We start from the raw sequence: 72,089 nt of genomic DNA, 5'->3' as shown, positions 1-72,089 counted from the left end.
TTCAGGTCTCGAAATTCTAAAGATCTCAGTTCAACAAACAAAAACAAACAAAACAAAAAAACTCTCCCTGCTTTAGGGAGCTAAAGATGTTAATTTCTGATTTTATTCATTTTGCTTTTTTTGTTTTTGAGGCAGCATTTTTGAGCCACATCAATCTGTAAGTTGTTTTTCTTTTGTTCTCCACTTCCGCTCCCATCTTCCTGAAAAGTGTGTTATTCAGATTAGCCTCCCATTTGCTGTGTAGCCTTTACCACCTACTTCTGTCATTTTTAAAACTGCTGTAGAGTAACAGATCAACTTTATTAGTCGTCTTGTGGATTTGATTTACTTTACAATTAGAAACACGTTAATTGTCTAAAGAAACTTGAGCAAACCGGTCAGCAGAACACTAAACCACACGCTTCAGAGGCGTAACATTCACAGACACATCACATTTTGCTAAACACTGAGGTCTAGCTTTATAATAATTTAATATCTACTACACTAGTCAACATTTGAAATGGATCAAAACCTTTCATAAGTTCTCCTAAAACCTGAAACCAAAATGGGTTCACTTTATTTGATCCACTTTAAATGTTGACTGCCACTATTTTTTCTTTTCTTTTTTTACTTTGTCATTTAAACACCTTTTCTGTCCTTCTGGATAAGTGTAAACAAATCTTCATCTTGCCATGTGAAATTAGTTGTTAGCAAGAATAAACATCTAAATTTCATATTAAAACTTATGTTTTCCCATCAAATGGCATTAATGTGTTCTAAACCACCCACATTCTACTGGCAGTGGTGAAAACAATGCTAACTGCAACACAATTTGGTCTTGATTTATAGAATAATTCTGTACAGCTGAAATATTGATGTAGTTATAAGTTGTTATAATTTGAAGCAAAGGTAGCTGCTATTGTTAAATTTATGACGTTATAGATACATCCAGGGCCTAATTTTCCTTAAATGCATGTTTATTGTTCTGCTGTCTATAATAGTGCCTGGGGAGATTTTAATTTCACCTCTGACTCACTCTGTAATTGGTCCACAGTGACCGTTTCACCCTCTTTGATCCCTATAAAGTGATAATTTCCTACAGATATTAATCTTTTTGTTCAGCTATGATGCAGACTTAATGGTGCATCTTAAGCTTTGCCGAAAGGCATCGTTTGATAGTCCTTTTTAATCTGTTGGTGGCAATGTGAATTTTTTCTTTTTCATTAGCACAGGATATGCTTGTCACATGACTGGGAAACATCACTCTTTTTGACTCTTTGAAAGGAAATATAGGGATCATGTGACATTGAGCGGGTTTATCTAACATTACGGTGACATGGCTGCTCTTTTTTTCACTTGGGTTATTTGTGTGGATTTAATGTGCACCAACCACTGGGTGGCAGCATCCAAACACTAGACTGCTTGTTTGTCCTTGGGAAAGTGTTGAGATTGGTGCGGTGGGTTACATCACCCACCCACGCAGTACGACCTTCTCCCACAATGCACTGCTGAGCAGCAGCTCAACGGTGTCCAATAACAACCCTCTTCTCTCCAACAGAATCAGGCAGACAGACGACTCGACCTGAAATACAGACAGAATGGAGTGAGTTCTGACTATTCAACCCCCAACATCCCCCTCAGAACACTTAAATATCTCAATGTGCACATCATGTGGAGGTCAGGTTGCTTAGTGTCCCAAAAGTGCCCCAAAACACCAACCAGTCCGGCTCAAACATACCAGTTTACCTTTTAAAAGTGTAGTAAGCACAGACCGTGATCCACACACACACACACACACAAACATATACATTTCCCTCAGTAAATTCACCGTTCAGTGCATTTCTTCCCATTTGACTCTGTCAAACCCATAAACCAATACTATAAGGCCTCTTTATTTAAACTTAAATGCAGCAGGCGTTTAGTTTCACTTTCACATTTTAGTTTGCATGTGTGATGTCTCAGCAGGTCATACATTACCACATTACCCGCTCAGTATTGGTTTATACAGATACGAACGCTGTCCCCTGTGGGGCATTTGACCAACAAACTGCCCAAGACTACCACATACACACCTGTCTAGTTCATAGAGGGAATCTCTTGATTTTAAATGTGTAGCGATGCACATTAGCACAGGGAAGCTTCATATGACTGCTGTGTCTCTTACTTTAAACATATGAGTTGATATAACTTATGAAATTAATGTTAACTATTTTAGTTTGATTGTTAGGAACTGTATATCTTCATGTTTGCTATTCACAAGCATTGTTCTTGGTAATGTTCATAGTAGTGGAGCAATTGGAAATGTTTAAGTATTGATCAGGGCTGTAAACTTCATGTGGTTCCCTTTTTAAACCGAGAAAGACCACGTGAAACCAAAAATGACCCCATTTACTTTCATATTAGTCTTATTGCAAGTAATTAATCAGTAAATGCTATTTTGAAAGAAAAACGGGTTGCAAATACGTTGATTTTAGATTTCCAGAATGAATCTGGTCTCACTAGCTGTTTCCATCCATGTATTTTTTTTATGCAAATTCAGATATTGCTTAACGTCACATGCATGCAAAATCTTAAAATACACTTTTATAAGTTGTGCGCATGGCCTCCAAAAGAAATGCATTTACCGGACAAATCCCTTGATGCACAATTAAAAACAGATCACAGGATTGGATAACCGTGATTACCAGTGGACCAATCACATTACACACCATCTAAAATGTATAGTAATTCTGAAATGGCTGTGCAAAGTATGTCATCAAAATAATTTGGTGTATTTACATCCTAAAACTGTTTCAAACCTTTGAATTCCTGCACATTAGGTCAAGTTACATGGCAGTGATTGTTATTACATTCCATCTGCTGTATTTGCACCAGCGTCCATTTTTATTATGGATATATTTGACCAGTTTACCGTGAAGTGAAGATTCTGATGTCTTGAACATATGGAAAGGAAACTGCTTAATTTGCAAATGGTTCACGTGATGCTCCATTTTAGGTTAAATTAGCAACTTTGGATGGAAATGTAGTTATGGAGGCCAGTGATATCGTTATCGGCGCTAATTTCTCATTTGTTCTTCCTGTCTCTGTCGATCTTCTGCACCCCTCTATTCCTCTCTTTTCACCCAGACATTCCCCAACCACCAGCAGCCTGATGGCCAGCAACGTCACCAACAAGAACGATCCGCGTTCACTGAACTCCCGGGTCTTCATCGGGAACCTCAACACCATGCTGGTGACCAAGGCTGATGTGGAGGCCATCTTCAGTAAGTACGGGAAGATCGTGGGTTGCTCTGTGCACAAAGGTTTCGCCTTCGTCCAGTACGCCAACGAGAGGAACGCCAGAGCCGCAGTCGCTGGTGAAGATGGGCGGATGATCGTCGGACAGGTGCTCGGTAAGTAGTGTGATGTCCACTGCGAAGATCTCGTTGATGCAGGTCTATGTAGATTCATTTCTTACCTTCGTTTTCCAAGGTTGTTTCGATTGTTTAAAGGTCAACACACTTGGCGTCCATACTTGCAATGCCTCCAAACATGCAAGACCAACTCGTTCTACTTGGATGGGGAAATACTAAAATCTGCTGACCAGACTGAATATTTAAATGGCATATTTCAAATTGGCACCTAATTTGTGCATTCGTAATCCCAAGCATAGGTCTGTTTCGTAGTAAGATTATAATGGCAGTTGAAATGACTTACCCAATGGGTGATTGGCCATTTTATTAAGAAGGCGAGACTTTTATACTTTCTTCCATTCATGGTAATGAGAGAATTGTCTTTGTATATGTGATGGTCTTGGTTAATCTCACATAACCTGTCAAGAATTTTTTTTCCACCAAAAATCTAAAGAATAAGGAATTACTTTTTGCTTAAATCAAGGTTTGTTTTTGTAGTGTCACAATTTTTATGACAGCTTATGCTTTCAATCAAATTCTCATTATTACAGTGTGAGAATACAATTATTATATTAATAAGCGTACGCACAGTGCAAAAACAGTCATGATCTTAAATCTGTCATTTATTTTATGCAAAATGTATTCAGTTGTGACCTTGATGTGTTTTGCAATATTTAGCCTGATATGGATAGTGGAGAGGGAAACATTTCTGCCTAATATCTTTAATTTGACATGGTCTTAACTCAAAGTTGAAGCTCAAAGAAAATCCAGTCGTATTGCAATCTTGTGCCCCAAACTGGTAAATACAGCATTATTTGTAGGGATTGTTAACCTTCAGTTGCTCGAGGGTGATTGGTCCTCTAAGAAATATTCTGTAAGTTTTAGGATGACTTAAGATACAGGCTTGTTCATGAGCACCATTTTTTTATTATTCATTTTCAAGATGCTTTCATCCAATTTCGTGAATACTAAGTGACGTTCTTTTTTCTTCATGTGTGTTCAATCTTTCTGCTTTTTCAGATATAAATCTGGCTGGGGAGCCAAAGCCCCATCGGCCAAACACTACTAAGCGGTCTGCAGGAGATATGTACAGGTTTGTATTCAATGTACATATATGTAAAAAAAAGTGTGTAAGTATTTTTCCCCCTGTTCATTCTTTAATTGCTTTCTCCTCCAACAGTCCTTCATTTGATCTGGACTATGACTTTCAGAGAGATTACTATGACAGGTGAGCTCACTTCCAGATTCACTGATCAAACGCTTTGCAAAGAGCTTTTTCTATAATTATTCATTAAAGGCTTTTAATGTCTGTCTGAACTGGGATTGCACGATTCCAGGATGGTGTGGTTTAATCTGAGCGTGTGTTTTCAGGATGTACTCGTACCCGTCTCGTGTCCCCCCTCCTCCTCCTCCTCCGCTCTCACGGCCGGTGATTCCCTCCAAACGAGCGCGAGTGAGCGTGAGCGGTGGCAGCCGCAGGACCAAGAGCAGCTTCTCCTCTAAGAGCAGCCAGCGCACGTCCCGCACCAGTGAGGAGCAGTTTTTCTCCATTTTATACATCTTCGTTTTTGTGAAAGAGACTTCTTTCACAAATGTCACGATCTTATCAGCAAACTTTTGAACCGTAGTGTACATCTGGACTAATAAGCACCTCAATGTCTGAGATGTTTAGCAAGCACAGTTTATATTCCTGTTTGTGTGCAGTGAGAGTTGATGATCTACAGACCATTAAGAAGGAGCTGACTCAGATTAAACACAAAGTGGACTATCTGCTGGAGAGCCTGGAGCGCATGGAGAGAGACCACAGCAAGAAATCAGGTACATGCCACACAGACCCTACAACCGCACAAAACCAGTAAAACTAGTCATTTCTAATCAGTCTCTCCTCACATTTCTGCACAGAGGTGAAGAGCTCTAAACCAGATGAAGTCTCACCACAGCACTCCAGCAGCAAGAAAGAGCGCGAGAGCTCAGAAATGAATGACTATGAGGACGAGGGAGACCTGCTGGAGGAAGAGGAGGTGAGCAAAAGACATGCAACAGAGTCAGAAATCATGCATCCACTCGCTCGTATTCACCCGTCACTTCTGGTTTGTGTAGATCAAGAGTCGAGGAAGGGAGGATGATGATGATGAAGAAGAGGAAGGTGAGCAGGAGGAAGGAGAGGACGATGGGGACAGCGCCAACGGAGACCATTCTTAAACACTGCAGACACAGACACACATGCATGCTCACCGTGAGATGTAGAGTAGATCCTCTGACCTTCAACGCACACTTAGTTTTATTTTAGAAGTCCAGAGCAATAACTAAGACTCTGTGGATCATGAAAATGACACTTTTTAGAGAAGCCGTGTAAACCCCTGACTCGAGCCAGCTTTCCATGAGATTTTGTATTTCTTGAATTTAAAACGGTTGAATGCTTTGGATTGAGAAAATACTTTAGATCGCATTGAAATAAATCTCCTTCATTGGTGTGACATTGAACAAGTTTGCTGACAAGCTGTTTTAAAGACTGGGAACCCAACAGCTCGATTGTGTTTGTGGAAATTTGGAGGATGAACCACTTAGAAGTGCTACGATCGGATTTGACCAAACTATCAGTTATAAGTTGTGCTCAGATGAAGGTTAAAGCAAAAATAAGTTACCAGTTTCATAACTTTTCAACCCCTAAGGCTAGCTCAGTATTTGTCAATGATAATTACCATCCTGAACGACTAATGTGGGTTTACAGTGTGGTTTAGTGATTGACACGTTGATGAGCCAATCAGAATGCATCAAATTTGGACATTAGAGCTCTTAAAGAGACACTAACTTGTACGTTCAAGCTTGCTTATTGGTTTGCACCAACCGTACGCTGCCAATATAAACACATTGGATTGTCAAGCCATTCCTTTCCCACTTCTGGCAGGTTCAGGTTCTTCTTCTCTGGTGTTTTTAAAGTCTTAGTCTGCTGCATGACTTACGGTGGCGATAATGGTGGCTGGAATTCGGGAACATTCTGCCATGTTCTCGAGGTCATTCACTCTTTAAAACAGCCTGTGCAGATTGAAATTGCACAGATGCGCTCAAATACGTCTGTCTTCACCAATGCTTTCCATGATTCTTCTGGTTGTGAGACCCTTCTGTGCTGATTTCTGATCTTAAACGCTTGTTGTCGCCGTCTACTCCTACACATACTAGACTCTCATAAGAGTCTCACATGGTTTCCCAAAGCTCTTGGCAGACTAAAGTCCCCAAACCCTAACAAACTGAACCCAATTGTTCTTATGTGTGCGCTGGTTCAGCCACAGCAGTGCTCTTCTAGGACTTGTTTTGGGAATAAATGTAAAGTTACTCATCCTGACCAGTGGGTGGCAGTGTGGCCCCGTTCTGTTATTTAACCTCACAGAAATACTGTTTGTTTGATTGAACTGTTTTATATTCTGTATGTGGGCACTGAGTGTGTGAGAATAAGTTTGGATTGTACAGTCAACGTAATTTTACCCGTGCGTTTGTATCTGTGTGCAGTGACACTAAGAGCTGAGTTTGCTTCTGGTAAATACTACATGTGTTTGTAGCCATTTTGTTTCTATTTGTTTTGTTTGTCTTCTGTTTGGTGTGTGTTATAAGTTTCAATAAAACTACAAATGTTCATGAGACGTTGGCTCTTACTGTAAGAATCTGGAACAACTGCTATATGATGATGAACTACTTTAATGCTTTTTATTTTCCAAAGAGTAGCCGTGAAGTGTTTAATTATGCTTGCATCCTTACAAGTTGAGACGGTCTCATCAAATGCCTTTCTGCAAAACGATTTCCTTCACTTTAATAAACTAATTAACAGAAACCCTGATTAATTGGAGTCGTTCAACAGCCTTCAACAGTCGCTGCACTGCATTCAATCAGTTTCTGAATGGTGCTTGTATTACCGCTGTTTTTCACTGATGTTTTTAGGGCTGTTATATTTCAATAGAGATATCTGCTGTAAATTTGCGTTGCTGTCGTCCACAATGAAATCTCATTATTTTTAGGCCTGTAGCAAATGTTCGGAAGTGTTTCAGTTTAGCTTCTCCAACGAGTCTCATCTTTTCTTTTTTTTTGATTTTCTTGAGAACTCTGAATGTTGCATGCTGTTGAATGTTTATTGATGATGTGCGATGTATAATAGGGTTTAGACAAGCGGGTACAGACAAGTCTCCTTTTTTTTTTTTTTTTTTGGCCTTTCAGATTCATCTTCTGCATTCATCTCTCGATCTGTCTGTTGCTGCAAAATTAGAGGACTTGTTAAAACACAACCTAAACTGCTCGAAACATTTTCTGTTTAGGCCCTGGGAGTGTAATGACTGGATGATTTAGAGGTTGAGCACTGATCGAGTCCTTTACTTGTTGGGTAAATCTACATTTTTCTGTGAAATAAGTCTAAGTAATCTAACTTGAGCTGGGTGGTATATCGAGATCACAATACAATATGTGGAGAATGATGATAAACTTGTGATGTGGATTAATCTAACAGCTGATCACCAGCAGCAGTCAGTCAGTGTCGCTGTATATTCTGTGTTTCTCTGTGACTTCTGTCTAATCGTCTTAAACAAACATGACGCTCACAAGTATTTCAGTATCTGTGTCCCGATATGAGGACATGCACTTCATCTCCAGAGATGCTTCACCAGTTTTACGCAGTTTCCTTTGAGGGGAATCAAAAAATAAAAACTACCGTCAAATAAACTCTGAAACTGGAAGACTTGGATGACAACCTGTTAATATAAAAGCCTGGTTTAACTTGAAGAAATTATGACAGGATTCAGAAACTTACATCGCGATAAATATCAGTATTATATAATGGGAAATAAAATAGCCTTTTGTGATATTTGTAGCCATATCGCTCAGCCCCGCTGTATACATCGTTCTGTTTCATTAGTTGATTTGTCTCCTGGTTTTACTTTATTTCATCAGAAGTTTTTTGAACCGAGGACAGAATGATTTGATTTTGGTCATTGCATGTTCTTCTGTGACCTTCAGACAGATCTCAGGAACCTGAGCAACGTGAAACAGACTCGTATGAAATAACCTCTGTTCAATTTAATTAAAGGGGGATTATTTCAAACAAATGAAATGACTCGGTGCCATTATTCTGGAGCTTTGGAGGCGGACAGATGCAGGAACAATCAAATGAATTGAATTTGTGACACATCTGTTCGGTTTCAAACACAGCGAGTGAACGAGGACCGATGAGATGAAGATGAAGACAACGATTACTGCACAAGCATGCCACAGATGGCAGAACAGCACGCCAGCCACACACCAATATTCATTAATGAAGTGTGTGTGTGTGTGTGTGTGTGTGTGTGACAGTGCTGCCTCACTGCTCACAATCATTCCAGGGCAGTGAACACACACACACACACACACACACACACACACACACACTCATGCATTCAGGCGATCTGTCATCTCTCTCTCTCATCAGCTTCTCTGTTTCTTCAGCTCTGCTCTTTCTCTTTCCTCCATCTTCTTCTTCTTTGTTTTATGATCCTGTCATTTTTACTTTGACATCCATCACTCCATTTTCATTTCTACTGTGGGGAAACCTATTAACATTCACCATCTATACGTCTGTCTGTGTACCTTTTCATCCATCCATCCTAAATAACTGCAACTGGTCAACACACACACACACACACACACACCTGCACATTCACTCGCTGAAATGAGCAAAGGTCAGATACACAACCGCACACTTCTCCATACGGAGAGTTACACAACTTTCTGCAATCACACTCCATCTCGAGGTCAGGCAAACACACACACACACACACACACACTCGTACATGTGTGATGTGACATGGCTCTTCACGATGACAGGCAAACAGACATAATGGACTCAACAAACCAGAAAGACGACAGGAACACACACAGCCTGGTGAAAGATGCTCAAACACTGGTGCATCATGGGAGATCCTTCAGCATGTTTGGGCCACGAGCTGATTTATGAGTTTGCTGTGGTGAATCTGGCTCGTCTACAGTGTGTGTGTGTGTGTGTGTGTGTGTGTGTGTGTGTGTGTGTGTGTGTGTTGAAATACCTGTGTGTTTCTTTGAGAAGGTCATGTGTGCAGCACCGTTGCCGAGACTGTGTTTGTTCCTGACCGTGTGTGTGAGTTTTGTGTGTGTGTTCAGTGGAAGCGTGACTTCTCAGTGTGTATTGTGTGTATCAGTGTGTGTTTGACCCTCTGCAGGCTGCGTTGTGCTGCTGTTGGTCTAACGGTGTCTTGTTAGAATGGAAATGAGAGCGAACAAAGCGAGCCGTGAGCGACGTGAGACGCTTTAGAAAACAAGACACAAATAGTGCACTAGGAAAACTGCTGACTGCAGCACACTAGTGTTTACACCTCACACTATGAGACATATTATCTCTCATAACTCTTCTTTCTATTTTAAATTAAATGTCTCATTAATTATAAAAAATCAATAATATTTAGCAGTTTTGCTGTTATCTGCATCTTTGTTCATTTAGATTTGAATATAATACTGTTTTATATTTGATTGAAATGTTTGGATTCTTGATATTTTACTCATCAGTGTTATTTTATCAATGATTTATTATTAATATAAGCAGGTTACTCTACTTTGCTATAAATTAAATTAAATGTATATTTTATTGAGATATCATGTTGTATTATTGTTATTTTTGTCAATATTACTGGTTTTACTCTGTCTGCACTATCAATATTTATTTAGTTGTATTTGTGTTCTTACTTCTTCAACTAATAGTTTACTCCGTTCACATTTTATTGAACTTTGTTACTATTATGATGTTACTCCATTTGCTCAATTAAATTAAATTAAATGTAGTACATTTTATTGAAATATAATTGCATTATTGTTATTGTATTTATGGAAATATTCCTGGTTTACACTATTTACATTTTCTGCTTTTACTGGTTTACTTTATTTGCACTGTTGATATTTTGTTTTATTCAATATTTTATAATTGCTATATTGTTTTATTTTTAACATATACAATTATAAATTAAAATATAATTTTGTATTGCTGTTGTTTAATTAGATAATATTATTGATCTACTCTGCTTGCACTACGGATATTTATTTGAATGCATATTTTCCTATTGCAGGCTTATTTTAATTCTTCTTATTTAAATATGAGACTCCCAGAGACACAGATATGGGCTGTGTTTCATCTGAAGGGTGTAAATGTGTGTAAATCACGAGTGTGTTTTGTGAGAGAGAACAGAAGATGTGAGAAACAGAAACTGGATCTGAGAACGAGAGGAAGAGGAAGAGGAAGAAAAGAGTGTGAGATGAATCTGATCTGTGCTGCACCTGTCCTCCACAGACTCCATCCATAACCTTCACTTCACTGCAGTTTCATCACAGTGTAGAAAATACTGTGACTATGAGAATATTTACATTGCACAGCGTGTTTTATTATTTATTATTATATAAAATAATGTATTCCTGTATGACATCATCTCGCAGGAAGTGACATCAGTTTGGAGGGAAAGAAACCGCACACACATCAGTGAAGACTATGGATGTGATTAATGATGTTCAACAGTCGATCTGAAAGCATTCTGATTCATCTGATTACTCTGATAACAGAAGACGATTAAAAATACTTGAAGTGGCATCCTCGAGTGAACGATCAAACTATAGTTAATGTAATTGAAGTGTTTTGACCAGCTTCTATTACTAAAAGTCAGTTTATATTGATAGAAGTGCTCCTTTAAAAGATAAAACAAGCACATTTCAGAAGTTGTTCTGTTGTGTGTATTGTAAATCCCACATAAGATCACATACAGTACATCCTGGTTATTCAGCAGTAATAGCTGGTTATTAAATAGATATTTTTTGATTTCTCTGTCATTTTTTGTGCTGCTGAAGCTGATCATGTAGTGCTTTGTCTGCTGATGTGTGTGTGTGTGTGTGTGAGCATCTGGAGAGATTTTTTCAATCTCATGTGATTAGAGACGGCAGGGCTGAAGTCTGAAGACAATCTGTCCTGTTTCAGGAGATTCTGCTACGCTTTAATGAGCAAACGCTGCTGACTAACTGTGTGTGTGTGTGTGTGAGAGAGTCTGATGTCACACTAATGTAGGTCAGCCACTAGTGTGATGATGTCACCTCCTGAGAAATCACCCTCAGCCAATCAGACGAGAGAGATGAGCAGGAAACCAGGCTTGTCTTTTCCAGAGCTCTGGAGCTGCTCACACACACACACACACACACACACACACACTTGCTGCTAATGTACATGACAGAGAGCTTTACTGAATGTGAATGCAACTGTGCAGTCAGAGATACTTGTTGCAAGTAAGATTGCTGTACTTGTGCCAAAAAGATGTGACCACTAACAACACTAGCAAAGATGTCAATTCTGTCATCGCTCACTTACATCACTTTCCCTTTAACGATCATTTATCCAGCACATTTAGTCTAAATCAGCTTTTCCAGCACGGCCCGTGACCTAAAATACCCCCGTGCTCTGGAAACATCACCTCACAGAGAGAAATCCTTATCAGAATCAAAATAAAGCTCGAGCCAAACGTCTGACCGCTGGGCTTCAAACACAAAGCCATTGAAACTGAGAAGTGTTTTCCAGCTCCTGCGGTGTGTGTTTGCATTTGTGCGCTCCTGCGTTTGTTGTGTGTAATTTTAGCCGGGGTTCGCTGTGATCTTTGGCGACGGGTCACATTGTTTTCGGCTTTCTATAGGGCACTTAATTCAGCAGACGCTGTGTGTGACTGAAATAGTGGCACACTGTAAACAGTCTGCAGGATTGTGTCATACACTACATCACAAAGCCACTTTCTGTCTCATTAACTCCAGACTTGTTAACATGAGGCAAAAAGCAGCTTATAAGATTTAAAATGAGTCCCAAAAAAGAACGAGGTCGGCATGAAATCAAGTCTGATTCAGAGGAGAAACAGACAGTCGTATTCTAAGCGAGAGGTGGAGCTGGGGATGGAGGAGGGTAATTAGCTGTTAAACATCATAAAAGCAGCTGATAAGGACAAAATAATGAAGGATAAAAGGACCCAAAGGATAAAAACTGGTCCCTGAAATGTGTTTTTAGTTGAATCATCTATTTCAAGGTGTCAAACACTGCCTTTAAAAGCTCCACTGATTACAAAAGGATGGTGATCATCCGTCTAAAGCTGAGATCATTTGAGCTGATCTTCATGTTTGCTGATTAATGTTCACGTCAGAGCTTCAGCTGTGCTTTCATAAACCCGTCTCACTTCATTCCTGCATTATTTCAGACTCGTTTGATTCTTTTCACTCCTACAAAGCTCATCTGTCGATCACCACTGCTCCAGCAGAGCGCAGACGTCACATTATTGAAATAAAAAGGGCTTCATGTCGACTCGAAATGTGCACCAGCAGCCATTAACGTCGAGTTAATCTCATTGATATGTTCAAGTGTGTTGAAGAACAGCTGGTTTCTGTTATCAGGTTTAGCACGGGTCCACAGACTCTTGTAAGTCGTGGAGAAAAGACACATGGTGGCTGGCAGATGTTGTTTTTCAGCAGAAATCCTGTGGTCAGCTAACTGTTATCTTCTGTAAAGCTTCACGTTGTGCAACAGAGATCTGAACGTCCCATATAGCTGTGTTAAGTGGCTGAGAGACCCTGAATATTTCCCAACATGCTCCTGGGCTGACTGAACCCACTGAACTGAGCTTTACACGTGGCTTAGTGCTTTGGGAGACTTTGCCTGGGCTACAGATGATAGCATTTACCATGATTTGACTACATTAAGAATCTGTGCAATCTGAGAAGAAATATAAATTTAGTGAGTGAGTGATGAGCTTTGTTATTACACCTGGTATCTGTAAAACACTAGGTTCAGTGTAGATTAATGCAATGTGATTTCATCACACGAATCGAGTTTATAACTGTTCTCATTGATCCAGCCATTGTCAAACGTAACACAACTCAGTTTATTTCTTGGTGCAGATCTTTAATAAACAACATCTCTGCCAGAATTACAGTTTCAGTTTGTCAAACTCTATATTCGGTCTCTATGTTTGAATTAAGCACTTGTAAAACTGCAATGTTTTGAGATACTTTTACACCCATAAAATATGTTTGATAGAAATCTACTGATAATAGCTGTTAAAAGCCTGCTAGACCTACTGATGTTTTCAGTTTTTTTTTCTTAATAGAAATAGGCCTCCACATGGTGATTTATTTATTTATCTGTCAGAGAAACGGTTGTGATGAAGTGTCCTTGTACAGAGGTTTTAATTATCCTGTGTGAATATACTCTCCATCAGGATCTAGTGCCTGAGGCGAGCTCGTGATGAGGAGCCTCCACTTCTCCACTCGTTTCTACAAATCACTCGTCGACCCCATTTTACATATCCTGTGTATTTCTGCGAGAAACGAGAGATTAGTGTGTTAATGTCTTCTGACTCGGTCGAATCACACGGAGCTCTTGCTCAAGACTGTGGCGCAGCTGTAACCAGAGGCTTGGAATGCGAACGCGTTTTGTTCCACCGGGCGATTTAACAACGGGAGCGAACCATTGCTGAAAACAGGGGGAGTCGATGTTATAAGAGCGGCCTTCCGTCGACTTTAAGCGTCTGTTTATCGATATATTGATGGGTTCCTGGCATTAATAGATATCTTAACACATGCGCCACACAGCTGATCTGAAAACACCTCAGCACGAGCGATTGGAGCACCATGGTTAATGTTGCGCTCCCCCATCTATAACTCAAGTCGACTTATTTGATTGATGGCTCCATATTTTTTGGAGCCAGACTTTTTTCTGTGGCTCCAGAAAGGACAACAGCGGGGTAATACAGACAGAGAGGAAAAGAGGGAAAGAAAATAACAAACACTGCTGGACAGAAAGTGCGAGCTCAAGAGCACTGGGAGCGTCCCAGGATCAAGTCTGTGACAAACACATTGATAGGCTATTTCACAGACAAAGGATTGGCGACTTTTGCTCATTTTTGCATTTTAGGGAAATTGGGCACGCCGACATCATAATTATTTTGCATAAGAGGTAAGTGCAAGGCGTTATAACAGCCTATATGCATGCAATAATACACTTACACTTGCCTATGTGTCGCATTACTGTTTTTAATGCATGCAACATTGTATTGCCTAAAACTGCAGTTTGTTATGCACAATGGAATACAACGTAGATATTCTTAGACCATAGTAGTAGTACGTATCCGTTTTAAACAACACTCGAGACGTGACCCTAATGTGTTCCAGCGGCTGGAAATCTGTAAACATAAAGCAGCATTAAATCCAGCTTGATATGAATCATGAATGCACATTTCTCCAAGAGTTTTTGGTGGATTTATTGGATGTGAGCGCGCAAACGTTAACACCAGCCAGATTCCAGAATACTAGAGGTATGAATGATGATGGTCTTTGTTCGTGGATTTTGCAGATCTTGCGCAGGAGACATATGTACGTGTTGCATTTTGTTGATGTGAAGTTGAATGTTAAATGCAAAGCGCTGTCTCCAGCCGTGGGCTTCTGCAGAGCTCTGCTCATTTACACGCCGTGACTGGAGGATGTGTGACAATGTCAAAGTGAGGTGAATGGAGCCAAAACAGGGCCACAAATACTTGAAAGAAGAATAGAAGTTTTGCACAAAAAAAAAAAAAAAAAAAAAAAAAAAAAAAATATATATATATATATATATATATATATATATATATATATATATATATATATATATATATATATATATATATATATTTACGCAGCACAATTAATCTCTTATTTACATTGTGTCATCACTGACGCAGTGTTATATTGAGCTGGATACGTGCGGCTCTAGAGATTTGAGGATTTGAACCGAAACACCTTTTATTAGGCTTGAGTTTAAGAAATCAACACACTTGTCTGTGACTGGCTGTATTGCTAAAAGGAGGGGGGGGGGGGGGGGGGTGAAATGCTATTTCATGCATACTGAGTTTTTTACACTGTTAAAGAGTTGGAGTCCCATGCTAAACATGGACAAAGTTTCAAAAATTAAGTTGTATGTTTGAAGGAGTATTTTTGTTCCCTATTTTTGTACTCCTTCCGGTTTGTCACAAGTTTCGGAAAGTTTTTTTCGAGTATGGCTCTGTGTGACGTTAGATGGAGCCGAATTTCCTTATATGGGTCCTAAGGACACTTCTGCCGGAAGAGCGCGCGCTCCCGTATAGCAGAGCACTGAGAGCACAACAGACTTCACTGATCAGAGCGAGAGCGAAATGTCACAAAAGAAGTGTGTTTTTGGTTGCCAGGGCAAGACAACCCTGCACAGATTACCAAAAGAGAAACAGCATTAAGGGACCAGTGGATGGAGTTTATTTTTACAGAGCATCAACGGAGTTGTGCAAGTGTTTGTGTTTGTTCCCTGCATTTCTAAAATGCTTGTTTTACAAACAAGGCCCAGTTTGACGCCGGATTAGCGTATCGTTTATTTCTTAAGGATAATGCAGTCCCAACGAAAAAGGGGCACGATTGTGTGTTGGAACCGCAGGCGGTGAGTAAAACTGCTTAAAATATCTCTGCCTCCTTGTTAGTGCGTCCCCTCCCATGCCGGAGACCCGGGTTCGAGCCCCGCTCGGAGCGAGTCGTTGCTGCTGCTGCTCTCTTTCAGTTTCCGCTCGTTATTCTTTAGCTCCGCCCACATGTCACGCCTCCAGCCGGTCGTGTTTTTCCGGGAAAAATCGGTACAGACTATCTTTCTCTTATGAATATAATAAAACTAAAGACTTTTTGGAGTTATGAAGGATGCAGTACTACTCTATAGGTACTCAAGATTAACAGGAGATTGAGTGAAAACCAGCATTTCACCCCCCCCCCCTTTAACTCTGCACAAACATGTTGAAATAGAAACTGATGCCCCGAGTGCAAACTATAATGCACAGGATAGTTTGCTAAATTTCCAATGAAATGTCATTATTACGGCTTTAACTGAGGGTGCTATTAAATTCATTTGAGGGAATTTAGCACCCCTGTAGAACCGGGCCTGACTCACAACAGTTTAGTTGTTTTGTAGTGCTCTAATTTGATTGGTCCAGACAGACTTTTAGATTCTATCTATCTATCTATCTATCTATCTATCTATCTATCTATCTATCTATCTATCTATCTATCTATCTATCTATCTATCTAACCCATCGATCCCTCCATCCCTCCATCCATCCATCCATCCATCCATCCCTCCATCCATCCATCCGTCCGTCCGTCCGTCCGTCCATCCATCCGTCAGTCCATCCATCCCTCCATCCATCCCTCCATCCATCCATCCATCCCTCCATCCATCCCTCCATCCATCCATCCATCGTGTGGTATGCACACAAACATTGAATATGTGTGTAAGAGTGTAACAGCGAAACCCTGAAGGTGTAATATTCAAAGGTATCACTGCAGTGAGAGTGAGGAGAAGAGTTTGGGTGAATCAGACAGATGAAGAGTGTTTGTGGATCAGCTCCTGGAGTTACAACGCTCTCTCTGTTCCCACGCATCCTCCAACCCTTCAGCTCCAGATAGTTTTGCTCTCTGTGGGTTTCTCTCCCATTCATTCACTCACTCACCTCGCTCTGCCCTCTTTAACTCATGCATCTGAAAGGAAGAGGAGAAATACTGGCTTGTAGGTGGATTTGTAAGAGCAGTATCTTGAGTGGGATTAAATGTTTTGGTATTTGAGATTTGGACTGTTTATTACAGGATAGTCATGATATATTTGAAATATTGTTGTTGACGTAAAATTGACAATCATTGTTAATATCACAGTCATTGTAATGTTCTTTTAATTTTCCTAATTAGACTGGTTGTGTGATCCGTCCTTGTCTTGTGACTGGTGTCTATACGTTTGATAAATGTATGGTAGCTGATTTCGGAAGGCTAGCAATAGCAAGCTAGCTTTGAAAGCAAAAGTTCCCACCATCCCTAGCATCTCTGATATAAACTTAAGGAACATAAAAATATATAAATTTAGAAAGTTTCGGCTCATATCCAATGCTCAGAATGGGGTGGTACACACACCAGCACTTCAAGCACTGTGCATATCAATAAAAAGATTAAATGTCAGTCTGTGGAAAGTATGCGTGTGTGTATGTAAATGCATATTTATATATAACCCAGCCCTATATGAGATATATTATGTAAATTAGTTGTCATGGCTTGTTGTAACCAGTCTTTAATTACTGACTTAATAATGACAGTTTTATGGTGATTTGGCTCCGCCCACATGTTGCTTTTGGCTATAGAGCTGTTCTTATGTGTTTTGCAATGAAAGCAATTACATAAATCATTTTGATGCAGCATTTGCCTGAAAAGACTTTCTTGTTTTGTCTTGCGTCTTGTGGACTTACGTTATGAAACACTGAAGCAGTGGAGAATTGTGGGTAAACTAAAGGTTTACATAAGCGAAGGAGTTGGAGGCGTTTCAGTGATGTCACATCCTCAAGGCCGTGCTCATAGATTATATCTGCATAATAAGATCTGGAGTGTTTCTGTGTCGTGTCCAAATGGTGACGAGCCTCCAGCGTGAAGGTCGTTCCGGTTTAGGGAAGAGAACATCTTGTCTTTCAGTGATGTGGCTCTTTAATGATGCGCTTCAGCTGTGCGAGGATGCTTAATCACCTCGAAAGTTTAATTTGAGTCTTTGTGCTTTGCTGAAAAATCACAAGGACATGCTGAGCCGTAATGAATCAGCAAGTCATTTGATGAAATTCAGTCTGCTGAGATTCACCAAGAGTGAGATTTCTTCATACTGCTGGAGAAAAAGACACGCTTGATACAAAGGGATGGATAGAAAGAAAGAAAGCAGGGATGGGCATTCCAAGCAAAAACAATATTAGAAAATCATTGGGTATTGTTTGATTATTATTTTAAAATTGCACCACTCCCTACAAGAACGCACAAACTAAATGAAAGAGATGGGATTCACACTTTTAATCTGTATGATAAACCTTAACTCAAGCCATATAATTATTGTAAAGTGTTTAAAAATATTAATATAATAAACATAAGCAAATGACGGCATTTAATACCTTAACAGTCCGTCGATTAGCATAAATCAACTGCTCATAAAGCTAGGACATCGCCATTTAAAAAAACTGAATCTCTAAAGGGAATACACACGAGATGGGAGCAAAAATATACTTCAGTATCTTCTGGTGCAATATTGTTGGGTAATTACACTGTACATGAACTGCAGGCGTCGGGGAGCTGTTATTAATATGCAGGGCATCGAAATGTTATGTACTGTAATGTAACAGGCTACTGTTAGCAAGCGGCTAACCATGTCCTTGTAGTGGCTCTGAAGAGTGTGTTATTTGTTTTCTGTGCCTGTTTCTGACTGGGGATTGAAGCACACCTCTGACCCAGTCGGGAGTGTGTGTGATCTGTCGGGAGTGTGTGTGATCTGTCGGGAGTGTGTGTGATCTGTCGGGAGTGTGTGTGACCTGTCAGGAGTGTGTGTGATCTGTCAGAAGTGTGTGTGATCTGTTGGGAGTGTGTGTGATCTGTTGGGAGTGTGTGTGATCTGTCGGGAGTGTGTGTGATCTGTTGGGAGTGTGTGTGATCTGCAGTGTGTGTGATCTGTCGGGAGTGTGTGTGATCTGTTGGGAGTGTGTGTGATCTGCAGTGTGTGTGATCTGCACAGACATCTCCCCGAGTCACTGTAACTGTTGTATGCTACGCACGTCTACTGTGTGCATGTGAGACAATGTGCTCTTCTGTTGTCTTCGACAGCTTTTAGGTGCATTGCGTCAATAATCACACAACCTATTCCCATATTCTATAATTAAATCAACTGAATATAATAGACTATAAAATCCCTAATGCATAGATAGATAGATAGATAGATAGATAGTGGCTGTAGTGAATCCATCAGAGGTGTTCTCTGTGGGAAACACACGAGTAAAGGAGCAGCAACACAACACTGAGCGCTCTGGCATCTTTCCTCATCTCCATGGTGGATCCTGCGGCTCATTCTCTCTTCTTTGTCATCCAAACTTTGAAGTCAAGAGCAAACGGATAAACACACACACACACACACACTGCGAGCTGCAGCTGATGGGAGGAGATTACGTGTTATTAATACTTTCTCATTTCAGGATGTGTTTTTGTTACCAGTGTGTGTGTGTGTGTGTTAGTGAGCCATTAAGTATAACAGTCAACACAGGTGCTCCGTTGTGTGTGCTCGATTCTTCAAATTCATAAGTTATAGTATCTGAAGTAAATAATGTTTTTCTTGAGATCAGAGCGTTTCACACAGATGCTGGTGTAGGTGATGAGGGTTTAAACTCATCTGGTGGAGCTGTGCTGTGTGTCAGTGTCTCACGGCTCTTGCAGAGGTTCAGTTTAGTCAGCGCTGGTTTGAACATTTGAGCTTTTCATCTTTTGGCAGTGCATCACTAAAACAAGCAGAGCATTTTAAAGTGACAGCAGTGGAACCACTTTCAATTATTGAGTCTCAGCAGCAGAGAGATGATGAAAATGTATTTACAGTCTGGAGACTATCTCTTGATAACTCAATCAGAGTTATAGTATGAGCATACTTCTTTGTTTTGAGCTTGTCTACCTTAAAATATATTACTTTTCTGAACATTCCACAGCATTAATGACACATTAAACTTCCTGAAAAACATATTTCCCCACCTCCGGCATCAAATCCCTATCATTATTGGTCATTATTTTAAGATATGCACACATCTCAGCTTGTCTAACAGACATTTCTTCCTGGATGATGGCCATCACCTTCAACTCAACCTTGCCAAGACAGAACTGCTTGTGATTCCAGCAAACCCATCGTTTCATCACAAATTCACCATCCAGTTAGGCACATCAACCATAAACAATTGCAATATGTGTGTGTGCATTGCAATTGTTTAAGTTCAAGCTTATTTAAAAATGATAATAATAATAATTAACCTAAAAATGTATTATATAACAATGTTTACTCTTTTAAATATATATATATATATATATATATATATATATATAATTTGTATTATTTTATTTAACTTTAACTTATTGCATTACCTTTGAGGAGGTACTATACTATTAACTATTTTTTTCAGCATTTCTTCCCTAAAGCAGAGTAAACCCACACAAACATGCATTATTTCGATTGATTGATTGGTTGATTGGTTTATTGATTGGCTGTACACCACGTTAAACTCTAGATTTGACCTCTCTTTACATATGATATTCAATGAAATGATTGCTCGATTGACAGTACGATAACATGGAGATGTGATTGTCAATCTCTGTCGTAATGTTTCTGTATATTTTCCAAACATTGCTTGAGGGTTGTGTTGGTGCTCTGCAGTCATGTCACCTGACATCTTGAGGAAAGTAATCCACACTGATATACAACTGCTGGGCCGAGAATACCGCGGTCACAACATATCCCAGTGTCCTTCATCACAATGCCTAAAAATACAGCTGTAAACATGTCGTGCCCTACAACCAGACTGAAACTCCACCTGCAGATCTCTAGAGAGAGACCTTTGGTACTACTTCCGCATTATTGTAGTGTTTTTTCAGTAAAATATGGAAACATTCTTCAATCAACATGTATTTAGTTGGGAAGGTGTTTCCAGAGGAAGTTTCTGATTCAAGCTTGTTTAACCCTTTGAAGTGTGTTTATTTTCCTGACCCCATTGGCAGATCTTAGTTTTTTTTTTTTAAGCATTAATTAATTTTTCTTTTCTAGAAAACAATGCTTAATATCCTGTCATTTTGGTTCTCAGTACAAAAATGATAGATAGTTCAATATAAAAGAATGATTTATTGTGCATGAACACTTTTATGGTGCAAACTGGATAAACAGAATAATAATAATAATAAAAAAATAAAAATAAAAGCATTACATTCTTTGAAAGAAAAAAAAAACATTTGAGCTTTTGTAAAATCAAGGGTGAAATTGTGTGAGCTGATAGTAAGCTCTGGTAATTCTCATTTCTCTCTGTGATTATGCATGTAATCAGTGTAAAACGATACACACTCTGCTGATATCAGTGTAATCCTGTAAATATTAGTTCTGGACACACAGAAGCACACAGCATCCTCAGTTGTTTGGGTCGACTCTTCCAGCCTCCTGTCCTCAGCTTTGATTGAAACGCTCGGTATCAGTCAGCTCGTCTCATCTGGACCCACAGAAACCTCACAACTGATCACCTCATCAGTGTAGTCACAGCACGACATCTTCTTTAGCTCTGTTTACTGCACTGGATGTCATCTGTTGACTTGTTAGTGTTTGTTTAATCAAGCAGCACAGTTAGTATTGGCACATTACTGCAATGATTTCATCAAATCCTCTCACTAAAATCCTCTCAGTATTTCTGTCTTGTTTTCCAGTATCTGAAGATCTAAACTGTACAATAAAGAAATAAATAATCTGCACAAAACTATGACAGTCATTAGCAATTATTACACATAAGTCAATATTATGTAAACAATTCAAAAATATGTCAATCAAGTCATTATGAGATAAAATGTTACAAATAATTAAATAATTACAAAAATGTTATGAGATAAAAAGTTAAAAAAAAAAAAACTAGATTAAAAATGGACAATAAAAATGTGAATTTATGCCATTTTATGACAAAAATTTGTTATTAAATAAAATGCCATAATTATAAGATAAAAAGCCTAAATAGGAATAAAACATTTTTATCTCTGTTATGATTTAGCATGTCAAATTTTTGCCCATTTATCTAAGAATTATGACTTTTTATATCCCATAATTATGATTTATCGAAACATGTTATTTTTCTTACATTATATGGCAGAAATTGCTTTCATACACAAGATTCAAAACGATCCCAGATAAAACGTCTTGTTTTCTGAGAAACTGGAATGAGTTTGTAATTAAATCAAGCAGAAATATCTGCCAATAGGTTCAGAAAAATCTACTTCTTTTCTCTTTGATATCTGCTGGTTTTTCGGACTCTGTTGGCAGATATGTTTTCTTTAACTTTGCTGTCTGCTCATGAGCGATGAAAGAGCTTTCCTCTGGGAAGCAACCGGCACAGGTCTCAGGAGCGTCGTGCTTTCCTCTGGCATTCCTGCATTTATTGTTGTGCAGGAGTGAAGCAGGGATGTGCTGGCACCAAAACAGAGAGAAAGACATGAAAACAGCAGTGTGTTTGCCAGCGGAGCTGTTTCTGAAGACTGGCACCAGCAGGCATTGAGACAGAGACAGGCCAGTGATTGTGTATCCGCTAGCATCTCTGCATCTACCTTTCTTTCTCTCTCTGTGTTATTCCTCAAACATGACGAAGTGTTTCGAAAATGTTTACCACTTTTCTAAACTCTAGCATTGATGGAGTCAGTTATACAACCTTTCCAAAGTTTGGGGTTGATGTGATTTGTATAGACGAATGATGAATAAAAGGTTCAAAAGAACAACATTTATTTGAAAGGGAAATATTTTTGTAACATTATAAATGTCTTTACTGTCACTTTTGATGAATGTAATGCATCCTTGCTGAATAAAAGTATATATTATAAAAAAAGACCAAACATTTGATCAGTTTCAGTCATAACAAGGTTGGTTTACACAGATTGCATGCACAAACAAACACTGATTTTCATTCAACTCATATTCACAACTATAACATCTGTGAATGCTGCAGAGTCATGTTTAGTGTGATTACGCAACATTTCTGTCTAAACAGCGGATCTAGTGTGGATTGAGAGGCTTATTTATGTTTGTTCCTGGCACAGTTTTCCTCATCAGTGTTGTTTAATATGGTTTAACTCAGTCACTTGGGTCTCATAGGGGTCTGTAACAGAGAAATCTTTGTCAGATTCAGATGTGTTGCTCAACGCAGAGTAAATGAACTCCCTGTTCACTGCTGTTTGTGCAGATACATGTTCTTCATGCACTTTGTCTAATGTTCAACTTTTGAAATAGGCTGTTTTGGTAAAAAACATTTTTAAATAAAAACACACCACATAATTAAAAATAAAACAACTTTTGAAAACGCTTCATTGCATTTCAACACAGTTTGAGCTGAGCAAGACAAACCCGTTGACTGTTTCCAGTCAGATTTCAGCATGAGACACATTCAGTGTCTTTTACAGAGCAGGAAGTGATTGGGATAAATCTGCATATTCAAATACACATTATATTAGCATATTGTATGTAATATTAATATCATCTTGTCTTAGCATGTCTGGTTTGCTCTGGAGTCAGAAGAGACTGTGTGTCATATCTGAGCGTCTGGAGGCTGGTATCGATCCGTTGACTCACATCATTCATCCATTAGAGTCCGTCGATAGACTCGTGGCCTGCTTTCACTTCTCGTTCTCTCTCTGAATCAACTCCATCCGTCTCTTCAGACACAAACTGCGCTGTGTTTGTGCTGTTTTCATCTCTGCTGATTGGAGTCATGAGACCTTGTGGCTTGGATTTTCAACAGTGTTTATGTTTATGGAGTTCATTTTAACGGCCTCAAGGGGGAATTATATTTCACCAAAAAAACAACAACAACAAGAAAACTACATAAAAGTAGGAAATGTATATTTAGCATTAATATATGAAAATTATTTAATATAATAAAATATATAATATTTAATATTTAAAAAAATGTGACTTAACCATTATGCATCCAGATTCGAATTATTGTTTCTCTGAATGCCTTATATCTGGCTTTTCTCTATGTTTTTGTGAGATTCATCTCAATCCTCCAGCACTGGTTGTTTTTCTTTAACGCTGTTTAAATAATTTTTTGACATGCTTTAACAATGTGCAAACTTCGCTAAAAATAGACTCCATTTTCTTGGAGCAAAATATTTTTAATTAATTTAAATACCGTATTTTCCGGACTATAAGTCACACTTTTTTTCATAGTTTGGCTGGTCCTGCGACTTATAGTCCAGTGCAAGTTATATATGTTTTTTTTTTTCCTCATCGTGACGTATTTTTGGACTGATGTGACTTGTGTGACTTATAGTCCGACTCCGATTGATAAATGATCAATTTTATTGTTTAAATATTTAGATTGGTGACATTGATTTTTTTTATAAGATTCATATGCTGCTAATTTTTTAAATAATGTTTTATTAACGCTATTTTTTTATGTTTTAATAATCATGTCTTGCTTTAAAGCACACTTATTTTCAAACCCTCCTAAAATAGACTTCATTTTATTTGATGAAAACATTTTATTTAGCTCACTTAAATATTTCAAATCTTTTATTTTTTTAAACTTATTATAATAGTATTATAATTCTTACATTTTTCCTTTTGGTTTTGTCTCTAGACATGACCCAGACCCAGTTTCTGTGAGATTCATCTCAGTCCTCCTACACCGCTTATTTTTCTTTCACACATTTCCTGTCATTTATTTCTATTTCATCCTCTGTGTTTGTTGTTCTGTGGTTGTTCCTCGTCGGTTTAGCTGTTATTGTGTGCTCTGACGTCTGAGAGACTCGTTCTGAGAGCAGCGAGAGACGCAGACGCGAGGATGACGAGCACCGAGGAGATGAAGAGAGCTGGATGTTAACGGCTCACATGACTGATGACCTCTCGACTCGTTCATGACGCGTCATTCATCTGCAGCAGCGGCCCAGAGCTGATCAATAAATACTGCCTCAAAACATGGATTCAAATATATTAATGACTTACAAGAGCATGGCTTCGTCAGAAAGAAGTAATATACTTTAAAAATATAGACTTATTGCAAACTATATGCAAAGTTTTGTTTTGTTTTTTGGATATGATTAAATAACCTGTTGTAGTTTAAATGTCATTTTAAAAATCTTTTCAATCTTTTTATTAGGTGATAAAGTTAATAAGTTTTAAAATACAGTTAATATTTTGTCTGTGCATGATGAAAGATTAAAACATAATGATTTAACATAATGTAAGATATTTACTTAGACATTATTTTAAATTGTACTTAAGAAACATAGTCATGAAAACAGTCTTAAGGACACTTAAGTAACATTTTATTTCATTAATATTTTATCACCTGTAAATAGAGTTTTAAATATATATGACATTTAAAATATACTTTTATTTAAAACCTTTGGTTTTGTATTATATAAAAGTGTGTTTAGAAACAGTTATAAATATTATTTAAGCACACTTACGTAATCTTTCATTTAGTAAATACGACAATGACTGCAAGATCATTACTAGATCTTTTTTTCTCAGTTTACAATTTTAAATGTACTTTAAAGTATGACTTTTATTTTGACTGTATGCAAATAATTTTAAAAGTTTAAAGTGTTTTAAAAACAATATGAAAAACCAAGTCAATATAAGTAACATTTTTATTTTATTGTCTTCAAGTAGATTATTATAAAAATACGATTTAAAATTGATGTTAAAATAATAATAATAATAATAATAATTAATTTGACATTAAGTGTTTAAGAGTGTGTACAGAAACAGTTGCAAAAACTTAAGTCACTTTTTATCTCATTCACATTATATTGTCTGCAAGTAGTTTAAAATTGTTTTAACATGTGCTTTAATGTAAATCTTTAAATTTTTATTCTTTTAAAAGTGTACTTAAGTATGAAGAAACAATCATGAAAGCAGTCTGCAAGTACTTTTTGTTAGATTTAAAGTACACATTCAACAGATTTAAGTACACTTTATTTGCTTTTCTTTTCATTCATGTGTTATTTTAAAAAATGTTTTATTGTCATAATAAACCATATATTAAACCATATATATAGTAGTTGTAAAGTCATTTTTCGGTCACTATTTTTGCAGTCACATTTAGTGACACTAGAAACATCACTTTGCAGCTTTAACCCTGTTACTGTGGTAAAATCACTGTAACACATGTCTTCTCGTGGTCTTGAGCTGCGGGAGGTTAATGGATCGTAACGGATCGTCCTCCTCGGACACCTTCAGTCCGTCACACTTCTCACGCTCGGTGAATGTGTTGTGTTTGTCGCTGGCGAGCCTCGTTCAGGAGTTTCTGTATGTTTCTGTGAGGAACAGATGTTCTGCTTGACATCAGCCACAAGTCTTGAGTTTGCGTTATTACTTCATGTAGTTCAAATGAGTCGTTCCAAATGATTCAGTGAGTCATTAGATTGATTCAAAGTAAAAACTCACTTAAAAACCTCCGTATTAATAAATTGCCATAAATCACCTGCATGCAGTGCTATATCCAGGTTTATATGAGTCTACAATATCAGGTTTAACATTTGTGTGGAAGAACCAATCACTGCATTGGTGCGGCTTTTATACTTTAGGGTTACATTGAATCAAATAATAGATAGATATAAGAAAAAGTGTCTTTTGAGTTTTTTTTTTTTTCCTCTTATATTTTTGGAGAGTAATTAATTTCTCTCTAATCAGTTCGTGTACAAAGACTGTAAAGAAGTTTATGGTGTATTTGTTTTATTAATTGTATTAAGATACAGTATAATCACAGTTCTCTTGTGTTTTAGGGTTACTCTCTTTACATGTTTGTTCAGACGGTCCCTTTCTGTTTCTTCACGTCCAGAATAAGTTTAATTAAAAACTAAATGTCACGGTTGACGTGTGGTTGAGACATATCGCAATGAAATATAGCTAATAATCTACAGTTTGCTTTAGTTGTTGATTTCATGAGGTTTGTTGAAGAAGTTCCAAGTGATTCAGTGAGTCATTAGGATGATTCATACTCACAACACACTGTGAAACGAATCTTTAACGATTCATTAAGGATTGAGTCTATTTATTGTTTTCACACTTGACACTCATTTAAACAAATGTTGTCAGAACATAGTTTTGTTAGTGTTTTTTTTCTGCAGAAGACTTTATTAAAGTCATCTCTCTCTCTCTCTCTCTGTCAGTTTGTTCCTGCTGTAAATGTCTGATTAAGAAGAGTAAAGCTGCTGGAGTGTGTGTGTGTGTGTTCTCATTGTTCGGATGTTTACGATGTGTTCTTCTGTTTCAGATCATCATGACGACTGAAATGCAGGAGATCTCCATCACGGAGGAGAAGCCTTTACTGCCGGGTCAATCAGACACTGTGAAGGTCACCACACACACACACACACACGTTGGTTTCACTTGTTTCTGTGAACTGTTGGAACATTTTATAGACTTCTATTACTTTTATAATGACCAAATGATATTTTCTATCCCCCATCCCAAACCCTAACCCTAACCCTACTCCTTACAGAGAACCTGTTTGCATCGTTACACTTTCAGATAAACATCTTTTACTATTTTTAATAATTTGTTTGTCCCACAGTGTACCCTTGGGGGAACATTTTGTCCTCACAATGTAGTATAAACAAATAAACACACACACCACATGAATGTATCTGTCACTAACTGATGTGTGCTGCCACCTGCTGCACATTCATAGAACTTCAACATACTCAAATATATATATATATATAAATTTCAACGTTATTTGGCAACCAGACAGCCTGCATTTACATGATTGACTTTATACTTATATTATATATTTTTATTATACTTATTCATCATTTACTTTCCTTTTTGTTAGTTTTAATTCATAATATATATATATATATATATATATATATATATATATATATATATATATATATATATATATATATATATATATATATATATATATATTTCTTGAATAAAAGACACATTTTTACACACTTTATTTAACATATTGCATTTTCATTAAGTTGTGAAGTGCTAAAAAATAAAAATAAAAATGAAATAAAAAGTCATTAAACTCTAAGGACCTCTGGAGATGTTTAATAACACATTGCTGCTGGTTTTGTCAACGAACACAATCATTGAGGGTTCAGTAAACTACAAACTGTTTCTCTGAGCTCAGCTTGAGGTGTTTTGTTGTCCCCTGTAGTAAACAGAGATGTTCTGATATTGAGATTGTGATTGTTCTGATGCAGGACGCAGAGATGGCGGCCCAAATACTGCTGGATCATGGCCAGGTGAGACAGACATGATTCATACTTTAGATCATCATCATCTGGAGCTGTGCATGCATGAGTGTGATTGTGCTGAACTCTGACCTGTTTCTGTGTTTGTGCAGGAATACAGTGTGGAGACGCCTCACGGTGTGCTGCATGTGACGGTCCACGGAGCTGGAAACACACGCAGACCTGCCATACTGACCTTCCATGATGTGGGGATGGACAGTGAGTCACACACACACACACACACACACACGCACACATGCACACACACACACACACACAAACACACATACACAGACACACACACACACATGCACGCACAAACAGACACACACACACTCTCTCACACACACACACATGCACACACACACACACACACACACACACTCTCTCACACACTCACAAAACATACATTTTTTGTAAGTTTTTATTGATGCTAAAACGTACAATTTAGACGTATCTCAACATTGAAAATATACAAGTTGCTATGTATTTTTAGCTAAAAAATATCAATATTTACGTATCTTTTATAGCCTAAAGATATTCGTATCAGTGCATTTTTTTAAATAATTTTATCAATAAGCGATTTAGATCAGTTTCACATCATTAGTGCAAATTTTCCAATGAGCAGTTTATTTCCAGTTAGCACCATGAGAAGATGATAAGTGCATCAGATCCTGAAACAAAAGGCTAGTAAAGCATGTCAACATAAAGATATGACAAAGATTTTTGGTCCACATTATCTTTGAGGTGTTTAGTATTAATGTACATAAATTCACATAGTTTCAGTTTTGTTGAGTAATCATCTTCTTGGCCTTTTCTTACCCTTTCTTTCTACATTTCTTGGCACTACACAAACTCTAGCTTGCAAAATCCATATTGCACAACAACAAAAATGATGAAGACACAGTGTCTTTATAAATGGTTACCTGTGTGAGCTCATGATTCAAACACATTGAGAGACTTGAGATGAATGAAAAGAGACATTAGCGAAGAGAAAATCCTGCAACGTTAGATCTAGTCATTCGCAAGCGTGACTGAAGTTCCTGAAAGTTACGTTGTACATCATACCTTAAAGATATTACAAATTATTTCACAAAAGATCAGAGATGATGCATTTATTTCTTTGGCAGTGGCTTTTATTCAAAGTGAATTGCATTCAAGGTACACATTCGATCAGTAAACCGTAATCTGCAAAGAAAGCTTTTATTTGGATGCTTCTGCAATTATATCATATAAAACATGCATGTGGTATAGCACTTAAAGAGTTATTAAGTCAAATGTTGCTATTTTTTAAGGTTTTTCATTTATTTTTATTTTATTTTTTTTAGAAGTTTTTATGTGGAAAAGCTTGTGTTGTATAACTTGTGTTGGTTTACAGGTTTCATAGGAATTGTTTTTTTTTTTTTTTGCCATGAAAATAGCATAATATGCTTACAATGACATTAAATAAAAATATACCATTACTACATGTGGTATAGTAATATTTCTAATTCATGGGTAAAAAACATACTGTTGTTTAACGTTTGCAGATGGGTCCACGCTTGGCTGGTGCTGTGCCAGTTTGTCCTTCATAGTGAACAGGCAAACATTCGCCCTCAACTAGATCACAAGCAACAATCACATACGAGTTCTCAATCTGGAATTTAAAATCACATCGTCCATTTATCCGACCCATTATCTGAATAACATACACAATGAATGTTTCTGTACTGATGCACTTGTTAGCTGAGTATCTGGTGCCTTGTCCATTGCAGATACTTTTAATTCTATATAAGTCCTCATTACGGAAGAAAGACTGTGAAGTATGTCTGCTACAAAGTCCCATTTCTTCTATGTAATGTGCCCAATTGTTCGGCTTTGTTGTATCAAAATCAGTTAAGAGGATGTGCTTTCTTTTAAAATTGAGGTATTGGTTGATATTCTGAGACATCTGGCAGGGCCAAACTGGAAGCGTTTCAGTTCGATTCTCACTAGAAATGGCATTATTCAGTCCATCACTGAAACCCAGAGTGATGAAGAGCATGAGAAGAACAGCCAATCTCATCCTGAAAAGACAGACATTTAGAGATTTGCAGTTAGTTGACATAGTTTATAAAACGATAGATAACAATTAATGAATGACTGCAATATAATAAAGTTGTAATAAGCAATTGTGTCACCAAACACAACAATATCCTTCACACACATTTCGCTCAACGCTCAATACACACAATTTATTTTTAGCAATGCATGTTTCAAAGACTATGAGGAGATTCAGCAATGTCTATAGCTTTCTATATAGTTGGCATTAATTAACTAACTACATAAATGATCCAAATTCATTAACATTTTACAAGCATTTATTTATTTAGACCCTTTTGACTGGTTTTGTGCGCCAGGGTTCCTTAATGCCACTAGGAGGCGCTGTGTCATAGCAACTTGTGCAGTTAATTATTTTTAGGAACAGCAGCATATCAGCATATCTTCTCCGGTTCTGTTGTGTTGTCTATTATAGTGCACTGGCAGACGTCTTTCGTCACAGGCAACAATTAGCTATCTGCCCATCATACTTTGTTCTACTCCTCCTCTTGATTGTGATTGATTAGATAAAGTGCCTCCATTGCTGCAGGATCTTTGTAACATAACTTTATCATGTTTGCAGTCTTGATGTCTTTAAATCATCTGGTGATTTTTAGTGGATGTATGAAGTCAAGCTCACAAAGAATCACATAATCCATGTTAAACCAGAAACATCTACCAGACTTCGCGTATAGACAGTATTCCATGTACAATTAAATAACTAGAGTGCATTACCTTTGTGCCATTCTTGAGCTTGTGTAAATGAGTCTGAGTTGAAGTTCAGAAAGCGTCCTTTGTGTCTGATAAGCTGACTTGACTGATATTTATTAGGGGCGGGTGTGAAAATGCAACTTGTTGAATTGCACTGAAAACACTTTTTTTCTCCAGTATGAGTGATGGTGGTAATAACGATGTACAGTAGATGGTTTAGGCAGCTGTGCACATCACACTGTACAAGATGAGCTCTTCACACTCAGGCCGTGTTGGTTCATACTTGATGAGTGTGTTTAACCAGCCAAACAGAGTCAAAGTGCACAAGCACCAGAATAAACACATACAACATCAACTTTTATGTTAGCTAGACTATACATTTCTAGGTAATGGAGTCGGGAATCGAAGCAATGCAATTGTAAAACTGCTTGGTTGATGTAGTGCAGTTCAGTTAATAAAGATTTGACATAAAGGACAATTACATTTTTAATAAGGACAGAAAATCATGAAAATGTCTTTGTATGCCAGTAAATACATTGTCAGTAATAAAATACCTTTGAATTGATGTAAATGACAACGTTGCTGTCACGTATGGGAACACAGGAGATGGAAGATCCAAGTTTAGTGTGGTTTTATTAAGGGTAATCCAAATCAAGCCGGGGTCAGAACCAACAAGATCCAAAAAGAAACGAACACAGAGACCAGGAGGGAGGTGGAGCGGCGGAGGACCAGGGGGAGGGACGGAGGGCCAGGTAAAATGGGGAAACAGAGACAAGAGTGCAAAAAACAAAACAAAAACAAAAAAAAAACATCAACAAAACATAAGTCCAGTAAGGACAGAAAGTTCAATTGCCCAGGGCCGAACCGACAGGGCAGTAATCCAGGGTGGAGCAAGGTGGAACTGGAGCCATGCAGTTGAGTCAGGAACCCACCAGGGCGGCGCAGAAGACCACCACAATAGTGCAGTCAAACAGAAGCCCACCAGGGTGGCGCAGAAGACCACCACAACCGTGCAGTCAAACAGAAGCCCACCAGGGTGGCGCAGAAGACCACCACAATAGTGCAGTCAAACAGAAGCCCACCAGGGTGGCGCAGAAGACCACCACAACCGTGCAGTCAAACAGAAGCCCACCAGGGCGGCGCAGAAGACCACCACAACTGTGCGGTCGAGACAGAAGCCCACCAGGGCGGCGCAGAAGACCACCACATCCGTGCGGTCGAAACTGAAGCCCACCAGGGCGGCGCAGAAGACCACCACATCCGTGCGGTCGAAACTGAAGCCCACCAAGGCGGCGCAGAAGACCACCACATCCATGCGGTCGAAACAGAAGCCCACCAGAGCAGCGCAGAAGACCACCACATCAGTGCTGTTGAAACAGAAGCCCACCAGAGTGGCGCAGAAGACCACCACAGTGGGATCGAAGATACATGAGAGCAAGTCTGGATAGGCAAGTCTGAAACAGAGAACATGATTAAGTTAAGGGTGGCCTCCGTGGCCACGTCAGGATCAGTCGAGTGCTCTGGTAGTTCAGCAGAGACGTGGAGAAGCTCTGGTAGTTCTGCAGAGTTTAGACTGGATTCAGGAAGATCAATCATGACTTGACTCTGCTCATAAGGATCATTGGTGACCTGACTCTGCTCATGAAGATCATTGGTGACCTGACTTTGCTCATGAAGATCAATGGTGACTTGACTCTGCTCATGAGGCTCATTGGTGACCTGACTCGGCTCATGGAGATCATTGGTGACCTGACTCGGCTCATGGAGATCATTGGTGACTTGCATTTGCTCATGAAGATCAATGGTGACTTGCCTTTGCCCATGAAGATAGTCGGTGACTTGACCTTGCTCATGAAGAACATTGGTGACTTGACTTTGCCCATGAAGATCAACGGTGACTTGAATTTGCCCATGAAGATCAACAGTGACTTGACTTGACTCCTGAGGTCTAACTGTGGAAGTGCTTAACTCATGAGTGTCAACGGTGACCTGACCTGACTCTGGAGTGTTAACGGTGACCTGACCTGACTCTGGAGTGTCAACGGTGTCCTGACCTGACTCTGGAGTGTCAACGGTGACCTGACTTGACTCTGGAGTGTCAACGGTGACCTGACCTGACTCTGGAGTGTTAACGGTGACCTGACCTGACTCTGGAGTGTCAACGGTGTCCTGACCTGACTCTGGAGTGTTAACGGTGACCTGACCTGACTCTGGAGTGTCAACGGTGACCTGACCTGACTCTGGAGTGTCAACGGTGACTTGACCTGACTCTGGAGTGTCAACGGTGACCTGACCTGACTCTGGAGTGTCAACGGTGACCTGACTTGACTCTGGAGTGTCAACGGTGACCTGACCTGACTCTGGAGTGTTAACGGTGACCTGACCTGACTCTGGAGTGTCAACGGTGTCCTGACCTGACTCTGGAGTGTCAACGGTGACTTGACCTGACTCTGGAGTGTCAACGGTGACCTGACCTGACTCTGGAGGTTCAACGGGAACCTGACTCGACTCTGGAGGGTCAACAGGAACCTGACTCGACTCTGGAGGGTTAACGGGAACCTCACTCAACTCTGGAGGGTCAACTGTGGCTGTCATCCTGTGTAGAGGTGCTGGACAAGCGGCCATCTTGTGCCATGACTCTGGACCGGTGACCATCCTGGGCAGTGGCGCTGGGCCGGCGGCAACCTTGTGCTGTGACGCTGGGCTGGCGGCCATATTGTGCAGTGGTGCTGGGCTGGCGGTCCTACTCTCTGTAGACCCCATTCTAGAGTCGGCCATCTCACCGAGAGAAACAGGTGTGGCTGAGTCATCGCACCGAGATCGATGCTGTAAGTAACTGGTGAAAACCCAAAAGTCCAGTATCTCAAACCCCTTCATCCCCCACCCAGGCAAAGGGTCATCCAGGCAGTCATTGAATAGGTCCTTCAGGGCTTTATCATTATATCTCATCCCCACTGCCATTGTCCAGAACGTTTGTGCCAAGCACCCCACTTCACTCCCCTTTTGACGGAGAGTAGTTAGGTTGGAAAGTCTCCCCATCCGCTCCTTTATGGTGGATGGTGGCTGGGGAACGTATGTGAAATCCCATTTTCTCATAAAATGCATTGAGTTTGAAAACGAAGATTCATTCTCTCTAAACCGCTCTGTTCCAAGAACCTGCTCTGCTCTGATTGGTCAGATGGACTGCACTAGTCTGTTGTAATTGGTCAACCACTTGCAATGTGTTGATAATTGTTACTGTGTCAGTTTTACAATGTCAATTCCAGTGCAAGTCCTCATCTTTTAAAAGTGCTTCAAAGAGGAACTGGAGCACTGAAAACAGTGTCTTCTGGATATGAACAACACAATCCAAACTCTTCCAGTCTACAACTACAGTGTCTGAAGGCAGGGCAGAGTAGATGTGTGCAGACCATAGATGCCACAGTGGTACGTAGCTATGAACCAGAGACTGGAATCACTGATGACTCACTCAAGGCAGTTCAGAATCGATTCTTTCTTGAGCAGACATTTGATATTCACAAACACAAACACGTGTTTGAAAAAAGTCACTAAATGAAATGATGTTATGGTTCGTTGTTTCTCTCAGGTAAGAGCTGCTTCTCCACCCTGTTTAAGTTTGAGGAGATGCAGGAGATCGTGAAGAACTTCACTGTGGTCCACGTGGACGCTCCAGGACAAGAGGACGGCGCGGCCATTTATCCTGCCGGGTACGTGCTGTATATATATATATATATGCATGTGTACGTGCGCGAGTGAGTGTATGTGATGGCTGAGACTTTGTGTGGGTGTTATAAAACAAAAAAACTTAAAAAATTAAATGCATTAAATGGCGTTTGACACCTGCCAAAGTGTCTTCAGAAGGTGTTAGTGGTTTTACATCTTCTGCGTTTAATGCAGACTGTGTCTCAGAGACTATTTTTATGCTTTCACATGTGTTAGATGTGTTAAAAGCCCAGAAATGATCATATTTTTTCTTTTTCCCTGACAGATACCAGTATGCATCTATGGACCAGGTCTCTGAGATGCTCCCCACTGTCCTGCAGTACTTTAAGTGAGTCTAAAGTTCTCCATTAGTGACTCCTGGAGACCACACAGATACTCAACATCAGCTCTGCTCTTCACATGACTGAATACATCACCCTTGATTATTTTCCTCTGGTTTAGTTTCCGCACAGTTATCGGTGTTGGAGTCGGAGCCGGTGCTTATATACTGTCCAAGTTCACTGTGAGTTACACATCTGACCGTCACATGTTTCACTTTTCCCCTTTTAATGTGCAGGAAATAATAATAAACAACTATATCCATAATTTTTATTTATGTGCACAGACTTCTTAAATGAGAACTATTTTGTTGCTCTTCATATAGTTTGTTGTCATTTTCCCAGTTTTATTGCTTTGTCATCAAATAATTTCACTACTCCCTGTGTACTTTGTGGATGATGTGGCCCTTTTCTTTCTATGCTTTGGTTAATTTGTGAATTTTGTTGTTTTTAACTACAACATTATTACATTAAAATATAGCATATACAGTGGGGTAAAAAAGTATTTAGTCAGCCGCCAATTGTGCAAGTTCTCCCACTTAAAAAGATGAGAGAGGCCTGTAATGTTCATCATAGGTTCACTTCAACCATGAGAGACAAAATGAGGAAAAAAATCAAGAAAATCACATTGTAGGATTTTTAATGAATTTATTTGCAAATTATGGTGGAAAATAAGTATTTGGTCACCTACAAACAAGCAAGATTTCTGACTCTCAAAGACATGTACCAAGTACTCTGTAACAAATACTTTGATATATAGCCTTTGTTGGCGATGACAGAGGTCAAACATTTTCTGTAAGTCTTCACAAGGTTTTCACACACTGTTGCTGTTATTTTGGCCAGTTCCTCCATGAAGATCTCCTCTAGAGCAGTGATGTTTTTGGGAAACACAGACTTTCAACTCCCTCCAAAGATTTTCTCTGGGGTTGAGATCTGGAGACTGGCTAGGCCACTCCAGGACCTTGAAATGCTTCTTACAAAGCCACTTCTTCGTTACCCAGGCGGTGTGTTTGGGATCATTGTCATGCTGAAAGACCCAGCCATGTTTCACCTTCATGGCCCTTGCTGATGGAAGGAGGGTTCCACTCAAAATCTCACGATACATGGCCCCATTCATTCTTTCCTTTACACGGAACAGTCGTCCAGGTCCCTTTGCAGAAAGAGCCCCAAACCATGCTGTTTCCACCCTCATGCTTCACAGTAGGTACGGTGTTCTTTGGATGCAACTCAGCATTCCTTCTCCTCCAAGTTGAGTTTTTACCAAAAAGTTCTATTTTTGATTATCCGAATCCTCTTCTGGATCATCCAAATGCTCTCTAGCAAACATCAGACATGTAGTGGCTTAAGCAGGGGGACGCGTCTGGCACTGCAGGATTTGAGTGTGTTATTGATGGTAGCCTTTGTCCCTTTGGTCCCAGCTCTCAGCGGGTCATTCACTATCTCCCCCTGTGTGGTTCTTGTGGTTATTTTGACCCCACGGGGTGAGATCTTGTGTGGAGCCCCAGATCGAGGGAGATAATCATTGGTCTTGTATGTCTTCCATTTCCTAATAATTGCTCCCACAGTTGATTTCTTCACACCAAGCTGATTACCTACTGCAGATTCAGTCTTCCCAGCCTGGTGCAGGTGTTTCTGGTGTCCTTTGACAGCTCTTTGGTCTGGGCCATAGTTTGGCGTGAGACTGTTTGAGGTTGTGGACAGGTGTCTTTTAAACTGATAACAAGTGGAGGACAGAGGAGCCTCTTAAAGAACTTGTTACAGATCTGTGAGAGCCAGAAATCTTGCTTGTTTATAGGTGACCAAATACTTATTTTCCACCATAATTTGCAAATAAATTCATTAAAAATCCTACAATGTGATTTTCTGGATATTTTTTTCTCTCATAGTTGAAGTGAACCTATGATGAACATTACAGGCCTCTCTCATCTTTTTAAGTGGGACAACTTGCACAATTGTTGGCGGACTAAATACTTTTTTGCCCCACTGTATAACACAAGCAGATGTTCAAAGAACGAATGAAGCCATCTGCTGGCCAAAAAAATACATATAAAATCACATACCGAGGAATTAAACATCATTACGCTTTGCAGACTGTTTAATTACAGTAAAAATGAGAAAATCTCAAAATAACATTTACATTTAACAGATGCTTTTATCCAAAGTGACATATAAATGAGAACATAGAAGCAGTCAGGTCAACAAGAGAACAACAACAGTAAACAAATGCCATGACAAGTCTCAGTTAGTCTAGTATAGAACACAGAGACAGGGTGTTTATATATATATATATATATATATATATATATATATATATATGTATATATATATATATATATATATATATATATATATATATATATATATAATAATATGAAAGACAAGAAAATAAAAGGGAAGTTCTAGTATTAGTTGGTTAAGTGCTCAATCAACTCAATCAGCCGGCATCTATGGAGAGTTCACAGAATTTTACATGTTGTCCTTTTTTACAAAGGAAAGCTGCATTGCGTCCTTAGACCGTGGCAGCATAGTTTGCAGTGTTTGACTGTGAATCCTCTCTCTCGTCTCTCGCTCACAGCTGAGTAACCCTGACGCCGTGGAAGGACTCGTTCTGATCAACGTGGACACAAACGCACGAGGCTGGATGGACTGGGCCGCACACAAGGTCTGTCAGATGAACATGAAGTCAGTCTGATGAATAATCACAGGCGATATGTTCCCCAAAATGACTTCAACAGCTTGTGTTTCTTCTGCAGCTCTCCAATCTGACGTCTTCCCTCCCAGACCAAATCCTGACTCACCTCTTCAGCCAGGTGTGTGTGTGTGTGTGTGTGTGTGTGATTCTACAACACAGACATTAGATTAGACCGAGTGTGTGTTTGTCTCTGTTAGACATAAATATGTATCAGAGGGCTTCTGATCAACCTGATGTAGATTGAGTTTCTGATAATCAATGACAGACTGTATCTTATCATGCTTTTAATGCGGCTAAATAAGACAAGACACCACAGGCCAAAAAACATTATCTCATGCATTGTTTTCTCATGCTCAGTTTTGACATTTTGGGCTACTTCCATAACATATATTCTTTCAGACTAGTTGATAGACAGATATTGATAAAAAATAATCTTTTCTTTTATGTTTTTATGTCATTGTCCACAACAGGAAATAAGTCAATTGAACCAGACTAAATTTAGTGTGTATGCAAAGTAGTGCATATATAATTAGACTGATTTGCATATGTAAACATAACCTTTTAGAAAACTTGTAAACAAAACAATTGTCTTAACGTACTGTGATTAATCAACTTAAGAAGTAAGACCAATCAGGATCAAGTATCCCAGAGAACGCTGTAATAATGTCATCCATTATAAAGAAGATGGTGTGTAAAAGGTTAAATACTGATTCGTTGTGTGTGTGTGTGTGTATGCTTGCAGGAAGAGCTGTCGGCAAACACAGAGCTCCTTCAGACTCACAGAGAGAGAATCTCTAAAGCGCCCAACCTCATCAACATCGAACTCTTCTGGAAGAGCTACCTGGGGTAAATCACACACATGCACCAGGGAAACAGTGATTTAGCAGTTTAACACACACATCACTGCATGCTTCTGACTGTTTCATTTGCATTAAATAGTGATTCATCCATAACTATCAACTCAACGCAGTTAAGATGTGATGCATTATGTCAGAAAGCATATTCACACACAATGAAAGAAGCACACTTTATAATCAATCTTTAATGTTTTTCCTTCTGTCTTACAGTCGCAGAGATCTGAACATCGAGAGGAATAACACGTTCAAGTAGGAATGATGACAAATAAAGCCGTTGTCTCTTTCAGACGCCTCTGTTTTGGCGTCTCCTCACGTGTCTGTGTCTTTCAGATGTCCTGTGATGCTGGTGGTCGGGGATCAGGCTCCATATGAAGAAACTGCGGTAAGTCTTTATGTCAGTCAGTCTTAAAGAGGACCAGGCTTCTCCACAGAGATCCTGGATTCATCTCACTGCCCGTCTGTTTCTGTCCAACAGGTGGAGTGCAACAGCAAACTAGATCCAACTACCACCTCATTTCTCAAGGTTCAAACTTCACCTGTTTCATGACTGACATGTACTTTTATTAGATTTCATTAAAGAAAGACTAAACACAAGTATAACATATTATTAATAGCTCATGTAATTTGAATAACGTTAATTTAATAATCTTAAAATGATTCTATTGTTAGAAAATAAGAGCAGTTTGTCCCAGAAAAGCGAATGTATTTATAAATGATTTCTCTATTGTTTAATTCAGATGGCTGATGCTGGCGGGATGCCACAGCTGACTCAGGTGAGTCACACCTTTATTTCTCATCACAGTTCATTAATTCAGATGAAATCTGTTTGGAGTCCAAATCAAATGTGTGTCTCCACAGCCCAGCAAACTGACAGAAGCCTTTAAATACTTCATTCAAGGCATGGGATACAGTAAGTGACCTGAGAAATATCACAAAATTTAGGTTTTAATGTAAACCAACCACTGCTTGCTTACACTATCTTTTAGTTTGGGGTCAGTAAGATTTATTTTGAAAGAAGTTAGTATGTTTATTCAGAATAAGGATGCATTGAATTTATCAAAAGTGAAGATATTATGTTACGAAAGATTTCTGTCTCAAATCAATGCTGTTGTTTCGAAGTTTCATCAAAGAATCCTGAAAAATAACGTCTGATGGTTTATACAAAAGTAACAAACTCATTTCTGCACTGATAACTACATATCAGAATGATTTCTGAAGATCGTGTGACACTGAAGACTGGAGGAATGATGATGAAAATACAGCTCAGCATCACTTTTACAGTATATTCAAACAACAAGCAGGGTTTTGAAATGATCATATTTCACTATATTTCTGATCAAATAAATGTCTTGGTGAGCAGAAGAGTCTTCTTTAACAAACATCTTGCCGACCCCAAACTTTTGAAGTGTAGTAATAACACAGTTTAATGTTTAGCTTCTCATTATCAGTGAACAAAATCTTTAACCCATTCCCAGAACAGCAACATAGTGCTGGCCCAGATCCGGCCCACATCTGGCACGCCTGAAAAGTCCAAATGTTTGGTGTATTTTTAACCAGAGCAAGTGGTAACATTTTGTAAAAAAAAATAAAAAAATGCTGACAGAAGTGTCATATTTGTATTTAAACTGTTACGTTTTAAAAAACAAAAAGATTTGGAATTTACATTTTGGAATTTTGGCTTTTTGATGGAATTCTCAGTTTGCGTCTCACATTTAAATTTTTTTTTGAATTTAGGCCTATTTATTTGTTTGTTTATTGCTTGTTCTTCGGCTTCTTCTTCTGTTTGTTCTCTGACGTCTCTTCTTCTCTTTCAGTGGCGTCGTCCTGCATGACGCGTCTCTCGCGCTCGCGCACCACCTCCCTCTCCTCCACCTACTCCATGGAGGGCTCGCGCTCCCGATCCCGCACGCTGTCCCAGAGCGAACAGGGCGGACAGCTCCCCCCGAGCCCATCCCAAACCATGGAGGTGTCGTGCTGAGGAGCGCCGGAGCGAGGGAGAGAGATGGATGGATGAAGAGCTTCGGTCTTCTGGGTGGAGGAACGTGAGTTTCGTGAGTGACGACGGACGGACGGATGATGACGACTCTCTCCCTTCCTTCTCCGACCCATTAGACAGAAGATAGAGCCCTTTAACTCTGTGACATGGGCGGGGCCTTTAGTGAGACCCAAATGTAGTGTTAACCAATAGTTATACTTCTAATATGAATATTGTTGATGATTAATATTAATAACGACGAGTGTCACTGAAAAAAAAAAAAATGTTTCTCTTAATTACATGTTGAATTTCTAAACAAAATAATAGAGAAAAGAGTATATAAGCTCAAATGTGTGTCTTTCCATGATTTTTTTTGTATTCTGTATTATTTTTTTCTGTTACACAATCCTGCTGCTGTGAGAGGGGTGCAGTATTGTCGGAGACGGTGGAGATAGTTTTAGGCCGAAATACTCGTCTCTGTAGATGACAGCCACCTCATGTCTTCCATTTACCCTTAACGAAAAAAGCGAAAAAGAAAAATACTGTAATTATATATATATTTTTGTTGTTGTTGTTGTCTTTGGGGCCATTGGGGTCATTGCTTGTTCTGAAATGCATGGTAGAATTTTCTTGACCACATCAGTCTATGGTTTTTCTTCTTCTTCTTTTGTTTTACGTTCATTTTTATTTCGGTTAGAGAGTATGGTCTTAAATAGGAAAGAACAATCAGAAAGTCACAGGAATCGTTGTTTTGGAGTCATTGACATTGAGGTGCACATTTCTACCTGCGATGTGATGTATTTTCATAGAAACCGGACATAAACATTGAACGAAGATTAAAATTGGTGAAAAGGGATCTATATGATGGTGGTTGGGAATAAAAGAAATCGAGGACGGAAGACGAAAAGGAAAGTTGTTTGAGCAAGTTTGATGAAAGACTACAAAGACTAACATACATTGATGAATCACTTATAGTAAGATCAGAAGCACAAATCAAGAAAGTTATACAGTTGATTTCATATGAATCCGTACAATATGACTCATGCATACATATAACATTTACAAAATAGAAGTAAGCATACAAGTCCACCTCTTAACTGCCTCTAAAGTAGACAGATCGTATAAAATCACATAAATTAGCCACCAATTAACCAAAACATAAAATACTGACGAATTGGCATAAGAGTGCATTGCGAGTTTTTGGATGTGTATCTTAGATTTGTGGACATGTGCCATGGTAGTTTTTGAAGCACTTTGAAGTACAATAGCATGTTAGGCTTCAGTATAAATATGGTAACCACCTAGGACTGTAGTAGAAGACCTTTAGTCTTACCATGCAATCACTGTACCATGGTACGGCCACAGTACTTTGCTGTATCCTATTAGTCCGCTAATAAGTTTTGGTTGGAAACGTTGAGGTGGACTCATGGTGATGTTTGTCGTTCTGAATGGGCCGTTCCTTGATTTAACGTAACTTGAGAGCTTTTGCTCTGGTTTGAAGTGTACATAAAGCCATGGTGTGATCTAATGCTGAACCATAGTGATTGTACACAGAGTAAAACAGTACGTGTGGACATGCCTGAGCGTGAGAGAAGTGCTTTAACTTTAAATCACAATAAGAGAATACGTGAGTTTGAATTGACTTTGCTGATTAACCAGCCCCTTCACTGCCAACAGGGTTTAGCCATGTTATTAACACATTAGCTCCAAGAGCTCTTCCAATTGGCAAGTCATTGAGACTAGCAGGTTAGCATAGCTGCAATGTTTAAATGTTAAACATATAGAATAATCTATATGAAGCGCACAAAAGAATACCGCAATCACTGCATGTTTTTTTTTTTACACGATTGCTAACACTTGCCAATAACGACATAGACCAAAACCTCACAACTGTAAATGCATTGTAACAATCACTTTTAGCAAAACACTGCCCTGAAAACCAAGGTAATTCAGAATAGACTAATCAGTGTTAATTGGAGAGTTCGCCCAGTGTTCGTAGAGATTCTCAAATCACAATTATTGGAATTTTTTATTTATTTTTTTGTGAAGTTGTTCATGACAGGGCATTGGTTTTAATGGGTTTTGTAAGTGGGAAACATGGTGTTTTTCTTTTTTTTATGGGGAAATGAATGGACCAGGATGTGGCGTGTGTTGGGATGGTGTGAATGTAAATGTGTGTACATTGTTTTTTTTTTCCTTTTTTTAACTCTCCTCAATGAAACACTTTTAAATTTTCTGTGAAGTAGATTTGCGTCTCAGTGTCCTCATGGGTTAGACATCAGTGTGCTAGTTCTTGTGTAACTTTTTTAGCGTTAGCACTACAAAAGGAAATAATGTAATTAATAACAATAATAATAAAATGTCATGAGTAACAGAATGCAATCAGAATTAATTGTGTGGCTAATTTCTCTGTGTAAAACTGAACAACTGGAAAAACATAATTAAAGGGATCAAAATGACACCATTATTTGAGTCTTATTTTCATATGTACTTTTTTCTCATGTCGAAGTGAGTTTGAATCATACACTGATGGTTCAAGTTGTTTCTATTATATGATAACATTAGAACAACAGCAGTAGAAACCATTGTCTTCGTTATCATTTTATCAACCAAATATATGTTTTTGTCCCTTGTGTGGTGTGTATTGGTAGAATCGTGTCACTTGTGACAGTATGTAACAGCTAACCCCAGCTTCACAATGAACGTCACATCTCTTCGGTGCTTGGACAGGTAATTAATGGATTTAGCATCATTTTTATTGAAGGAATGTGATCATACAAACATTAGTGGTGTGAATATTGTACAAAGTGTTTTACTGATACTGACTGACTGGCATCAAAAAGCAAATGAGGGGAATATCAGCACAGGATGTTTCCTACTCTGTGGCCAGATAATTAATGCATCAGTGATGGTCAACAGTGAGATATGTGGATAAATACACAAATATAGAGGAAGTAACATGTAAAAAAAAAAAATTCACAAATCAGGAAATACCCAAATGAAGGCACCGTACTACAGTACGTATCTTTGTAACGTCAGTTAAGCATCTTTTACTCTTTATTATCGAGATCAATTATCTCTTTGAATCATTTCACTTCATTTCACCTCTGACTGGCTAATGGCACAACAATACACTCTCAAACCTTCGCTGACTTCCATAGTATGGACAAGAAAAACTATGGAAGTAAAGTGAACCTGAAACATTCTTCAGAATGTTGCCTTTGTGTTCTGCAGAATAAACGAAGTCATACAAGCTTGGAGCGACACAAGAGGGCACAGAAGATGACATCATTCTCTTTTTTGGTTGAACTATCCATTTAAACTCATTAAATTGCATATTTCAGAATTTAGAATTTCACATTTTCAATGATTTTATGTTTCTGTATTTAAATAAAAGTTCACGATATTTCCTCCTATTTTAACTAATGTTAAAACGGGTTCAACAAATGACAGCAAAAATGACTAATGCATAAAAAAACGTGGGCATGCATAAACAAGGAAGACATTTTTTGAAACTTTCGTTTTAGAGTAATAAACAAATGATGTGGCCTGTTGAATGAATGTTGAGAGCAGTTCAGATAATCACATAGTTCCAACCATCAGACTCAGGACAGAAACACACCACCTCTAAAGTAAGAATAACTCATAAGTTCATTCTTTAACTAGAATTACACTTTGCAACGTAAATATTATCTGAATAAATGCAAGGCGATTCGTACATTTTTACATCATGTTTTACTTTCTTATTCGTTCTTCCTTAGAAATGGACCAAACTCTGTATTTCATTCTTCTTCTCATTGGTGAGTGTGTTTGTGGTTTTATTCATGATTTCTAGTTTCATTAGGTTTGATCTTGTTATGAAAAGCATTAAAGCAGCGTCTCTCTTTCACAGCTCTCTGCTCCGTATCTGAATGTGTTCAGCATCAGTATCACTTTATAAATGAGAAGAAGACCTGGACTGAAGCTCAGAGATTCTGCAGAGAGAAATACACAGATCTGGCCACCGCTGACAACATGAACGACACGAACGAGCTGAAGAAGAGTGTGAATGATGGAAGTGTTCAGTTTGTCTTGATTGGGCTGAAGAGGGCGAGTCGTGAAGAATGGCACTGGTCTTCAGGTGATCCTGTGCTCTATCTGAACTGGGCTCCTGGACAACCAGACGGCAGCAGTTATTGTGCTGTGATGTTAAACGGACAATGGCATGATTGGGCATGTAGCACAACACAACCTTTCCTCTGCAACAACAGTGAGTCCTTTTATAGATACACCACACGCTATTTTTTATGTTCCATAATGCTATTATGTCATATAGGAAGTCGTGGCCTAATGGTTAGAGAGTTGGACTCCCAATCGAAAGGTTGTGAGTTTGAGTCCCGGACCGGCAGGAATTGTGGGTGGGGGGAGTGTATGTACAGTTCTCTCTCCACCTTCAATACCACGACTTGAGCAAGGCACCGAACCCCCAACTGCTCCCCGGGCACCGCAGCATAAATGGCTGCCCAGTGCTCCGGGTGTGTGCTCACAGTGTGTGTGTGTGTGTGTTCACTGCTCTGTGTGTGTGCATTTCGGATGGGTTAAATGCAGTATGGGTCACCATACTTGGCTGAATGTCACGTCACTTTCACTTTATAACATCTTTAATATATAAGATGTTTATATTAACAGATTGAAGAATAAAAACACTAAGTATTTTAGAAAATTGTGTATTTATTTGAACTCAATAGATTGCAGCCTGCCATATGATATGCATAGAAATAAAACATATAAAAAATAAATATTGAAAATAAAATCAACTGCAAAATTAAGACAAACAAATTTAAACTTGGGTAAAAAGAAACAAAGGGAAACCTGGCCATTAGTGCAAATCTCTGTAACTGTATATAAGGCCTATACTGCACAATAAACAAAACACTATCCAACTCTTATGGTGCGTTCACACCAGACGCAAATAGAGCGTTTGTCGCGAGTGATTTTAATGTTAAGTCAATGCAAAGACGCGAATAGACAACTTCCGAAAAAAAGCAAAACATTCTTAAATAGACGCTGTCTTTTTAAATAAACTGCATATTTGAGTTCAAAACAACTACATTCTCGCATGAAATACTTTTAAAACTAGATTTATTTGAGCAAGTGGCATCTGGTGTGTACAAAGCATTAAATATTCATTACAGTAACATGTTAGCATGTGTAGATGTGAGGTGGTTCATAAGATTTGAGTTGCTTGAGGCAGACGTGGATAAAATCTTTTTTCCTGGTCATACCGTGCATATTACAGAAACATTCTTGCCTTTAATTCCCGATACTTCCAGTTTGAGAACGCCATTATTGCTGACGCCGTCTTGTGTTTAGTGGTTGTCAGAGCTGCGTTACTCCCAACACTGCAGACCATTGTATATCTTGAATATACTGTGAATATTAAATATATTATCTTCTGTAGAAACAGTACAAGTCTCCCCCGCTGCTCCTGTTCACATCCAAACCATATAGCAACATACAAATAATTAACAAACTGATTCATTAACATTTTCTCATCTGTTTTTCTTAAAGCAAACACAGGACTCATCTTTATCAATCAGACAATGAATTGGAGAGATGCTCAGAGTTACTGCAGACAGAATCACATTGATCTGGTCAGTGTGAGGAACCAGAACGAGAATCAACAGGTTCAGCAGATCATCAGTGATAATAACTCATCTGGATTATATGTGTGGATCGGTCTGTTCAGAGACTCATGGCAGTGGTCAGATCAGAGTGACTCTTCATTCAGAGACTGGAAGTCTGGTCAACCTGATAATAATGGAGGTGGTGAAAACTGTACAGCTGTTGAACTGAATGCTCAGGGACAATGGCATGACGTCCCTTGCAGCACACCATTTTCTTTTGTGTGTTATGAAGGTGAGTAGATCTTCACTAAACACACACACTCCATCATCACCTCCAGATCTCTTAAAGTTCACTCTACATGTCTGACATGACAAATTCATCCCCAGTGTTTGTTCTGCATGTTGTTTTTGATCAGTCTCTCTCTAGTTTCTGCTTGTGTTTGGTTTGGTTTCCAGATAAACTGATTGTGATCAGAGAGAATGTGACGTGGTCTGAAGCTCTGAGATACTGCAGACAGAATCATGTGGATCTGGTCTCGGTTCATTCAGAAGAGATGCAGCGTCGTGTGATGAACGTGGTTAAACGTGCGTCTACTGCGGAGGTGTGGTTGGGTTTACACAACTACTGCATCATGAACATGTGGCTCTGGGTGAGTGGAGATATCGTGTGCTATCAGAACTGGGCTCCAGGGAATGGAACGAAACCGGAAAACTGCAAACTTGAGAAGAGAAAAGGAGCAGTTCAGTCTGGAGGAGATCACCGCTGGATCAGCCTTCCTGAGACTCACAAACTCAACTTCATCTGCATAAAAAAAGAGTGAAGAACACATGAATGTTTTTGTTTACTTGCAGTAAACTTCTGTATTTTAATAATCAAAATATAGTGTGCTCTTAACACTATTATATATATTGTCACGGGAGGAGCACAAGACAGACACAGTGGGCGTGGCGTCAGGCCTCGGAGAGGCTTTTATTAACAGAAATCATAAAACAAAGGGAATAAAAGTGGCCAAAGGGGGAAAGTGTCCAAAATAACAGGGAATCTGGTGTCCTCGTCGTGCTGCAGGGTTCGTGTGGGTCGGGCAGTGTTCATGGAGGAAGGGTCCAGGTAAGGGGCGGAGTCCGGCGGCCGCACGCGCTCCCCTCCTTGGTCCGGGGCGCGAGGGGCGGCGGCTTCCTCTAGCGGCCGCATCTCTCTCGTCGGCCGCGGCGCTGGTAGGGGATGGACGGCCCGGCATCCTGGCCCGTCGGCCGTGTAAACGGGTGCGGTTCTCCTCCGGATCGCGGGTCCGGCTGCTCACGTCTCTTGTGGCGCGGGAGTCCCTCAACGCACCCTTCCTGGACCCACGAGGACACCAGCGTGCATGCACGGGGAAGAGACCGGTCTCCCGAGGAGAGGCGCGTTGGGCTTTTAAACAGCGGCGGGGATGAGGCTCCATTCACATCAGGTGTGCCCCATCACACGCCGCCAGCCCTGACTCGTCCAGCGCCCCTCCTCTCACACACCCACTCCAGTCGGGAGCCTGGTGAAGGGCGGCGATTTAGGACGGGGTGCCGGTGACAATCAGGGAGGAGGCAGCTGACTCGTCACATTCCCCCTCCCAAGCGACATCCCCGTCCCCAGGGCGCCACCCACACGGGAGTGCTACCATCCTCAACCAGGCTCCAAACGGTCGGAGTGGGCGGGGCTTCCTCTCCGGGCGGTCCTCCCTCTCGCAGCGCACCAGAACAGGGACAGAGAAACCGGGTTTTAGTGACAGCCTCAACCAACCACAGGGTAAAATGACAATGGAAAAGTCACTTACCCCTTGTGTGGCTGGGAGGCTGTCCCCAGTTTTCCTCCGTCCCAGTCTGGGTTCTCACGAACGTTTGCAAGCGAGAGGGAGTGACGTCACCAGACGTTTCCCAACTGCGCTGTCTAGGCTCCGCCTTGCCCGCATTCTCCACCAGTGTCACGGGAGGGGCACAAGACAGACACAGTGGGCGTGGCGTCAGGCCTCGGAGAGGCTTTTATTAACAGAAATCATAAAACAAAGGGAATAAAAGTGGCCAAAGGGGGAAAGTGTCCAAAATAACAGGGAATCTGGTGTCCTCGTCGTGCTGCAGGGTTCGTGTGGGTCGGGCAGTGTTCATGGAGGAAGGGTCCAGGTAAGGGGCGGAGTCCGGCGGCCGCACGCGCTCCCCTCCTTGGTCCGGGGCGCGAGGGGCGGCGGCTTCCTCTAGCGGCCGCATCTCTCTCGTCGGCCGCGGCGCTGGTAGGGGATGGACGGCCCGGCATCCTGGCCCGTCGGCCGTGTAAACGGGTGCGGTTCTCCTCCGGATCGCGGGTCCGGCTGCTCACGTCTCTTGTGGCGCGGGAGTCCCTCAACGCACCCTTCCTGGACCCACGAGGACACCAGCGTGCATGCACGGGGAAGAGACCGGTCTCCCGAGGAGAGGCGCGTTGGGCTTTTAAACAGCGGCGGGGATGAGGCTCCATTCACATCAGGTGTGCCCCATCACACGCCGCCAGCCCTGACTCGTCCAGCGCCCCTCCTCTCACACACCCACTCCAGTCGGGAGCCTGGTGAAGGGCGGCGATTTAGGACGGGGTGCCGGTGACAATCAGGGAGGAGGCAGCTGACTCGTCACAATATATATATATATATATATATATATATTCCTTAGATTGTATAATTTACTGACATGATATATGCTTGTTTTAGGAAACTCTTTGTAGATCTGGTTATCGCAAATCCATGATAAACACAAGACAGGATAAACCGAACATCAGCTCAAATAAACTTATCTACAGCCAGTATTCTTGTCTATTGACTATTTTTTATATTTCCTCTGACATGATAATAAAGCAAAAATAATATGTAAAATATGTGTCAAATTTACATTTTTCTGATACTTTGAATAAGTTGTCATGTCAGCTTCCTGGAACGAATGTTTCTGTGGCCTGTATGTAGGGCCCACTTAGTAGGGGAATTAATGTTACCTCGGAGGACATAATGAGGAAAGGATCTTAGTCCCCCACCTCAGTGCTTTGTGTCATATAATATACTAAGGGGACCAGATAGTGTGGCTACAGTTAAGTTTGAAAATACTTGTATTAATTCAGTGACAGGTTGAAGTGTATATGTGAGGCAACATAACAATACCAATTCACATTCCCACCACCCCAGTACCTCAAGTGAGATGCCCCTTCTACAGTTCAACAGTAAAACTCTTGAGATATACTTTAACACTTAATCAGATTTAATTATCTCCTTTATTAGTTTTATTCAGTGGTGTAGTAGATGATGACAAAGGAATGTGCAGTGACGAAGCTGATCTCTATGTACTTCTCTGGATGGAACCCCTTTTCAGGTGTGACAGTGAATACAGGTATGTCTGAATGTTTTTGCTTTACTACAATGTAGGGTGTGTGTTCCTTCTTGTCTTGAATCTTATTTCTGCCCCTATGTTTGTGATTGAATAACAACACACGGTCACCAGGCCTCACAGGCACTCCAGCAGACTTGTGGTCATGCACCCTCTTTTGTCTCTTCGACATCTTTTGATTTACTGAATTTGCACCTCAATGGCAATTTTTGGTTGGCTGTGGTGACTCTTCACCCAATCATCCAAGTTGTCTGCATGACTCTCTTCCAAATCCTTTCCACCCAGGGCAGCTAATGGGAGGTGAGCATCCCTCCTGAACATCAAATAAAAAGAAGAATAGCCAGTGGATGAGTGAACGTGATTTTTGTATGCCAACACTAGCTCTGGCTAGTTTTCCAGTCTTTCTTCTTCCCATATGTCAATGTTCTCAGCCTGTCATGCATTGTAAAGTTGAACCTCTCGCATTGAGAGTTTCCTTGAGGATGGTAGGGACTTGTACGGTTCTTCCTGACACTGTACACTCTACAGAGTTCCTTGACCATATGTGATTCGAAACATCCTGCCTGACCTGAGAGCAGACAATCTGGACAACAATAGTAGAGGAACCAATGCTTGATAAGGGCTTTTGCAGTGGTATTTGCTGTTTGAATCTTGGTTGGGACAGCAACTGTAAATTGTGTGAACAAGTCAGTCAAAACCAGCACATTTTCGTATCCTCCTGAACACATCTCCAGTTGAGTACAGTCCATTGCCAGAACCTCTAAAGAAGTGGTGACATTGCTGCATGTCATTGGAGCTCTGATTCTTGGAAAGACATCCTTTGCAATTGTACTCTTTGAATTTTTCTGTTGCAGCCCACTTAATATATTTGTAATTTCTCTCTGACCCTCTCAGGCCTCGGCTAGCAAACGTGATGACACGCTCTGCCCCCCCTTGCTTTTGGTTCAATACCAAGGTCATGGTGACTCCCATCATTTGTGAGAAAAAAAAAATGTAAGGCCAAAGTCAGGGTAAGCAAGGACAGGTGGTGACATCAGGAATTGTTTAAATCTATCAAATGTAGTCTGGCATTCGCTACTCCACTTGAACAATTCAGAGGCTTTCCTTTTGTCTTTTTTGCTCAATAACACATGCAATGGTTTTGCTATTTGAGTGAACTTTGGAACGAACTGTCGGTAATAACTCATGAATCCAATCAATTGTCTCACTTCCTTCACACTCTTACAGTTTTTTTTTACAATTACTTTGCTACTATTTTCAGAACCTTGATGTCATTTTTCAAAACTCTAGAAACAAAACTCAAAATGGTTATCACTTGTAACACAGGCTGTCTAATGTTCAAAACATTGCCTTGCACATTCACATCTTTAAAGAAATATTGCACTTGCACAATCATTGGTTCAAAACACAAATTTACTGTGAAATACCACTGAAACATAACTATAGATCACCCACACACAAGCAACCGATAGTTTCAAAGATTCATTGTTCGTACAATCATTAAATATTGTAGAACAAAATAGGTGATACAGGTTTCATTATGGTACTACATGTACAGTAAATATATCTCTGTAAAAGTACTGCAGTGGTAAAGAGAATACTACAGACAGTGGAATCATTGAACGAAGTTTGTGATATATTGATGCAAAACACTACAGTACAATCACACCATAGGTTTATTTGAATCAAAGCAAAAATACTGTAATTATGTAGCTATGAAATAGAAAAGAAAAGACAGTACTGTAAAACATCAAATGCAGTGTTCCTAAACTTGCTTGCTTGTATTGTTAGAAACAAAACAGGAGTGATTACTGTACTTCTACATTGTCATCAACTCTGTGTTGTGGATTTGGCCACAGGTTCTAATCTACATCACAATGGATGTTTTCATTAACCAAACATCTTGGAAAAAACCTTCGGGCATGGTGAATCCAGGCCTGACACTGGTCTGCTGTGATGTCATTGCAGGCTGTTGCTGCCGCTGTCTTGGTCCGTGGCCTTGTCCTCTACCACGTTCCCCCACACCTCTCAAACGAGGCCTACGACCACCTCTCAGAAGTGGTGCCTGTCCTCTGCCATTCCTTTGACCAACACGTCTTCCTTGTCTTCCTCCCACCACTGCTTGAACTCCATTGTGACCTGGATCACCTGCTGGCTCCATGTTACGTATCACTATACTCTTGCAATTGGATCCCAATCAACTCTTCACTATATACTCATTCCACAATGCGCACTCAGTCATCAGTAACGAGTTGGCAGAATTGGACAAGCAATTACAAGGGCCTGCATCTATAAAGTGCAGTACTGTCAATACTGTAAATGGTCTGAAAAGGTGGTACAGTATTTGGGGCCATAGTCACAGTGTCTGATGAAGCATTATGATAAAATATTAGGCTACATCCATTATATTGTAGTCTAATTGGTTCATGCTCCGCACTATTTGGTGACAATGAATCTCTTTATCTTGAAACGTTCATGATTTACAGTAAACATGGAAGATTGTTTGTCTGTTTCCATACAACTCTGCATTAAGAGTAATGCAACAGTTACTTATCATTTTGAGCAGTTGTATCAATTGATAGTTAGATCATTGTAAGGAAATGTATAGACACTCATTGAAATGTAATGTGTGAATTTCCTTTTGAAATAGTAGCACTTTGATGTTAAGTTGTGTCATATTGAATAGGTGATTTTTGTTGAATGAACAAACGATCTAAGTTTTATGTGTATTGTATCCAAGCAATTGAGAAAAGGGTTAGAGTTTTGAAAAATGTGCATTTTGATCATTGGTTGTGAGTTTTGTGTCTAGAGTTGTGAAAAATGACATCAAAGTTTTGAAAATACTAACAAAGTGATTGTAAAAAACTGTAAGGACAGGCCAAGCATCCAAGGCACTAACCTTTTCACTGTCGACTTTGATTCCTTCAGAGGAAATCACATGATCCAAGAATTTCACCTCAGACCTGAAGAGAAAGCATTTGGTTGGTTTCAGCTTTAGGCCATGGTGTTTCAGTCGGTCAAACACAAGCTCTAGTCTTTTACAGTGGCTCTTGAAGTTTCTGGAAACACAATATCATCCATATATATCAAGAGAACTTCAAAGGCCAAATCCCTGAGGACTACCCCATAAGGTGCTGGAAGGTGGCTGGCACGTTGCACAGTCTGAATGTCTTTCGCGTCCACTCAAACAGTCCAAACAGGGTAGTGACTGCTGTCTTTTCATGATTACGCTCGCTCACAGCTTCCTGGAAGTAGCCGGCCATCAGATCTAGGGTGGAGAACAACTGAGCATTCACCAATGTGTCCAGAGATTCATTCACTCTGGGAAGCGGGTATGGATCTTTGCATGTTACTTGATTCAACCTTCTATACTCACATCAAAAGTGCACACTACCGTCTTTCTTCACAACTTTCACTGCCAGGAAAGCCCAGGGATTTTCCTAATAATGCCTTGCAACACTAGGTCTTGCATGTTTTTTTTTTTAATTTTGAAAAACATGTGGCAGTACTCAACAGTGCCTCTGTTTTATTGGTGCAGCATCACCAGTGTGAAAATCATACGTCACTGCCTGTGTATACCTGTAGTCACTGTCAGTTTTGGAGAATACGCCTCCGTACTGTGCAAACATCTGGTCTAGTTCCGCTCTTTGTGCTGTGGTCAGTTTTTCATAATTCACCTGGAATGGAGGACTGTCAGAGACTTCCACTGCTTGAACATATGCCAATCGTCTAACATCAAGCGCCCCTTCCTCTTCTTCAAACTCCAGCGTATTCTCAGTTAACTCCTCCTGTGGTTTGGACAGTACTGGCACTCTGCATCTTGGGTTCAGTCTGCTCACTCGAATTCATTACTCGTACAGGAACTTTATCACCTTCAGTTTTTGTTTGCACATTGGCCACCAGGAGTCCCTTGGGTAGACTCACAACAGTGGTGTCCTCAATTATACTTGGCACTTCATCTTAGGTGGCACTCTGCAATGACCTTCAATTTATAATAACCATAAGAAGAATGGCATCTACGCTAATATTTGTCTGTTTCTCTCTTGTTCCGAGGTCACCGTGGCCACGAGATCCAGTCTGTGTCCAAATCAGAGGGTCACTGCAGTCACCCGGATCCAGTACGTATCCAGACCAGATGGTGGATCAGCACCTAGAAAGGACCTCTACTGCCCTGAAAGACAGTGGAGACCAGGACAACTAGAGCCCCAGATACAGATCCCCTGTGAAGACCTTGTCTCAGAGGAGCACCAGGACAAGACCACAGGAAACAGATGATTCTTCTGCACAATCTGACTTTGCTGCAGCCTGGAATTGAACTACTGGTTTTCGTCTGGTCAGAGGAGAACTGGCCCCCAACTGAGCCTGGTTTCTCCCAAGGTTTTTTTCTCCATTCTGTCACCGATGGAGTTTCGGTTCCTTGCCGCTGTCGTCTCTGGCTTGCTTAGTTGGGGTCACTTCATTTACAGTGATATCATTGACTTGATTGCAAATAAATGCACAGACACTATTTCAACTGAACAGAGATGACATAACTGAATTCAATGATGAACTGCCTTTAACTATCATTTTGCATTATTGAGACACTGTTTTCCAGATGAATGTTGTTCAGTGCTTTGACGCAATGTATTTTGTTTAAAGCACTATATAAATAAAGGTGATTGATTGATTGATTAACAGCAATACTCAGGTAGGCTGTGGCATTTAACAAGACAACGAAAGGAGATGTGAACAATAGTAAAAATACTGTGCGTACAATGTTAAACACACAAGCTACAGAGATTCACTATAGCACAACGACAGCATGACACACAGGACAAAGTTTTGAAGCGTCTAGCTTCTTGAGTGGTATCTTCTCTCTACTTTTAAGCCACGGGGTCACGGTCACTGATCAGATTTGAGGGCTGTTCAGTGATGTCTCGAGATCATAACTAAGTGAGTGGCGTGGGGCAATATGACGCGTCTATGAAAGTAAAAGTAAAAACAAGAGAGATTCGGGGAAAGAACTAAAGAGACATAAATACAAAGCAAGGACATATCAACTCATACTGTATTATAGTGCCACCTAGAGTCATGCAGGTGTCTGTACATTCATTTTATTCATGCATTTTTGATTTTTAGATATGTTGGTCAAAGCCTCATTATTATTGATTATGTTGAAGCAGATTTTTATTGATCAAGATGTGAATTAATCAAGAATAATCAATGTGAATATAGCCATTTATGTATAAAGTTATTCTAAAATTATAATAATGTATTTGCCTGTGTGTGTAGGGGCCTGCATTAGAATGGAATGTGCAGAAATACATTTTATGCTGCAATTGCACATCCTGTTTTGACATATATATATATATATATATATGAATGATGGGGTCTCTTCCTACATAATTGGAGACCTCTTGTCCATTTCCTGAAAGCATATTCTCTGGAGAGTGTCTCCGCTCTATTGTCTCCGATAATAAAGCCTACCCTCTGGCATTAAAACCTCAAGTTCCCTATCAAAAGCTACTCTCGATGCTGCGCTCAATAGCGCTAATGGGAGAACATTCTTTGTTCAGCAGGTTGTGAAGTATGTGTGTCAAACACGCCAAGAATTGGCTTAAATAACCTCGACAGGTGACGTCACTGATTACATGCACCTGCAGGTTATAAGTAGACGTGAAACGTAAACATCCTCAGGTTTCTTTGTCTTCAGAGACCGCATTGTGTGTGCCATGCTGATGAAAGTATTAGCTTAAAAGGAAGTATGTTGAGAGTTTAAAAAAAGGAAAAAGAAAGCTCTAACTATTCTTGCTGATTGTATAGACCCCTTTTGTGCGGACGTCAGAGGTACGTCACGGCACTAACTGGAGGCAAAACAAACGGAAAACTGGAGGCGGCTAATACAAACCAACACAGGGTCGGCTAATCAAGGAGCTTAAAATGTCGTCTTGTTGTGTTGTTGGTTGCCAGAATCGATGGAGAACATTTTATATACATTGTTGTGATTAATTGTGACCGGAATTTAAGAACATGGTAAGAAAGAATAAATACAGAAAGTTTATAATTAATTTACAGTCTTCAGAATTTTTATTTCTAGAAACTAATTACATCTTAATAATAATTTTACTGTAATGTCACTTATTTAATCTAAGGATTTATACGCCCTAATTTTCTCTTTACTATACACGCTCGGTTTCTCTATCAGGTAATTGTAGATGTCAGGCCACTCAATCTGAGGTAATCCTGTCAGATCGTCCATCCAATGAGTGATTGTGTAAGCTAAGAAAACTCGCTAGCTACCGTTTGTTCAAGTGTTGAGGGGAATCTTTCTGCCTCCAGCTAAGCCCCGCCCACACAAATACGTCACATTGTTTACCAACTGTAAAAAGGTCTATAAGAGGTGCGTGCCTCGCTCTCCATGGCTGATCTCTGAAGAGAAATCGCATGTTTATTGTTTGAAAAAAAAGGCTGCTTTCGCATTCTAGAGTGGCAGTTGTAAACACCGCGGTTCACTTCCTATCCGAGCTAGGCTCATTGCTCTCACGAGGAACGAGCTGCTTCCAGCTCATTAAGATCGCGCTCTGATCTAGAATATCGGATGGTTCTCGCACCCACCTCCAAAGTGTGCCCAGGCACTTCTTCGGATTGGGCAGAGGCTGCTGTAGCTCTAGCTTCTGTTGAAATGGACATTGAGAGTGCTCTCTCCTAGCGCTCCTCTCACAATTATAAGCACATGAGGAGTTACTAGGTGGTGACCCATGCAGCGACAAGATTAAAGCCTTAAAATTAGATTTTGTTCATTATGATTTCATAGGTGAGAGACGCTAGCTGCTATCTCTCCCCTATTGGAGCAACATCATTTAAATAAAAATATAAATAAATGATAAAGAAAATGATGATGATGATGATGATGAAGAATAAAAAACATAAAAATAAAAATATATACGAAAAGACAGCAATTGTTCCCTGCCAAGTCACGTACTGTAGCAGTATCTACACTTGGATGGAACACATTTCATGCTGTGGGTCAGACTAGTGCTGCCCTGCACACCATAGGTTCTGCAGGTGTATCAGGCTGATTCAAAAAAATCTGAGTGCTAGGAGGAGACTTTAAATATGTTTCTCACTCACTGTGCTCAAATGTCGGGGCTGTCAAAAAAAATAAATAAATAAACAGTCCCGACCCGATCAAGCTCCTCTGGGGTAGGAGGTTCAAAGAGAGAGTGTGGCAGGTTGTGCGCCCCCCTTGTAACACTTGGTAGCCGCAGATGGAGCTGGACTTAATTACGGTCATCACGACCAAAGCAAGGGCCTTAAGCTGTGCCCAGGACAAAGGGTTTGTCCCATCAGGGAGGGCCCTGGAAAATTCCATCAGAAGTGTAGGGCTCCTCCCTGGCACCCTTAGGGGATCACTGAACAACCTCCGCCACCACCGGTGTTTTGGGGGGCAGTGGCCTCCAGTGAAATGATACATGCTCTGTTGCTTCCTGGCATGTTTCAGGACACCAGACATCTTAACCCCCCCAAACAAACAAAGTGTCACAATTAGTGCACCTTTTGGAGAAGCTGGCAGCGTGGAAGCTACTGCCAAATATCTCCCCTTGAGTCGAAAGAACTGTAGTGAAGGACAACAGGATTCAGTTTGCACATCGTCTTCTGCATTTCTGCAGTGTGGTCTCCACCTCTGTGAAACCGCCACGTGCATATATGTTGACACAGGAACCACAGAATCTGCTGGTCGAAGGGGCCATAGAATGTGTTCCCCTGCCAGACAGAGAGTCAGGCTATTACAGTCAGTATTTCTTGATTCCCAAGAAAGACGGGGGCTGCGTCCAATCATAGATCTAATGGACGTGCATTTTCATTTTGAAATATTGCCACAACTCAGGAGGTTCCTGAGGTTCGCTTTCGGGGGTGAAGCTTACCAGTGTCAGGTTCTTCCATTTGGCCTAGCTTTGTTATCCCGCACTTACATGGAATTCATGGATCCAGCTCTGGCTCCTCTACGACTCCAGGGCATCCACATTTAAAATGTATATAAATGACTGGCTGAATCTGACCCAGTCTCAAGAGCTTGCGCTTCGACATCAGTATGTTGTCCTAGCTCATCTCAAATCTCTGGGGTTGAGACTCAACACCAAAGAAAAGCGTTCTCTCTCCGGCTCAGAGGACAACGTATTTGGGTGTGGTATGGGATTTGATCACAATGCAGGCACAGCTGTCTCCTGCATGCTTCAAATCCATTCTAAACACCCTAAAGAACATCAAGCTAGGCTAGAAAGTCACTGTTCATCACTTTCAGAAGGTTTTAGGTCTCATGGCAGCTGCATCCACGGTGATACCTTTTGGCCTCCTGCACATGATATCGTTTCAGTTGTGGCTCAGAGCCAGGGGATTTCATCCAAGGGCAAATCCCCAGTGGCAAATAAGGGTTACGCGCCAGGGGCTTCGTACCCTATCTATGTGGTTCAGACCCAGGTTTCTGACTTTGGGTCCTGTAGACTGTATTTCTGGCCCTGAAATACTTCCTCCAGCATCTGAGAGGCTACCATGTCCTAATGCGGGTGGACAACACATCTGTAGTCTCTTACATGAATCGCCAGGGTGGACTGCAGTTGCGCCGCTCGAACGAGTTAGCGCACCAGGTTCTGCTTTTTTTTTACATTCCTGGGCATATGAATGTGGGAGCAGACTTGCTGTCCAGACAAGCTGTGAAACATGGAAAATGGAAACTCCACCCCTATGTAGTCAGTCAAATCTGGGAAAGATTTCAAGTAGCAGAAGTGGACCTCTGTGCTTCACAGGAGATGGCACAATGTCTCCTCTACATCTCTCTGACGCATCCAGCTCCCCTGGGTCTGGACGCTATGGCCCATGCGTGGCCCAGACTGCGTCTTTATGCCTTTCCTCCGATTGCTCTGCTCCCGGGAGTCCTGGCCAAGGTCCGTCGACAGGGGTCTCGCCTCTTACTGATAGCACCCCATTGGCCGACCGGAGTTTGGTTCTCAGATCTAATATCCCTCCTCGTTGGCTCGCCATGAGCGATTCCAGTCAGGAGAGATCTTCTCTCAGGCACTGGGGACAGTTCTTCATCCCCGGCCTGAGCTCTGGAACCTTCACGTCTGGCCCCAGAGGGGGACCAACTAGAGATATTGGCCTTCCAGCCACAGTAATAGAGACTATTCTAAGTGCTAGGATTCCTTCCACTAGAAGAACGTATGCCCTCATATGGAGTGTTTTTGAGGGCTTGTGCATGACACACCGTGCAGACCCAGCTCACTGCCAAATTGTTTCAGTACTGGAGTTCCTGCAAGAGAGATTGTCCTCAGGCACATGCCCTAGTACTCTCAGAACTTACATGCCTGCTAGTTTGGCTTGCCATGTTTTGATTGACCGGGTTTCTGTGGGGAAGCACCCTCTAGTCGCTCGCTTCATTCATGGGGTTCAGAGGTTGGGGCACCCACTAGAGCTACGGCCCCTTCAGGGGATTTAGCCGTAGTGCTCGAGGGGCTGGCTGGCACCCCTTTCGAACCATTAGAATCAGCGCCTGCCAGGCTTCTGACTCTAAAGATGTTTTTTCTTATGGCCATTACCCCTCTAAGGAGAATTCGGGATTTACAGGCTTTGTCAGTCCTGCCGTCCTGTTCAGATTTTGCCCCTAGGCGAGTCAAAGCTATTTTGCATCCTCACCCTAATTATCTTCCGAATGTTCCTTACTGTATCCAGTACGTGCTCTTCAGACTTACGTCCACCGCACTAGCCAGTGGCATAAGTCAGAGGAGCTTTTCATATGCCATGGGTGCCACAAACATGTGTTTGACACACATGCTTCACAACCGGCCGAACAAAGAATGTTCTCCCATTAGCACTATTGAGCGCAGCATCTCGTTCCCACTTTTTCAGGGAACAGGGTTTCAGTCAAGTAACCCGAGACGGTTTCAAGAATGATTTCTCATATTACCTGCAGAAGCCACCACACTGTCAGTACATTCTCAAGTTCTCAACAAACATTTCTTTTTAAAAACGATTAGTATTATATAGGTTTATCCATAAACCTAATTTAAGCAAAACAAATGTGTTTATGTCTGAAAACTTCTTATATGCCCATTACACCTTACACACTTATTTTCCTATCCACCTTTTTTTCTTACGAGCCTACTGTGGTCTAAATTATGAGACAGTTCCACTCAAAAGACTGCGACAGATCATTTCAAATCATAAGACTGCGCTAAATAAACCTCATCCATAATTTTGACTGAATTGGTTGCACATTTTCATTCATGCTTTATTTAGTATAACGTAGGTTACATCTATAGAATTGCTGTTTTTTACTCATTATTTTCATTTTTCCTTTGTATTCAGCTTTAACCACACTCTAAAATCCAAGTTGTTGTTTCACAGACAAGGCTTAAGCTTAATGCCAGACAAAAGTTTAAGCCTGAGAAATTCACTCATTTCCCAAAGTCATCCTGGATGTTGAATTGTAAATATAACTGAAAAATTTGAGGTAACATCACATAAACTGACTTCATAAATGTATGTTTAATTTTTATAAAATGTTTAGTCTGAACCTCACAGGTATTTGGTTACAAGGGAAGAGAAGTAATAAATAGAAGCAGTCATGGCCTAATGGACTTGTAACCAAAAGTATTGGTACCACTGTAGGTGGGTGGAGTGAATGACCAGCACTCTCTTCCACCTTCAATACCACGACTATAGAGACCCTTAAGCAAGGCATTATTCAGAGTATGGGACACTATACTTAGCCATACGTCCTTTCCTTTCCTCATTTGAAGCAATATCTTGAAATTAACCATGCTTAAGACACACAGACTTCAAAAACACCTTGTGTGGCAAAGTGGTCTTTTTGCAGCAATATTCAACACTCAAGAGATATACAATAGACTACGCCACCCTGGGACTATACCAGGGAATCACAGTTCACTTAAAATGTTATAAGGAACCCAGGTTCATTCCACTGAATAAAATGAGCAAGAGACGTGGGTAGCAAAATAGAGTTTGTTTATTAGTACAAAAGTTTAAAATGCAGGAATAATAGTCACCCAGCCAATTACTAAGCTGGAAATCACAATCCACAATAAGGATTCACATTTACTTCGGAGCTGTAGCCTATTGGCATCAAATGGGCTAAGAGAGGGAGCAAAAGAGGAGAATCACACTAAGTGCACACACGCACACACACACTCACTCCAATACCCGTGATTTTATCAGTGGTGCTCACACAGCATAACACAGCACACGGTGAAGGAAAGCCTCACTGCCGTCGGACACACAGCTCCTGTAATTGTAATACAAAACAAAATAAATCAAATCAATAGAAATTAATCAATAAAAACTTATTAAATGCAGGGGAGCAAAAGAAACCCTTCCAACATAAAGAAAAGAAATAAATTCTAGCTTAAACAGCTAGATAATAACACAAAAGGAAAAGGAAAATAAATTTAAAGACAACAATGTCCAAGAGAAAATCTCAGCATTCTGAACCAGTCCAAAATGAGAAACACCACAAAGGGAAAATGAAGAAATAAATATCTGAATGAGCGCGGCCCTCGAACTCGTTATTTCCCAACGTACGAGGAAAAGATCTTTAAAATACAGTCACAGTAGGAGCAGGTTTTAACCAACAACTCCAAAATCGGGCCGCGCTAAATCACCCAGGACAAAATGAAAACACACAGCAAAAATATACAGAAAAGAAACGAAAGCAAATCCAGCAGGAACAAAACAGCAGCGTGCTTCTATATGTAGTAGGGAAATGCAGCACGCACAGTCTTAACCCTAACAGATAATAAGACGATTAGTAAACTAGTATAGTTTATGAACAGCAATCGGAAATATAAACACACATACCAAATAACGCAGCCGCTTGCCACACCAGAAAGCAGAGCTGACGTCAGTATCCACGGGATAGAAATGAAGTAGATGCCAAACAGCATATATTGGATGTCCCCACTCAAACGGTAAACACACGGGAATGCTGCGGTAAAGATAAACATAGCTGACCCCCACACCACATCACCTAAAACCTCTGGCAATATACTAAATCTTACGTACCTGGAACTAGACAGTGTAACGAGCCAGACCGCACGTAACGGTTGTTTACAATAGACTCTTCAGTGTACACAAAGCCCCATAAAATGACACAAGCGGTGTTAAAATGCCCACACAGCTGTGTTTTAACCACAGACCTCTGTTGAATGCCGGTAAACAGGAGGAGTGCAGGCACAGAACAGATGACGCACATCCGGCCCGCACCAAACAGCCATTTATACACACCTCCCTGCGGGACGATAGGCTACCAATAACATGACGTCACTACAGGGAGGATCTAATTAATCTGCCACAATCTACCCCTACTTTTTGTATCGTCGCCCCAACGATAGAATACGGCGACCCCACTTATCAATTCCAAGGCCTGTAAATGACAGATATCCCACTAGAGACAGACCCACCTAGGGGCACAGCCTCACCAGGCACCTCCACTGACCGTGGCAGGTGATGGACATTGGAGTGCTGGCCTGCTCTGGGTCTCGTTGATCTCCGCAAAGCCATTACCTCAGTGCCTGGTGGGCCTACAGACACAGTAACAGATCCCGGAGCGAGACCCATTTCTCCAGAACGGTGTTGTCCTTGGGCTACTGGTATCCCAGGTACCGTCACAGGGGGGCAAGGGTCCAAGATATCCAAGGGAGCTTGAACAGCTGCAGGGACTAAATTACTAACAGCCGGACTCTGAGCCTGGGGGGTTTCAGGGACGAACAGTAGCAAATCGCCCTCGTCTGGCTCATCCTCTAAAGGCAGCGCCCCCTCCACCAAAGGCCTATCCTGAGGGCTCGAAACTGGACGGTCCCCTAAAATCTTAGCCTTCAACAAAGAGCGATGAACATGCCTTACCTTACCCAACTCATCAACCGGTGCAATTGTATATACTGAACCCCCTTCAACAGGTGCCTTCACTACTTTATACACAACTGGGCTCCACAAGTCTTGGATCTTATGGCGACCTCTCATGCCACACTCACGGAGGTAAACCAACTGGCCCTCCTCAAGTGACACACACCGCACATTCTGATCATGATGTGTTTTACGTCTCTCCGCGGCCACCCTTAGCCGATCACGTGCCCCTTCAAAGGCCACATGGAGCCTAGTTTGATGTTCCACAACCCACTCATGAACATTACCTACCCCCACCTCCTGGACTCTGCCCAACAAAAAGTCAACTGGGAGCCGTGGTTCTTGCCCAAACATTAGGAAGTATGGGGACTCACCAGTGGTCTGATGCGGGGTGGTGTTATAACAGAAAAGTACTTGTGGAAGGCAAGACACCCAGTCCCTCTTCCGAGAAACAGGCAATGTACGGAGGAGATTATGCAACGTCCTATTGAAGCGCTCGCATTGGCCATTACCAGCCGGATGGTAAGGAGTAGTGCGAGACTTCTCGACCTTGTACAACTGACAGAGCTGCTGGATGAGAGAGGATTCAAAGTTACGGCCCTGATCGGAATGAATCCGACCAGGGACCCCAAACTTGTAAAACCACTCGGCCACAAGAACCTGGGCCACAGTCTCCGCCCGTTGGTCCCGTGTGGGGATAGCCATGGTGTACTTCGTGAAGACATCAGTCATCACGATGACATTTTCAACTCCTGAACGAGAGGGTTCAAGCACAGTAAAGTCAATGGCTACGATCTCGTTAGGTCTTGATGCCAACAAATGGCCCATAAAACTACGGGCAGTGGGACCCCCATGCTTAGCAACTTGGCACCTTTCACACTCCTGGCACCATCGTGCCACTTCTGAGGACATTCCAGGCCAATAGCACCGCTGCTGTACCAACTCAGTGGTACGCTCATTCCCCTGGTGCCCATGCTCCTGATGAAGCTGCCTCAAAACCTCAGATTTTAAGGTAGTGGGTAAAATCAATTGAAAACACTCCTCACCCCCATCAGAGCGGAACACTCGTCGATACAATACACCCTCTCTCTCAATGAACCGATCCCACTGACGAAGCAGGATCAATCCCAGCCTAGACAACCGTTTGCGTTCTTCCGCTCTAGGGAACACCTTTCGTTTCCAAAAGGGCAAAATTTCATTAATCACAGGGTCTGCCTGTTGCAAAGAGCTCAATTCTGCAGTGGTATAACTGGGCAGGGCTGTGATCACCGCTTGAGTGGCTTGAACAGCTACCTGCGTACCAGCCCCCTGCTGTACAGCACGAGGAACTGCAGTGCCTGGAAGCAAGTCCCCTAACATGCTAGAGTCGAGTGGGTGCTGCCTCGACAGAGCATCTGCGTTTCTATTACATCTGCCTGATCGATACCTCACCTCAAAATCAAAAGCTGCAAGTTGTGCTGCCCAACGCTGTTCAGTCGCCCCAAGCTTTGCCGATGATAGATGGCTAAGGGGATTGTTGTCGGTGAAAACAACACATTTGTGCCCCAACAAATATTCACGGAACTTTTCAGCCATGGCCCACTTGAGCGCCAGAAACTCTAATTTCATAGAGCTATAGTTGTTCATATTGCGCTCAGTGGGCCTAAGACTGCGGCTGGCATATGCAATTGGCCGCACGGTTCCTCCCTGTTCTTGGGAAAGAACTGCCCCAAGACCACTGAAACTAGCGTCAACCTCCAGAATAAATGGCAAAGTAAAATCTGCGTAGGCAAGCACAGGGGCAGAGGTGAGTTTCCTCTTTAAGGCTTCAAAACTAGCCTGACAAATCTCACCCCAGGCACCGTTAAAACTCACCTCTCTACGTTTCTTTGTCTTGCCACCTGCCAGTTCGGCCACCAATTTATGCAGAGGGGCCGCCAACCTGGCAAACCCCTCCACAAAACGGCGGTAATAACTGGCAAAACCCAGGAACGAACGCAACTCGGACAGACTTGTAGGAGTGCGCCACTGAGCTACCACTTCAATTTTACTTGGGTCTGTGGACACACCTTGAGACGACACCACATGCCCTAAATATTTTACCTCACGTTGAAAGAAGGCACACTTTCCTAACTTGGCTTTTAGTCCTTCAGCCCCTAACTGACCCAAGACCACTTCCAGACGCTCCAGATGTTGAGCCACCGAGGAAGAGAACACCACAATGTCATCTAGATACAAGAGCAAAGATTGGCATTGTTGGTCACCAAACAACCTCTCCATCAGACGTTGGAAGGTACTGGGAGCGTTACAGAGACCAAATGGCATCCTATTCCACTCGAATAGGCCAAATGGGGTACAGAAAGCAGTCTTAGGCCGGTCAGCTTCAGTGACAGGTACCTGATTGTACCCGCTGGCTAAATCCATAGTGGAGAACCAGCGGGCACCAGTCAGGGCATCAAGGGACTCCTCAATACGGGGCAAAGGGAAGGCATCCTTCCTAGTTTTAGAATTAAGTTGACGATAGTCTACGCACATTCGTAGACTACCGTCTTTTTTTTTAACTAAAACAATGGGAGACGCATAGGGGCTGCAGCTTTCCCTGATAACCTGTGCCTCAAGAAGTTGATTAATGTGGGACTTTACTACCTCATATTCCGAAGGTGGTATACGCCTGTACCGTTGCCTGACAGGGGTATCATCCAGAAGCGGAATATCATGGGACAAGAGGTTAGTGCACCCCAGATCACCCTCATGGGCTGAAAACACAAATTTGTACTTGTGAAGCAAAGCCCGGACCCGGCTTTGCTCTTCCCCTGCCAAAACTGACAAATCTATGGCATCAATCTGGTCCTCCACAGTAGAGGGGACCAAGGAACTATGGGAGCCTACAGTAGCAGTTAAGGACCTTACTTCAGTAATACCTTCTGGCAAACTAATGACAAAGACACCACTCAATGTGCCTAAAGACGTCCTGGGGTAAAGAATCACCTCAGTGGTACCCACGTTCACAACCGGGATATACACCGTGCCCCGGGTCACTTGAACCAGTGCGGGGGAGGCCAACAAACCAGCAGGTAAGCCTGAATCTGGAGGCTCAAACAGCACGGGACCGGAAGCATAATGTTCTGAGCAGGTTGCCGCTACCAACTTCATGGTACCACCTGGAATGTGACACACGCCCCGCCCCCGCACCCTAACCCCCCCAACACGATCAACAGAGGTCTGGACACTAACCTTACTACAATGTTGTAATGCCTTTGTGATGGAGCTAGGGGCCTGTGACACCACCGGTAAGTCAAAAAGAGATGTACCATGTTGTCCAAAAAGTTCCTGGTAGCACCGGCCAAGGACATTCATCCCCAAAACACCCGGGACATGTCCACCGGCGCCACCAGGAGGATCTCGGACAACCAGCACTCCACACTCCGGTACTACTTTACCACAAAGTTCGACATCGAGCTCCATATACCCGATATAAGGAATCGCAAGACCATTCGCAGCGGTAAGTTGCAACCATTGACACGACCTAAGACGCTCCTGCCCCCATGGTTCAAAATACTGGTGAAAGCAACTCTCGGTGATCGTGGACACCATGGAACCGGTATCCACTAAACATGGCACTTGAACACCACCGATGAGCACATTAAGATGAGGACAGGAGGACACCAAACGAGAGACAGAATTTAGACGGTTTACAACATTTGAGTCAAATGACTCCCCATCCGCGCTGTGACTCCGCAGCCCGGTGGGGATTAGTTTTCCGACGGCTGTGAAGATCGAAACTGCCCAGACCCAGTCAAAGATGTACCCACTGCTGGAGCGCGAGGGAGAACACGTTCTCCATCGCACTCTCGGGCAAAATGGCCAGACCGTTGGCACCTCCGACATACTATATTACTGTGACGTGGGGACCGGCTATATGAATTAGGGACCTGCAAGCGAGCCAAACCTTGGGTAAGTTGGTTTAACTGTTCTTGTTGTGACTTCAACATTTCCCGTAACTCTGCTAGCTCCGACTTGGAAGGGGAGCTCAACCGAACTACCTGCGACTCCCCCTGTATGGCATACTGGGCCCCATAGGCCACTGGTACAGACTGACTTCGCCCTCTCGCACCCCCAGGCATTCCCTCCCGCTCCCAGCGCATTGCCTCGCTACGAACATCTAAGAGGGAAGAGGTAGGGTCACGGCGGACTAATTGTTTTAGTTCCCGACGAAGACCAATATCGAGCACGTGCTCGACAAACTGGTCACGCAATAAAGCTTCTGCATTTGGTATGGCATGCGGCGACTGCTGTTTTACCCCCTCCAAGAGGCCCATCAATGCAATAGAGAACTCTAAAAGTGTTTCTCCTTCCTGCTGCCTCCTGGAAAAAAATGCCTGTTGCAATGCTACATATGACAAAGGACACCCATACAATTCCTTTAAGGCCCGAATTATCTTATCTGGATCCCCCCTCTCTGTCTCAGACCGATACCTGATCTCATCCCGAGCTTCTCCCTCTAAATGATCAAAAAGAAAGAATGCTTGATCAGCTCTAGACAAATGGCGAACCCGCATACAGGCTTGGGCCTCCTCTACCCATTCATTTATGGTAATACCGGGTCTCCCGCTAAATTTTGGGCACTTCCTATCTCGGGGAACAAACACAAATCGCTCAGTAGATGGGGCACTTGCACCAGCAGATTGCTGTGCACCAGAGGGTAAGGTGGTAGAAATAGGAGCTGTACTGGGACCTGGAATAACAATTTGAGTCTGTTCTTGTCTAAGTCTCTCATTATCAGCTCTTAATTGGGCCACAAGATCCTGAAGTTCTTGTAATTCTTCTGCCATAGCTAACTTTTAGTAAAACACTTACCACCAAGCAAGGCGGGGCAGAAAGAAAATTTGGACCTGAAACACAATCAGGGGAGGTAGCCAAAGAGACCCTTCAAAGAGTCTACGCTGCTGTCTTGTTCCTGTGAAATAAAAAGAAAAGCAAATAATGGCAATACCAGCTGGCAAAGAAATCTTCACCCACGTCTCTGTTCAATTTAGTGGACCCTGCCGACTACGCCAAAATGTGGCAAAGTGGTCTTTTTGCAGCAATATTCAACACTCAAGAGATATACAATAGACTACGCCACCCTGGGACTATACCAGGGAATCACAGTTCACTTAAAATGTTATAAGGAACCCAGGTTCATTCCACTGAATAAAATGAGCAAGAGACGTGGGTAGCAAAATAGAGTTTGTTTATTAGTACAAAAGTTTAAAATGCAGGAATAATAGTCACCCAGCCAATTACTAAGCTGGAAATCACAATCCACAATAAGGATTCACATTTACTTCGGAGCTGTAGCCTATTGGCATCAAATGGGCTAAGAGAGGGAGCAAAAGAGGAGAATCACACTAAGTGCACACACGCACACACACACTCACTCCAATACCCGTGATTTTATCAGTGGTGCTCACACAGCATAACACAGCACACGGTGAAGGAAAGCCTCACTGCTGTCGGACACACAGCTCCTGTAATTGTAATACAAAACAAAATAAATCAAATCAATAGAAATTAATCAATAAAAACTTATTAAATGCAGGGGAGCAAAAGAAACCCTTCCAACATAAAGAAAAGAAATAAATTCTAGCTTAAACAGCTAGATAATAACACAAAAGGAAAAGGAAAATAAATTTAAAGACAACAATGTCCAAGAGAAAATCTCAGCATTCTGAACCAGTCCAAAATGAGAAACACCACAAAGGGAAAATGAAGAAATAAATATCTGAATGAGCGCGGCCCTCGAACTCGTTATTTCCCAACGTACGAGGAAAAGATCTTTAAAATACAGTCACAGTAGGAGCAGGTTTTAACCAACAACTCCAAAATCGGGCCGCGCTAAATCACCCAGGACAAAATGAAAACACACAGCAAAAATATACAGAAAAGAAACGAAAGCAAATCCAGCAGGAACAAAACAGCAGCGTGCTTCTATATGTAGTAGGGAAATGCAGCACGCACAGTCTTAACCCTAACAGATAATAAGACGATTAGTAAACTAGTATAGTTTATGAACAGCAATCGGAAATATAAACACACATACCAAATAACGCAGCCGCTTGCCACACCAGAAAGCAGAGCTGACGTCAGTATCCACGGGATAGAAATGAAGTAGATGCCAAACAGCATATATTGGATGTCCCCACTCAAACGGTAAACACACGGGAATGCTGCGGTAAAGATAAACATAGCTGACCCCCACACCACATCACCTAAAACCTCTGGCAATATACTAAATCTTACGTACCTGGAACTAGACAGTGTAACGAGCCAGACCGCACATAACGGTTGTTTACAATAGACTCTTCAGTGTACACAAAGCCCCACAAAATGACACAAGCGGTGTTAAAATGCCCACACAGCTGTGTTTTAACCACAGACCTCTGTTGAATGCCGGTAAACAGGAAGAGTGCAGGCACAGAACAGATGACGCACATCCGGCCCGCACCAAACAGCCATTTATACACACCTCCCTGCGGGACGATAGGCTACCAATAACATGACGTCACTACAGGGAGGATCTAATTAATCTGCCACACTTGCAAAACACAACAATGGTTACAATTCAATTTTATTTATTTTTACTAACTGGAACATTACTAGTTTTCTTTGCTATTTTTTGTTGTGCTACTACAAGACAGGAAATAAAATTGGCAAAGAAATACAATAAAAAATACAACAATAATAAATAAAACAAAAGCAAGCTGATAAAATATATCAAGAGCATAATGTATCTATGTCACAACTGGGAGTCAGTGATTCTGATTAGCTATAGGCTATGCTAAGTCAAGATGTAGATCTTCATTATTCCCTGTAATATCAATCTGATATTTATTTTAGTAGATTTAGGCTAAGAGTTCAATGGAGAAGAATAGTGTTTTAAATGCTAGCTTGTAAATTGTACTAGCTCTACATTATATATATAATTATTTGAATTACATTTATTACTATCCATCTCTATTTGTTTACAATACACAGTTACACAAGATGCATTATAATTCTTAAATATGTGAATGATCACCAACAGGAAACTAAGCAGAAATTAAATAAATAATATTTTAATTGTTAAGCATACATACTCATAAAGAAATTCAAGAAATGCATTTAGAATCTTTAAAAAAAAGTACATTTAGCGAAATAAAGAAAGTTTAGATTTCCAGTATGTTATTTTCCACTGCCACAGTGACCTGTAAATAAAATATTTGCTGATTACATCTCATAACAAATATATAATCATTTTATGCAGCTTATTTCATGCCTTATTGTAGAGTTGTGAGAACAGACTCACTTTTACCAGCGATCACCTTCTGGATCACCTGTTTAGGGGTCTGAGACCAACGTAGAGTCACGTTTGTCAATCCTGACTCAGCCAGAGCAGATCCCAACTGAAAATAACAATGTAACAACACACTCAAACCTTCATGTTTCGGTCATTATATTCCTCAAGAAGTAGTTCTGGGGCAATATCAACTTATTAATAATTATGTGGTGTATTTTGTGAAATAACATTGATTTTTGTTCACTGAAAAGTCGGGACGAAGGTTTCATGTACATCTCCAAATGCACAACAAACCTAAAACGTGCATAAAGCCATTTAAGATTTTCATTGAATTTAAAGTGCATCTCAACGTCAGGGCTATGAGGTCTGTTTTTCACAAGAGAGAACCCAGATGCGGCTAATTAATAACAGAAATCATGTCAGTTGAATGTTTTTCTTTCTCTTACCTGTTTAAGAACATTTTCTTTCACCGTAGGGTCAGCTAAATCAACTCTGGAGTTAAACTGCATCTTTACAAATGATCTTGTTAAAACTAAACAAATATACATATAATATGAATTAGTAGAGGTTGCTTGCTCATTAAAAACATATTAATGCTCCTCACTATTTTGTTGACAAAAACATGTGACATTGTCAAACCTCCATAGACCTCCACCTCACACAGAGTGAGGGTCTTCACGTCTCCAGGAATGATTAGGTTCACGTAACGTCCCTCCATCCCACCGCATGAGTAGTTGTAGGACTCACCTGCTGGAATAGCTGGAATAACAGCACATCTAGAGAGAGAGAGAGAATATATAAAATACTGTGGTATCTGATTTAATCTGTTCATTCAAACTTAATGCTCTCACATGGGATTTTTGTTGCCGATGCGAATCTCCGCTCCGTTTATTTGTTCTGCACAGCAGTCTTTTCTGTTAGTGATGACCAATTCACTAATTTTGTAGACATCACGCAGATCCAGCCTCAACCACGGGTTAGTCTCAGCAAGTGTTGATGAGCATGACGTAGTCTGCTGGAGACCTCGATTACTGTCAATGGCCTTTTCAGCAAACCAGCCGGAAAATGTTGATGACTGTGTAGTGGCTCCATCCACTGCCAGATTTCCTAATTAAATTAATGTAAAAGAAAAAAAAAAGTTGCAAAGTTTCACCGTTTCACTGTTGAAAAGTTCTCTTCAACAATGAATTACCTGCCAAATACCCATAAACGCCAACTTCACTAAGACTAAGAATCTTTTCATTTCCAGGAATATGAACAATCATATAACGTCCCACCATCCCACCACACGAGAAAGTGTCTGTAGCACCGTTCTTAAGAGTAGAAATTACAGCACATCTACAGACAGAAAGATGATCTGTTATAAACTTCTGTTCATCTGCATATTAACCAAGACTCTCAAAGAAATCCCCTTACATGGCGTTGCTGTAAATGTCAAGGAAGTTCCCGATACAAATCACCGCTCCGTTAATCCTCGAACCATAGCTCGGTCTATTAGTGATCATGACCCGGTTCACTCTGTACACCTTCAGTAGATCCACTCTCCACCATGGGTCGGTCTCAGTTTTAGTGTGGGAAAAGGTGCTTAACAGTCCATCAAGAGCCAGTTCAGGTCTACTTAATGAATAAACTGATGACTGAGTAGTTTGGCCCCATAGTGCTGCGTTCTCTGGAAAATGTTTCAAAGATAAAGGCCAGTAAGAATCACCATCTTTTTATGGTCATTAAATGTTAGATTTTGCACAGAACTTATACCAATTTCATCTTCATTACTCATCATCAGCAACATGTCAACCACTGGGACAGAAAATTAAGGGTCGTAATCAAATGCCAGATATTTACAATGAAGAATGATCCAACAGTGAGCATCATTTATTTAATTTTTTTTTTTAAGTTGCATGAACTGGATTTCACCACAGTCCTTCACCCACATGTAATCATCAGACATCTCTTTTCTATTGTAATGAACATTTGAGTGAAAGAGACTATTAAATCATCTAGGGTAGGATGCTTCAAGTCTGTTGTTTCACCAGAAGAACCATAACAAGGTCAGAAAAAGAAAAAAAAATGGATGCACAATGCACTTTATGAGGTTTGAATGATTGAATGAATGAATGTAGTTATTCTGAAATATCAGTTTTTCAGGATCAAAATATTTGTTAGTAAATACATAACTAAACAAATTAAACAATGAAAGCAAAAAAATAAATAAAAATGCAACAGAATTTTACAGCTAAATTTTCAATGTGCAAGTTCAAGCAGACGAAACAGAACAAATTTGTTAATAAACTAAAGAATTCTTACCTTCTTGTCCGTTCGTCATAACCTCAATCCACAAAACCCCTGTGGAAACGAGTG

At 40.8% G+C, this 72,089-nt stretch overlaps 3 protein-coding genes across 8 annotated transcripts in view; all 3 read left to right on the top strand.

The window, feature by feature from the left end:
- The window catches only part of hnrnpc (heterogeneous nuclear ribonucleoprotein C), an 8,730-nt gene extending 1,723 nt beyond the window's left edge, over positions 1 to 7,007 (top strand). Inside the window, exons 2-10 of one of the 6 annotated variants that reach the window (XM_052561343.1) lie at positions 136 to 157; positions 1,538 to 1,582; positions 3,106 to 3,371; positions 4,392 to 4,464; positions 4,552 to 4,599; positions 4,743 to 4,900; positions 5,076 to 5,189; positions 5,274 to 5,392; positions 5,472 to 7,007. In XM_052561343.1, the coding sequence (XP_052417303.1) occupies positions 1,578 to 1,582; positions 3,106 to 3,371; positions 4,392 to 4,464; positions 4,552 to 4,599; positions 4,743 to 4,900; positions 5,076 to 5,189; positions 5,274 to 5,392; positions 5,472 to 5,573 (885 nt within the window). In that variant the 5' untranslated portion in view covers positions 136 to 157; positions 1,538 to 1,577 and the 3' untranslated portion in view covers positions 5,574 to 7,007. Of the gene's footprint in view, positions 1 to 131; positions 158 to 1,537; positions 1,583 to 3,105; positions 3,372 to 4,391; positions 4,600 to 4,742; positions 4,901 to 5,075; positions 5,190 to 5,273; positions 5,393 to 5,471 lie in introns of all 6 variants that reach the window. The other 5 variants (XM_052561340.1, XM_052561344.1, XM_052561342.1 and 2 more) reach the window with 5 other exon arrangements.
- Positions 7,008 to 14,130: 7,123 nt separating this feature from the next.
- On the top strand, positions 14,131 to 43,024 carry LOC127962092 (protein NDRG2-like). Its single transcript, XM_052561541.1, has 16 exons — positions 14,131 to 14,382; positions 27,257 to 27,337; positions 28,203 to 28,244; positions 28,346 to 28,451; positions 34,588 to 34,708; positions 34,990 to 35,052; positions 35,166 to 35,226; positions 37,617 to 37,703; positions 37,795 to 37,851; positions 38,476 to 38,579; positions 38,801 to 38,839; positions 38,921 to 38,972; positions 39,066 to 39,113; positions 39,328 to 39,363; positions 39,449 to 39,500; positions 40,405 to 43,024. Exons 2-16 carry the CDS (start codon positions 27,263 to 27,265, stop codon positions 40,566 to 40,568), a joined length of 1,107 nt encoding a protein of 368 aa, XP_052417501.1. The 5' UTR covers positions 14,131 to 14,382; positions 27,257 to 27,262; the 3' UTR covers positions 40,569 to 43,024.
- A 151-nt stretch (positions 43,025 to 43,175) lies between these two features.
- Positions 43,176 to 47,016, top strand: LOC127962091 (macrophage mannose receptor 1-like). The gene is made up of 4 exons (XM_052561540.1): positions 43,176 to 44,365; positions 44,458 to 44,814; positions 46,116 to 46,463; positions 46,628 to 47,016. The coding sequence occupies exons 1-4, from the start codon at positions 44,296 to 44,298 to the stop codon at positions 46,990 to 46,992; spliced, it is 1,140 nt and encodes a 379-aa protein (XP_052417500.1). The 5' UTR covers positions 43,176 to 44,295; the 3' UTR covers positions 46,993 to 47,016.
- The last annotated feature ends 25,073 nt before the right edge of the window (positions 47,017 to 72,089 follow it).

Source organism: Carassius gibelio, chromosome B7, assembly GCF_023724105.1.
Source record: "Carassius gibelio isolate Cgi1373 ecotype wild population from Czech Republic chromosome B7, carGib1.2-hapl.c, whole genome shotgun sequence".
Taxonomy (NCBI): Eukaryota; Metazoa; Chordata; class Actinopteri; order Cypriniformes; family Cyprinidae; genus Carassius; species Carassius gibelio.
The sequence above is the reverse complement of the archived record's forward strand: the minus strand, read 5'-3'. Positions and strand labels throughout refer to the sequence as shown.

Bases quoted from the DNA above. Each gene is read 5' to 3' on its own strand.
- LOC127962092 (XM_052561541.1), top strand. From the start codon at position 27,263: ATGACGACTGAAATGCAGGAGATCTCCATCACGGAGGAGAAGCCTTTA. The intron at 34,709-34,989 runs GTACGTGCTGTA...TTTCCCTGACAG, and splicing joins GCGGCCATTTATCCTGCCGG to ATACCAGTATGCATCTATGG. The intron at 39,501-40,404 runs GTAAGTGACCTG...CTTCTCTTTCAG, and splicing joins CATTCAAGGCATGGGATACA to TGGCGTCGTCCTGCATGACG.
- LOC127962091 (XM_052561540.1), top strand. From the start codon at position 44,296: ATGTTTTACTTTCTTATTCGTTCTTCCTTAGAAATGGACCAAACTCTG. The intron at 44,366-44,457 runs GTGAGTGTGTTT...TCTCTTTCACAG, and splicing joins TTTCATTCTTCTTCTCATTG to CTCTCTGCTCCGTATCTGAA. The intron at 44,815-46,115 runs GTGAGTCCTTTT...TTTTTCTTAAAG, and splicing joins ACCTTTCCTCTGCAACAACA to CAAACACAGGACTCATCTTT.